This window comes from Nicotiana tabacum, chromosome 5 (genome assembly GCF_000715075.1).
Source record: "Nicotiana tabacum cultivar K326 chromosome 5, ASM71507v2, whole genome shotgun sequence".
Classification (NCBI taxonomy): Eukaryota; Viridiplantae; Streptophyta; class Magnoliopsida; order Solanales; family Solanaceae; genus Nicotiana; species Nicotiana tabacum.
The window spans coordinates 151,887,308-151,959,396 of record NC_134084.1 but is presented as its reverse complement, the minus strand read 5'-3'; the positions used below and the strand labels follow the sequence as shown (position 1 = coordinate 151,959,396).

Genomic DNA, 72,089 nt, shown 5'->3' with positions numbered 1-72,089 from the left:
ACATCGGATCCAAGCCTAAGTTTCTAAAATCTTCCAAAATACGCTTTTGATCAAAACCCAACCAAACCACGTCCGAATGACCTGAAATTTTGCACACACATCCCAAATGACATAACGAAACTACTGCAACCCTCGGAATTCCATTCCGACCCCTATATCAAAATTTCGCCTATCAACCGGAAATCGCCAAAATATCAACTTTGCCAATTTAAGCCTAAATCTACTACGGACCTCCAAAATTCATTCTGATCGCGCTCCTAAGCCACAAATCACCTTCTGAAGCTAAACGAACCATCGTAACTCACATCCGGGCCCTCTAACACATAAGTCAACATCTGATTGACTTTTCAACTTAAACTCACTCTTAAAAGACTAAGTGTCTCAAACCTTGCCAAATCCTTTCCGAACTCGATCCGACCAACCGAATACCATACAACACGGATAATTAAAGCATAGCAAAGCAGAAATAGGGAAAATGAAGTGGCAACTCATGAGACGACTGGTCGGGTCTTCACAGAACGATTTGTATGATATAATTAATATTGAATATCTTAGAAAAGCATTGTTGCTAATTATTATTTTTTCACGCTAGATGTAGATGCTAGCATGTGATGAAGTTCAGTGTAAATTCAAGTTACACTATAACATCAAAAATCTCAAAGCTATAACTTGAGTTTAATGCTATAACTTCAAGTTATGTATTAATATAGATTGGGTTCAAAAATCTCTTCGCATGTATTTGTTCCTGTTATGATATGATCTACTATTTAAGAAAAATTAAACTCTATTTTGTAGTCATATTTTTTTCGGGCTAAGAATGCTGAGTATTGAGTATTGCTATTTAACTTCTTAGTTACATGGTGTAATTGACAGTTAACTTTTAACAGTCACTAAATTTCATGTTCTATCATTTTTTTTTTACATAATTCAAGTTTATAGTAATATAATTTGGATGAAAGTTTCTTCGCTCTTCATGTGGTCATAGCAAATCCTAAGGTTGATTCTTTAGATTTTTCTTGATGATACAAAATCAGCAAAGTGATTCGACGAATATTTTACAGATAAAAACAATTGTATCATCGTCTTTTATCTTATGTTGTCCAATTGCTAAAGCAAAATGTTTTCTATCATCTGTTTGAAAAGAAGAATTACCGGAAGTGTTCTCCATGAATATTAAACTTATCAGTATCAAATTATGTGCTAAAGATTGTTGGATCCATAGAGGAAGAGAACTTCTTTTTCATTAAATTGCAATGCATTGGTTTTGGCTATTCATCAATGTTATACTCATCTTTCACATTATTCGAAGGTAATATTGAGCCCTATACGCTTTGTGATGATAGTAAATATCGGTCGATATGCTCATTACTCATCAATTTGAACTTGTACTTTTTCTTTCAAATTTTGTGTAACTTTTCACGCATACTCTAATATTACTTATACATTTCTCTTTAAAAACGGATTCACATTGCACAAGATTATTATTAATTTGTTTTTCTTATATTTAGGATTATAATAATAATTTTAAACCTAAACTTTAAGATTAATTTATTATAAGGATTATTTTCTTATAAGTACGATTGCCGAACAACTTACATACTTGTGCCAAGAAATTTTATTTGTATATAATCTGATCAAAACATACCACTTATATACAATTTGCATATAAAAGTTTTGTTGTATATATATCTAATAAAACATACAACTTATATACAATTTGCATATAAAAGTTTTGTTGTATACGTACCCAATAAAACATACAACTTTATACTACTTGCATATAATTATGTTATTGTATGTATTTTGTCTACCTCTTCGGATTTTAATAAGTAGTTCCACCAAAATAAATTAATCTTCACTAAAGTCCATCAAAATTGAGATAATAACTCAAAAGAATATTTCTAATCTTTTGCAACTAAAACAATCCAAACAAATAATAATTTTATAAAACTCAGCCTGATTTGGAAACTTGATATGTGCCCGCCAAAGAATATTTCCAATTGTTTGAAAGTTTACACTCTGTTTGGATCATTGTTCCTTATCGTTTTATAATGTACTGTATTGTATCATATCGTATTGTATTGTATCGTTTTATAAATATAATGTTTGGATAGATTGTATTGTTTGTTATTGTTAAATAATATTTTAATGTTTGGTTTGACCGTATCGTACTATACTGTAACTGATAAGTTTACCAAAATACCCTCAATTGTTTAAATATTAAATTTATCAAAAATTATGCATAAAAATAATTTTAAAAAATAAAACAGAAGAAGGCAAAACACCTTAAGAAAGCAGAACAAAGGAGCGAGACAGAAGAAGGCAAAACAAAGGAACATAACTAATTAGAATTGAGTTAAAAGCAAATTAGGAGAAAAATCAAATAGAAGGCGGCAAAATACCTATAACGTTGGCGGCAGAAGTTTTGGAAACAAATAAAGTAGTTTATAGGTCGAAGATTTAGAATTAAAATAGAAAAAAAGTTAAAGGGTAAAATAGAATTATGGAGTAATAAGTTAGGGCATAACTGGAAAGAAAAATAGGAAACAATCCTACCACACCAAATCGGTTGTTTCAAAAAATGGGACTTTTCATTCTTCCGGAACAATAAATTTAACAATACAATATAACCAATTTTAATGAAACAATCAAAACAAACGTTGTTTTGAGATAACAATACAATATGATACAACCGGGAACAACCATCCAAACAAGCTGTTAGGTAGCAAAATAGATAGGGGCCTACGTGGGAAAACTTAATCCCCGCTCCAATAAGCTGAAAGTTTAGATAGTCAATCTCACTTTTACCACGCGAGCGCCTATCAAGTTTGCTAAATTATGTTCACCAATTTGGTGACACCAATGGAAATGGAGAAAAAGACAAAACTCTTTGAATCCAAAGGAGAGGATGTTCAAGATGGAAATGTAAATTTGTCAAGTATAATTTTTTTATTAATAATAAATACATTACAAGAAAATCAAAAGAAGGGAAGAAAGTTGTAATATCATAACCCACTAGAGTTATTAGCGTCACAAAGCGAAACTTGAGAGAGATTTCTGAATTTATCTCAAAATAGAAATAGAGAAGAATTAGTGGTACGCATTCTTTAAAAGATTGTTTATCGTTTCTAATTTTATTATTTCTTTATATAGATCATTGTAAAGTTGCATTGGGAGGATGAATATATTGAATCAAATATCATCGTGTAAATTGATGAAAATCAACTCTCAAAACGACCGGCCGGATCGTTACAATATCATATAGTAACTATTATCAACATTAGTTTGTATAATCTATCTCATACTATAATATACATAATTAATAATAGTATAATTTAAAGTTTTATATTTATTAAGATAGGTTATATGCGTAAAGTGCGTACCCTAATACTAGTTATTATAAAAGCACAAATGTTAAAACGTTAAATATTGAACGATTAAAATATTTCCGAAATCTTAATCGCCTTTTATGTCCTTTAAAAATAAATTATTTCTTCAAAATAGTGTCGTCTCGGTCGCACATTTAACATAGCGTTCGGACTCATGTGCCTTCCAGAACCAGGGGTATTCGAGCTTGTTGCGTACGATTAGAGAGCCTTGCGGCGGCAAAAGGATTAGACGTATAATTTCATATTGAATAAAATTATAATATTAATTGCATGGGATTCTAATCCGATCAGGTTTCCTACTTATTCTTAAGTTTACGGCCATACCAATTTCACAAGGACAATAACTCATATTTGCATCGCCTTTACAAAAAGGAATATAGTTCCTCATTATTTTATTGCAACACACACGACATATCATTTTTTATAGGTAAATTAATTTCCTTTGTCACAAGAATTGTAATATTTGTATTCTTTCCTTTTTGCTGTTTTTGTTTTCTATCGACATTTGAATCAATGATGGTTGTGTTTGAGGTAATTTAATTTGATTGATGTTATCAATGAAAAAGCCATTACAAAATATACTCAATGAATAAAGAAATATTAAAAAGGAAACGACCAAATAACAAGTTAATGCAATTACGTATTTTTTTGAAAGTGTGATCCTTTGGAGGGTCAAGCAATGGCCACTTACGTCTTGAATTCAAATATTAGTTTACTAACAATGCTAATTTATCATATACATTAATTACTTCCATTTACTCCAACAGATTTTACCTTTAGAACAAATATGCATGTGAAGTTTTACCATTTTTAGTTGTATACAGTCGAAATTAGGTATGCCCGATTTCGTGGGCTTGAGGGTTACTTCGAGAGCAAAATCGAAATAGACCAGGCGCGGACCCGAAGGCAAAGTACAAGCTTCAGAGATCGAAGTGCTCGATGAACACCGAGGCCATGTATGACTGGCCTCGAGATAATACCGTTATGGTTTCATAACAGAAAGAGCGAGATTTCCGCAGTGGCCCTAAGATCACGGCGTAAATACTGGAACAGATTTGTACTAGGCGGTTAGATAGTTGTATAATAAGATTCCTTACCACAATTGGAAGTGTACCTTATTTAGGATTCCCCTACTATATAAAGGGGACCCCAATCATTTGTAATGCATCAATTATTGAGAAGAGAATATACACGTTTCGCTTTCTTGCTTACTACTCATCAGAATTGTCTTTTAGCTTTATTGTTCTTACTGACCTACCTCGAGACCACCTTACCTCGAGATCGAGACTGCTTGTTCACTGGTTTGATTCAACTATTTCTTTAAGCTTATACGTTTGATTCTTTGATTATCAGTGGGTATTGGACTAAATCACATATCTTTAAGACCTCAATACAAATTTAATTGTTACTCATATTTTAGGGTAAACAGTTTGGCGCCCACCGTGGGGCTAAAGATAATAGTGATTATTTCAGTACTGATTCTGATAACACGCGTTATTTTCACACTTGTTCTTGTCAAGCATTTTTGTTCTCAAGTTAAAACATGTCAAACTCACAAAACGCACTCGTACATGGCGATGATGGTCTTGGATTTCATGGGGGAAACAACAATGTAATTGCGTCGGGAGCCGGTGTACCACTGATTAACCCTGGGGAAGTGCCAATTGTGGAACCAGTCGATGTTAGTTCAAACATAGCTTTGAATGCAGATTTAGGCGCAGACCCCAGAGGAAGTGTACGCAGGGAAGTCCGATCTGGTGGCCAAGGAACACTGAGTATAGGAGATGAGGGAGTTAGTCTCCAGGTAATTCGAGATGCTACAGGCTCAATAGGTTGCTATCGCTCAGCTTCAAAGTCAGCATAAAACTCCAAGTGTGGTCGAACTAGAAATCACTCGTCGTACTGAGCCAATGCCAAAAAGATCAAACGTTAATGGATCGGGGACTGACCCCACAATTATGAAGATGCTCGAGGATCTCAACAAAAGAATCGAGTCGGGAGAGAAAAAAAATGGAAGATAATGCCAAGAAAGTGGAGACGTATAACTCCCATGTTGATCAAATACCAGGGGCACACTCGGTCTTGGATGCCAAAAAGTTCGTACAAAAGCCGTTTTCTCATAGTATGGCTCTGAAGCCCATTCCTAAAAAGTTTCGTATGCCCAAGATACCTAAATACAATGGGACGAGCGATCCTAATGAACACATCACTTCATACACATGTGGGATTAAAGGAAACAACTTAAATAATAATGAGATCGAGTCGTTTTTGTTGAAAAAATTTGGGGAAACTTTGTCAAAGGATGCGATGATTTGGTATCACAACTTGTCACCGAATTCCATCGACTCGTTTGCTATGTTAGAAGACGCCTTCGTGAAGGCACACGTCGGGGCCATAAAGGTCGCAATAAGGAAATCAGACATTTTTAAGATAAGACAGAGGGGTGATGAAATGCTAAGGGAGTTCGTATCACGATTTCAAATGGAGCGAATATAGAATTACCACCGGTCACATATGATTGGGCCGTTCAAGCTTTCACTCAGGGGTTGAACGAGCGGAATTCGATTGCATCATGATAGTTTAAGCAAAATCTGATCAAGTATCCAGCTGTAACTTGGGCAGATATGCATAATCATTATCAATCGAGGATCAGGGTTGAGGACGACCAGTTGTGAGCCTCTCGAGTTTAGTTCATCCAAATAGATTGGTAGTTAAGGTCCCGAGGGATATCGATAGGGAACCAAGGTCGAATAGAGAACTGTATCAGCCATATGTTACATATCGAAGAAATAATGGTTCAGGGCGCAATCCACCTCGCAACGATCGAAGAAATGATCAAGGGCAAAATCCTCGGGGACTTATGAGTAAGAATGGTTTTGATAAACATACCGATCCTGTAGAAGCACCTCAGTTATCGGAGTATAATTTCAGTGTCGATGTATTGGGGATCGTTTCGGCTATCGGAAGGATCAAAGACACCAGGTGTCCCAGACCTATACAGACTGATCCTTCTGAAAGAAATCCAAACTTGATGTGTAAATATCATGGCACATATGGCCATAGGACCGAAGATTGCAGACAGTTGAGGGAGGAGGTAGCTCGATTGTTCAACGAGGGCTACCTTCGAGAGTTTCTCAGTGATCGAGCTAAGAATCACTTCAGAGAAAGAGACGCCAACAAAAAGAATGAGCAGGAAGAACCGCAACATGTAATTCATATGATCGCTGGCAGGGTCGATGTTCCGTAAGGGCCTATATTCAAACGAACCAAGGTGTCGATCATTAGAGAGAAGCGGACTCGGGGCTATATGCCCAAAGGCATCCCATCGTTTAATGATGAAGAAGCGGAGGGCATTTCTTAGCCGCACAACGATGCCCTGGTAATTTCTATTTTGTTAAATAAAATTCAAGTTAAACGTGTTCTAGTGGATCCAGGTAGCTCAGCAAACATAATCAGATCAAGGGTCGTAGAGCAGCTCGACCTGCAGGACCAAATTGTGTTGGCATCTCGAGTCCTAAATGTCTTCAACATGGCAAGTAAAACAACGAATGAGGAGATAATCCTACCAGTGAACGTGGACGGACTATCCAAGATACAAAATTCCATGTCATCAAAGGCGACATAAGATATAATGCACTACTCGGGAGGCCATGGATCCACAACATGAGGGCAGTATTGTCGACCCTTCATCAAATGATAAAATTCCCGACAATGGATGGTGTGAAAACAGTTTATGGGGAACAACATGCTGCACAAGAAATGTTTGCAGTCGATGAGGTGACACCAATATCAGCATTTTCAACCTTAGAAAAATCGGGCAAAGATAAGCAGATATCCAAATAGCAATCACCGTCCCCAGCCTCGACCGAGTCGGAGAAACAGGTAATCGAACAAGAAGAGAATTTCCTTACTCCTCGAACTTTCATCATTCCTGAAGAGTCGGATGCAACCAAGTCAACAGTCGAGGAGCTGGAACAGGTCATACTGAATGAGTACATGCCCGAGCGAAAGGTATACCTGAGAACGGGGCTAACCCCCAAACTTAGGAAAGAACTCATTCAGTTTCTTATCGATAACATAGATTGTTTTGCTTGGTCTCACTTAGACATGACAGGGATCCCACCAGAAATAACAACACATCGCCTAAGCCTCGACCCCAGATTCAAACCGGTGAAGCAAAAAAAAAAGCCCTAGTCTGAGGTGAAGCATGCATTCATAAAGGATGAGGTAACTAAACTTCTTAAAATAGGATCCATTCAGGAGGTAAAATACCCCGAATGGTTAGCCAATATAGTTGTAGTCCCTAAACAAGGGAACAAACTTAGAATGTGCGTAGATTACAAGGATTTAAACAAGGCGTGCCCTAAATACTCTTTTCTACTGCCTAACATCAATCGCATGATCGATGCCACTGCTGGCCACGAGATCCTTACCTTTCTTGACACCTACTTCGGGTACAATCAAATTCAGATGAACCTAAAAGACTAGGAGAAGACCTTGTTTATCACTAAGTATAGAACATACTGTTACAATGTAATGCCCTTCGGGCTAAAAAATGTAGGAGCTACATATCAACGCCTAGTCAACAAAATTTTCGAGGAACAGATAGGTAAATCAATGGAAGTTTACATTGACGATATGTTGGTTAAGTCCCTGAGTACAGAGGACCATTTAACTCATTTGCAGGAAACATTCAAAATCTTGAAGAAGTACAACATGAAGCTTAACCCATAAAAATGTGCCTTCGGTGTCGGTTCAGGAAAGTTCCTCAGCTTCATGGTGTCAAATCGGGGAATTGAAATCAACCCCGACAAGATCAAATCCATCGAAGATATCACTATCATAGATAGTGTGAAAGTCGTACAAAGGCTAACAGGACGTAGAGCCACCTTGGGCCGATTCATTTCGAGGTCATCAAATCGAAGCCACAGGTTCTTTTCCTTACCCAAAAAGAAAAATGATTTCGCATGGACCCCGGAATGCCAACAAGCATTGGAGGAATTGAAGCGATACTTATCGAGCCCACTCTGCTTCACACCCCGAAGGTGGATGAGAAGTTGTACTTATATTTGGCAGTGTTCGAAATAGCAGTAAGTGGTGTACTAGTTCGAGAATAGCAAGGTACGCAGTTCCCTGTCTATTACGTAAGTCAGACTTTAGGAGATGCTGAAACTTGATATCCACACTTAGAGAAATTGGCACTTGTATTAATAAGAGCATCTAGAAAGTTAAAGCCATATTTCCAGTATCATCCCATATGTGTGTTAACCACTTATCCTTTCCGAAATATTTTGCATAAGCCTGAGTTATCGGGCCGACTGGCCAAATGGGCTGTCAAACTTGGCTAGTACGATATTGAATATCAACCCCGAATGGCCATCAAGACTCAAATTGTAGCTGACTTTGTGATCGATTTTATGCCAACCCTCGTACCCAAAGTGGAGAAAGAACTTTTGCTAAAATCGGGTACATCATCGAGGGTATGGACCCTATTTATGGACTGCACCTCAAATGTGTAAGGGTCCAAGCTTGGCATCGTTTTGAAGCCACCTACAGGTAACACTATTAGGCAATCTATCAAAACTTCTAGGCTGACTAATAATGAGGTCGAGTATGAGGCCATGATTATAGGTTCGAGCTAGCTAAAAGCTTGGTGGCAGAAGTCATTGAGGCCTAGTGCAATTCTCTGTTGGTGGTGAACCAAGTAAGCAAAAGCTTTGAAGTTGGAGAAGATAGGATGCAAAGATGTTTGGACAAGCTACAGGTAACCTTGCATCGCTTCAAGGAGTGGACTCTAGACCATGTACCTCGAAAACAAAATAGTGAGGCTGATGCACTTGCAAACTTGGGGTCATCAGTTGAGGAAGATGGACCGGGGACTATTGTCTAATTATCGAGATCTGTAGTCGAGGAGGGTCATGCCGAGATAAATTCTACAAGTTTGACTTGGGATTGGAGGAATAAGTATGTTGAATATTTAAAAAATGGGAAGCTCCCATCGGATCATAAAGAATTAAGGGCTTTACGAACCAAGGTTGCTCGGTTCACATTGGATGAATGGAACATTATGAAGAAGGACGTTCGATGGACCATTGGCGGTATGTCTAGAGCCGGGGGACACCGATTATGTTTTATGAGAGATCCACGAAGGCACTTGTGGAAACCACTCCGGTGCCGAGTAGCCATCCGAACAAGTGCAACTTCTCGTTTTTCATCATATAGCTCGAGGCTAGTATTCATAGCCTCGTGATTTGATTCCTCCTATACATGTCGAAATTTGGTACTGGGTTCCCCGGCCTCGACTGGAATCAAGGCCTCGGAACCATATACTAAAGAGAACAGGGTTGCCCACGTGTTGGACTTCGATGTCGTTCGATATGCTCAAAGAACTTCGGGTAGAAATTCTCTCCATTTCCCTTTAGTGTCGTTCAACCTTTTATTCAAGTTTTGAATGATAGTCTTGCTTGTCGATTCGGCCTGTCCGTTTTCGCTCGGGTAATACTGCGTTGATAAGATCCTTTTTATTTTGTGTGCTTCGAGGAACTCCATTACACTTATTGCTGATGAATTGCTTCCGTTGTCGCATACGATTTCGGCAAATATCCCAACTTGACACACGATGTGGTCCCAGATGAAGTCTATAACTTCTTTTTCCTTGAAATTCTAGAAGGCCTGTGCCTCCATCCATTTATAAAAGTAGTCATTCATAAATAAAATGAACTTAGCTTTACCTGGGGCCGTTGGTAGAGGACCGACGATGTCCATTCCCCATTTCATGAAAGACCATGGGGACAGAACTGAATGAAGTTGCTCTCCGGGCTGATGAATCATTGGTGCAAACCTTTGACATTTATCACATTTCTTAACTAACTTCTTAGTGTCTTTTTCCATGCTATCCCAATAATATCCTGCTCTAACAAATCGAGAGATATTATAACAGAAGGACCAACCTTAGACACTTCAAAATCGGGAACTGAGTTCTAAGGAAAGTCACCCTCAATACACGATACCCGAATGAAGGGAAACCAGGACCGAATTGGAAAAGACCATATCGAGTCATCGGAGTCATCGGAAAAGGATCCTACAAAGTACGATGGGAGGCGAACAACTGCCAAACAATTGGAATGTATCACTACTCAAACGATACTATTGCTAAGGTATGACCTTCTCCTTTTTTCCATTTGTATTTAAGACTAACTCATTGCAGATGTTTGATCAAAGACGTCGAGGGTACCCTTCTAAATGAAGACCTTAGGTTTTAAAGCTCGTGTTGCACTCTTTTTTCCTTAGATTAGGTTTTATCCCAAATGGATTTTTCCGGCGAGGTTTTTAACAAGGCAACAACTATGTGCTACCTAAGGAGAATTCAGCAATATCCAAGGCTTCTTTTCTCAACCTCGAATACTAGGGGGCATCACCCTTGGAGGTTATATTTTCGAGAAAAATACTTCATGCCAAAGAGGGCCTCGATAGGAAAACTTTATAATAGGACAAACAGTCGGGTGAACCATGTCCATATAGAATAGTTGATTCCCAATGGGAAAACATGTATGCATGTATGAATTATTCAAAGAAGCATTCTTTCTATATCAAACGCTTTCTGTCTCAAAGAAATTTGCTACTATACGAGCTCCATACTTGTGATTCTGTGAGAAATGGCTCAAGGTCCAAAACACAAATACACCTTGAATACTCTGGGACTGTCATCGACAATCAATGCATTCGAGTTGTCTAAACACGAATTCGTAAGACCTCAAAGAGGCATCCTCGACATAAAGGCCAAGGCCATCATACTCAGGGACTAACATTTCGAACAAGTTCAAAATGTTATCGGTAAACAAGTCCAAGAGACACACCCAAAGGCTACGGCCATATTAAAGGCTATGGTCGAAATAACGCGACTCGGAGACGTCTGAATCCCACAATAAAAATAGGCCTTCAAATTCCATGAAAACCGGTTAATAAAGGCTACCCTCGGCAAAATAATCAAAGGGCTTCGATAAAATCATCTCTCAAAAAACCTCAAGAGGTATCGAATTATTCACATACAAACTTGTGCTAAGGCACTAAAAATAAAAAGGGTTTCAATCGATACTAAACCCTCAAAAACCTAATGGTTAAAAGATGCATGACAAGGCATAAATATAAAGAAATTTTTACTAAGTCGTTTAAGCCGAAAAGGGAAAATAATAGCCATCTCTTAAAGGCCATATCGGCCTAGCCTAAAAGAACCTAAGCATCAAAACATTCAGAGTTCGAGACCTTTGTTCTCACTCAACTCGGACCTAAGGGTCCCACCATCCCGAGCTCGCACAAAATTGACTTAAGCATAGCTCGAGGATTCTCCAAAAAACCTTAAGAGGTATTCTATTATAAGATAGACCATCGATTACTAAAAAAAACTAAAGGCTTGTTTTACTCTGAGTTTGGGCCGATGCTCACTCTATTTGTTACACCCTATATTTTTGTACGTGAAAATATGCCATACATAAATTAAAGAGAGCCCGGAAGTGAGATATCACGTCCCACAGTACTACATTGACGATGTTGCACCCTGTAATGTTGTATGTTGAATTTGTCATAAGGTAACTGACATCAGTCCAAGGAAAAATTATTTGGAGATTATAAGGATTATGCTATTTCAAACAAGTAATAAGTAAATTCGTAAAGGTAAAAGGGGAAGCAAGTCAAAGAAAATGAATTTTCATCCAAGTTTGGCATGTTGGGATAAAATTCGAAATACTCGGTATTTATGTACTAGTACCATACAAGGTACCACATGGCAATAATAGTAAGGTGTATAAGGTATATAAAAAGTGAGTAATATTTTAAGTAAGTGGAAATAATTCTCAATTTTACGGGTAATTGATTAATTACCTGGTAACGGGACATTACCTAATTAATTGGAGATATATTTGGATAAGAGTAATCCTTTCCCCCTACTATAAAGTGGTAGCCCCTCAATTCCACATTATGACTCTTATACTATGAAGTAAATGTGGCACATTTATGTGTAGTATGTAGCTTAGTCAATATCATGTGAGGCCCAACCATTTAAAGCCTAAAAAGGGAAGCTTATCTCAAGATGTTATGGAAGACACAAGTCCAAGTGTTGGTGAAATTGGTAAAAGCTTAAATTCAATATAATTCAAGCTATGTACCAACAGAATCTCAAACATATATTAAGATAATGGAGGAAATTTTTCCATAGTTGAAGATTTGAGCTTGGCAAGGGATCGAATGAGATTTTCTAAGATTCCTTTTCTTATACTACAACAATTTCATACCAGACTTCGGGAATTGCGATTCTAAGAGAGCACGGTACAATCTTTCTCAAGAATATTACATGGATTTTTTCACTAATTTGATCCACCGTAACGTGTTTTATCGCAATTGATATGTGTTAGAGGGATTGTCAAGAGAATCGGCTCAGGTATGTTAAGGCTAATACGAACGAAACGTGCAAATGCACAAACTCCATAAATGACTCTATTCATAGAAGTATTAGAGATATCTATGTTCTTGAATTTCCATGTGTCATAATATTTTATCATTTGTTCATGGGTCTCAGAAAAATACGAAAGTTGAAAAGAGTTTACTTTATGATATTACTCAAAGGCAAAATGGTCTTATGACATTCCGAAAGATTTTATTAACGTACTTTTCATGCATTGCAATCATGTACATTGACCCATGACCAGATGGCATTATATATGCATATATATGTATATATATATATATATGTATATGGTATATAGGAAAGGTTATGGCGTTATATACGCACCACCACCTGATCAGCTGGTATACGTTGATGATTTTACCCACAGTGGCCGATATGATACGATGGGATGCCCTCAGAGGTTGATGATGTTATGAAACATGTACCTATGCATGACATGACATTCATACGCATATGCATGACGCTAAAAGTATTTCATGATTTACAGAGTTATTCAAACTTACAGGTTCAGTCAAGTACTCTATATTTCTTCCATGTCTGTTATGTACTTATTTATGTGCCTTACATACTCGGTACATTTTTCATAATAACGTCCCTTTTGCCTGGGGACGTTGCGTTTCATGCCCGCATGTCCCGATAAACAGGTCGAGAGCTCTCCAAGTAGGCTATCAGCTCAGCGAAAGATGTTGGTGCGCTCTATTTGCTTCGGAGTTTCTTGTTTGGCTAGTATGATTTAGACGTATATTGTTTGATATGGCGGGACTCTGTCTAGACCTTTATGACATTTATGTACTCTTAGAGGCTTGTAGACATATGTCGTGTACATTAAAGATTGTACGTCCTATGTTTTGAGTTTATAAATAATCATGTTGGCTTATTAGGCCCGTATGTCACGTGTATATGATAATGTAATAAGAAAGATACGTTACGTTGGTACTCAGTTGAGTAAGGTACCGGGTTCCCATCGCGGCCCATCGGTTTGGGTCGTGACAAAAGTGGTATCAGAGTAGTTCTGTCCTAGGGAGTCTACCAGTCATGTCTAGTAGAGTCTTGTTTATGGGTGTGTCATGCACCACACTTATAAGCAGGAGGCTAGACAACATTTAGGAGTGTTGCTCTTTCTTCTTACTCTAGATCGTGTGTTAGAGATCAGTTGTAAGAATTCAAAATCCTAAACTCTATCTTATTCGTAATACAACGATACATACATCCGAAAAGACGATTGGAAAGAGAGATAGATGTGGAAGAGTTGAGTCAGAAGAATTCGATTTTTGTATGATATCTACAATAAGCAAATGTAAGGTCTTTAGTAGATCATGTGTGTACTAAGACGTGTAAGCCTCTTGATAAGGAGCCTTAATGTAAGAATATCTATCCACCTTTATGGTAAAAGACAATAAGAGATTTAGAAGATAAATACAAGTTTCAATAAGTAAAAGAAGCAAGGTGAAAGAGGGTACGAGGTACCCAATTAATGAAGATTATCCTTATTTACCATTCAGGAAGAGAAATATAAGCATTTTGAGTTACCTTCAACGATAACAAAGGTATGTAGAATTGGCCACACCGATCTAAGTTATGCCCTATGGGCGCTAACAAATATGGTTTAAGAGAAGGACGAGATATCAGGATCTGGCTGGGGTTAGGATAACTCAAAATAGTGAATGGATTATTTGCTTTAATTGATATTTCCGAAGGATATTGCAAATATGCTTATAGATCTCCTTGTAAGACACCCAGATGGCGCATTCTAAAATAGTACAGCTAGATATGAGTACTATAAAGATAGGCACTGAAAGCCTTGAAGGGGTAAATATTATCTTAGTATGGCTCTCATCCCTAGTAGAGGAAAAAATATTAGGCAATTCGAAAAGCCAATGGATGAAGCAAGGGGAGGTAAAAGCAAAGGAATGTCTTGTTTGAATTTTTTGAAGACAGTGATAGACATAGATGTTAGTAGGAAATAAGAAAAGATTTAGTGAAGCATTATAAGTAAGATGTGATACCTGGATGCTAACGGTAGAAAAAAAAAGAAAGATGAAAATGATGACAGTATTATAGAGTCTATAGTCAAGTGAAGAAAAAGACAAAAGGTGACAAGCCTTGAGATAACAAAAGAGTATAGGCCATAGAGTCATATCCTCATTTCAAGAAATAAGTTCGCGACTCTAACATGATTATCAGAAGGAAAAGTTAGACCCCAAAGTAATAAGAAATCAGTATGGGCTAGTGAACAAGGTAAACTAAACATGAATTGGGGACTGAGTGATTTGATAATAGTCGGGATCATGAGAATTTCAGATTGCATTATGGCAATAAAAGAATGGACGATAGAATAATAACCCTTAAAGGTCATTCAGGAAGATGCTTTCCTAAAGCAAGCAATGTAAGTAAAGTTAAGCTTAAAGGACTCAGTGTGCCAGTTACACTAAGTGTCACCCTCATGAGTAAGGAATTTTGTTATCCTTAGTGCAGAAGGATTACCGCAAGGCGGGTATGAGTCATCGATGATGTGAAAAGATGCCAAAGAGATAAAACATCTATATGTAGATCATTATAGAGGTAAATCTTAATACTTCCCTAAAGGGGGGAATATGGAGTGATATGGCATTAAGTCAGAATTAAGTGGTTGTAGTAACTATAGAATAATAAAGGAAAAATGTGATAAGACTGAGAAAGGGATAAGATTGCGCTTATCCAAATCCTATAGGTATGCTGCAATTCCAGAACATTATGCAAATACGACCTCAAGGAAAAGAAGTAAGGGTTCCTGCTCGAGATGTTATTGAAAAATAAGGAGCCACTTCGAGACGTAAGTTAAGGCAAGGGAAATAACCCCAAGAAAGATAACGCAAAATATTAATATGAGAATGGACGAACGAGTAGTTAGCAGTTGATTTAGGAAGAGCCTATTTATGGCTAGACAAGAAGGTACAGATAAATAAACAGACCCTGCAAGATAAACATAGTGAACCCCAACATAGTGAATCCAGTCTCGCAGATAATGATATCGTGATCCTTGAGAAATATTCAGATAGGAGTTGGGGTAGTTAAAGGTACCGTATGAGTACTATATAAATAAAGGAGAATTCCACTAGAAAACAGTCAAAATTTAAGTTCAGAAGCAACCCGACGAGCACAAGGTCATGGGGGTAAGTAAGTAAGGATAATTACAAGTGAGCACGAACATTAAAAATTCAATCGAGAATACGATGTAATAAGCTCGCAGCTTTACAAGAGTCAGAGGTTCTTCCCTAAGTACTACACTGAAAGACTAACCAAGGAAATAAGGAAGAAGTCTTCAACCTAAACACAGTGACCTGACGAGGAAATGGTCTTGTAACAACAGTCTTCATCATCGGAGAGTAGAGCGACAGCCTCGTCCTCCAAACCTTTTACCTTTTCAATATCAGTTGAGAGGTCAAAGCCACGAGCATTCACTTCCTCGGGAGTCTCTCTCCAGGATTTTCGCCTAGCGTGGTCGAAAGCACATGACAATTTGACTTCAACAGTAATAGAGACCTCTTGTGCCCGAATGTTGGCAGCCTCGGTGTCAGCTCGATAAAAGGCCACAAATGCCTCCACCTTAGATTTAGCCTTTGCAAGTTCGGCGGCCGACTTAGCTTCGAGCTCTTAAATTTTTGGCTCCAGGCCAAGCATTCCACCTTCACGTTTTGAAGTTGACATTCAATCGAAGTCAGTTGGGCCCGAAGCATGCCCTTCTCTGAAGCAAGATGATCCATATGATGCTTCTACCCCAGGGTCTCGGCCACTTTCTCCTTGAGCTCCTCTCGAAGCTGCTCCACCAGCTCGCCCTTCTGCTGGGCCTGTAAAGTTGAAGCGTTAGTCGTTAAGTCAGATAAACACGTAACAAACTCCCAAAAAGTTTCATTACCTTCTCAATGATTCAGTCTGTTCTCGATGAGCCTTCATCAAATGGGCTCAAACGTCCCTGATCTCCTCCTCTTTTTGAACGTTGAGGAGTTTGAGGTTGACCCTCTCTTCCACGAGCTTCTTGATTTAGGCCTCGCATCGGGCAAGCTCAACTCGAGATTTAGAAAATTCTTGTCGATGGAGCGTCACGGCCTTCATACAAAGAAAAGAAGTTAGACTCAGAAAAACAAGAATAAAGCATGAACATAATTTTGAAGGCAGAAACTTACTTGTTTTAGAAAATGTTCAGCCTCGTCGAAAATAAACGAAGAAAATGGGTAAGGGCCATCTTTAACCCCCACAAAGCATTCCCAAAAAATATCATTCCCTTTGTGGGTCGACCCCACGTCGGGAGTCTTCATGGCCTAGGCATCTCAGAATTGCCCTTTAGAAAACACAGGGCTAGGCAGGTATTCATCTATGTTAATTATCCCAAGTGATTCACTTGGGACATTCTCTACTCTTTGGAGGGCCTCAGAATTAGGCTCTTCGGGCTCTCCCGCCAAATGTCCTCCAAGGCGAGGAGCACTTTTACCACCCAATGGCTTAGGGAGTCTTCTCGAGCTCCCCTCCAAGATTTCTTCGGTTTGAGATTGAACCACATTAGCCACTGCCGGTTCAGCGGCCTTCGAAGCTTCAATGCTCCCCATCTTCCGAGATACCAATAGGCACTCAGCATCTTCTCCTTCTTTCTCGTCATCCTGAAGGTGTTGGACCACTTTTGCAGATAGGGACGCATGATTGGCCCTAGGCTTTAGAGCCTTATTTTTCTTAGGCTTTAGGGAACTTGTTGGCGAATCCTTTTCCTTTTTTTCTCCTTGGTTGGCTTCGGGACTTCCTCTTCACCGAGTAGAGGCAGCCTCATAACAACAGTATCTCCGAGGCCTGTATAAGGGGAAGTAAGTATTTTATAGAGAAATGTCAACATATGAACAAGGGAACTTACCAAGGTTTTTAGCTTTCCACCGACCCTTGGCCAAATCACGCCAACATCGTTCTGCATGTGAAGAAGTGGAGGCCAGTTGTCGAACCCAACCTGTGAGGTCCAGAACCGCACCAAGAAACCAAGGGGAAGCTGCACCATCGAAAAGGAATTAGATCGAGGAAGAATAGGGAAAGCAGGATAGTAAGCATCATCGATAGGGTTGTGCTTACATTTCATGTTCCATTCCTTGGGGAATGGCATCCTTTCAGCAGGAATTAAGTCGGAGATCTTGATTCGGACAAACTGGACCATCCATCCTCGGTCCTTGTCCTCATCGATATTGGAGAATAGCGCCTTCAAGGATTGACGCTGGAGCTTTATCAAACCACCTCGATAGAGGCGAAGACTGTATAGCCTGATCAAATAGTTTAGTGTAAAAGACATACCCTTGACCTTGCCCGAGAAGTACCTGAGCAAATTGATGGTGCGTCAGAAAGAAGGGTAGATCTGGCCAAGGGTCACCCGATATTGATGACAGAAATCGAGAATGACTGGATCTACATGATCCATTGTGAAAGGATAAGTATACACGCTTAAGTATCCTCCCATATAAGTGGTGAACTCCTCTTCGAGGGAAGGAATCACCACCTATTTATCCTCCCAATTACAATCCTTTTTCACCTGCTTGAGATCGTCTTAAGTTATCGAGCAGATGTATAGGGACATAGGCTCGTATCGGCCTGGAATGGATGCAGGCTTATCGATTTTGAAATCGAAAGATAGCTCGCATGGTCCAGGAATGCACTCCTGGATACAAGGTGGCACCGTCGTTCTACTACCGTCCAGCTGCGATAATGAGGAGGCTTTTTCTTTTTGAGGAACGGTTTTAGATGGTTTAGCCATTACCGTTGAGAAATTCAAAAGAAGAGACGAAGTTGATGTTGTAACAAGAACAAATTGAAGAAAAGATGGACTCGGAGAAGATGAAGAAACTAGTGAGGTTTTGGGAAAGGTTTGAGAAGTAAAGATTGTAAAAGTTGTGAAATTGACCTATTTATAGTGGCCACTTTAACGGTTTGGGAAAGCCAATGGCCAACCATCAGCCGCCTTCAATTAATAACCTTGGGAACTATGTAGAGGCGACCTTTCAATCACTTCTATCGCTGGTGTCACGAGATTGACATCATGATTGAGGCATCAGAGGATCAAGTATCAAATCGTTTCTTATGGTCTTACTCTAAGAAACACGAGGACTATCTGAATACAGTCGAAATTAGGTATGCATTATTTCGTGGGCTCGAGGGTCACTTTGAGAGCAAGATCGAAATAGACCACGCACAGACCCGATGGCAAAGTACAAGATTCGGAGATCAAAGTTCTCGATAAACATAGAGGCCAAGTATGACCGACCTCGAGATAATACCAGTATAGTTCCATAACAAAAAGTGCGAGATTCCCACAGTGGCTCTAAGAGCACAGTGTAAATTCCGAAACGGATTTGTACTAGGCGGTTAGATGGCTGTATAATAAAATTCTTTACTACAATTGGAAGTGTACCTTATTTAGGATTCCCCTACTATATAAAGGGGACCCTAATCATTTGTAACGCATCAATTATTGAGAAGAGAACATACACATTTCGCTTTCTTGCTTATTGCTCATCAGAATTGTCTTTTAGCTTTATTGTTCTTACTGACCTACCTCGAGTCTACCTTAGCTCGAGATCGAGACTGGCTTGTTCACTGGTTTAATTCAACTTATTTCTTTAAACCTATACGTTTGATTCTTTGATTATCAGTGGGTATTCGACTAAATCACATATCTTTAAGACTTTAATACAAATTTAATTGTTCTCAGATTTTAAGGTAAACATTAGTGTTACATATTCGTGCAACGCACGGGTATAGAGACTAGGTACATTATACATACTATAGTTAAAACTTATATTTTGTAGTGAGTAGGTGTTTACCCTCAAATTCGGATAACAATTAAACTTATATTGTGGTTTTAAGGATATATGATTTCGTCCAACACCAATTGGTAAGAAAGAAAGTAAATGAATAAATTAGAGAATAAAATAAATCAAACCAGTATGCTAGCCAAGTCTGACCTCGATTGGAGATAGTCTTGAGGTGGAACAATAAGAATAGTAAAAGATAAAGCGACTTTGATGAACAGTAAGTGGAATAGCATAAAAGTAACGAGTATGTATATTCTTATCCGTGAACAATGAATATTACAAATGAATAGGATCCCTCTTTATATATAGAGGATTCCTAAATAAGGCACACTTCTAATTATAGTAGAAAACCATATTAACATCTGATTAACCGCCATGGATTGATCCGTTCCGAGATTCACACCACGATCTTTGACCAATCACGGATATCTCGCCTTTTCTATTATCAAGCTATGTTGTTGCCATCGGAGTCTGTCTCTTTCTGGCCGTGATTGACGTCGACCTCGGTCCAAAAAGAGGCTTCGATTCCAGACTCGACATCTTATCTCCTAGATGTGACATTTCCATCTCGACCAAAGAATGAAATCGGGTAAGCCCCCGATTTCTACCATATACAGATAGTCCCCTTGTTTCTTAGAGTAAAATGATAAGAAACGACCTGAGCCTCAATTTTTTGGATACCCCAATAATGATTTCATCCCCATGACGTAAGCGATTAAGGTGACCGCCCGTTGGTACAGTTCCCCAAACCATTAATGCTTGCCAGTGGACGGTCGGCCACTAGAACCACCAAACTGTCACCATAAATCTATAAATATAGGCTCTTAGGTTGAGCCAAAATTTTACTTTCACCTCTACCAAGTTTTCTAAGTTTCTTACTTTCTCTATCGCTTCTCTTTCACCACCCGTGGAGTCAACTTTGTTAGTATTAAGAATACCAAGTTTCACCTCTTTTAGCTTCCTTCTACCTGAATTAATGGAGAAAACCTCCAAAACCATACTACAAAAGGACAACACCTCTTCATCGCGGCCATTGGTGATAAAACACCGGTATGGCCACGCATCGAAGAGTGCATTCCTGGCTCATGCGACCTTTATTTTGATTTCAAATTAAAAAAAGCCTCTTAGGTACCTAGCCGATGTGAGCCCATGTTGAGGTATATATGCTCGATAACCGAAGGTGATCTCGAGCAGGTGAAAAAGGACTGCCACTGGGAAAACGCAGAGGTGGTGATTCCTACCCCCGAGGAGGATATTACTACTTACGTGGAAGGGTTTCTAAGTGTATACACTTACCCATTCAGTCTGGGTACTATAGTCGATCCCGTTATTATCGACTTCTGCCGCCAATACCGAATAACTCTTGGCTAGATACACCCCTTCTTTTGGCGCATTGTTATCTTGCTCCTTTGTGAGTAAGGTCGAAGGGATGCTATTTACCCTCGACCACCTCATGAGGCTGTATAGCCCCGTCTCTATAGGGGCAGATTAATAAGGCTCCATCACCGAGCCACAAAGATGTTATTCTCGAGTACAGACGAGGACAAGGATCGGGGATGGATGGGTCGATTTGTCCGAGTGAGGACCTCCGATATAGTCTTGGCCGAGAAAATGCCATTCCCCGAGGAATGGAACATGAAGTGTAAGTAAACCCATGCATCTTATGTCGATTGCTTTGTTTCTTTTATCTTCCTTCACCCGCATCTTTTCTCACCCATGTCTTTTTTTGTGATGTAGTGGTCCCCTAGGTGCCCGGAGCAATCCTGAACCTCAAAATTTGGGTTCATAAGCTGGCTTCAACTTTCACATATGTTGAGCGCTCGTGGTGCGATTTAGCGAGGGGCCGATGGGAGGCCAATAATCATGGTAAGCTTATCCTGTACGCTTTTGATGCTTTTTTCTGAAATGTTTCTTGTTATTTATACTTGACTTCGTCTTATGCAAACCTCAGGGATGTTGCTGAAATGAGATCGGTACCGCCTGGGGAAGAGATGGCCCCAAAACCAGCTATAGACAAGAAGAGGAGAAGGGCCTCGCCTTTTGATACCCCAAAGCCTAAGAAGAACAAGGCTCATAAGTCAAAAAATGATGCTGCTACTCTACATGCTATCGTAGCCCAAAAACTACGAGATAAAGAAGAGGAGGGAGAAGATGTTGGTTGTGAGCTGGTGGCTCAAAAGAGGGGAAGCGTCAAAGCTTCAAAAGCAGCTGAGCCGATGATGGCCGAGGAGTCTCATCCTCGGACAGAGAAGATCTCGGAAGATGGTCCGAGCAAAGTCCCCGAGTCATCGGGGGCCGAAGATGTCTCCCGCCGTGACGAACAACCAACGAGTATGCCTGAAGGGTCCGGTTCCGAGGCCCTTCGAAAAGGAGAGAGTGACCCATGTGACTTGCTTAGGGCAATCAATATTGATGATTCGCCGCCTGGACCCATATTTTTTGAAGGGCATTTCAGGAGGTATGGTCTATGGAGACCCCCAATATGAGAACGACCCACGAAAGGGAAGACATATTTCGTGGTTGCCTTGTGGGGGTCGATGACATTTCTGACCTAGATGCAAAAATTATTTTTGATGAGGCTCAGCAACTCCTGAACAAGGTAAATTTCATTCCATGTTATTACATTTACTTTTATTTCCTTCTGTCTGATTTCTGTCCTTTCTCCAAAGGCTGTGACGCTTTATTGGGAAGCGTTCAACAAATCCCGAGCTCAGCTAAACCGGTGTGAAGCCGATCTCAAGAGGCTCACGAAGGAGAGAGACGCCCTCAAATGCCTCTATGTGCAAAAAGAGGAAGAGATCAGGGACTTCCGAGCTGAATTGACAAAAGCTCACAGAGAGCAGACCGATCTCATTGAGCAGGTAACATAAATTTTTGGGGAGCTTGACATAGCAATTTGGCGACTAACACTTAGATCATGCAGGTTCAGCAGAAGGCCGAAAAGATTGAGCAGCTTCGCGGGGAGGCTGAGGTGAAAGAGACAGAGACTTTGGGGTGGAAGCAAAACATGGACCGTCTTGCCTCGGAGAAAGAGACCACTCAGGCCCAGCTATCTTTGTTTGAGCGTCAACTCCAAATCATGAAGGAAGAGAGCTTGGCTCGAGCCAAGAAAATTAAAGAGCTCGAGACTCGACTGGATGCTGAGTTTGCAAAGGCTGCATCTGTAGCGAAAAAAGCAAAGGCCAACACGGAGGTGGTCATGGATGTCTACCGAGACGATGCTGAAGCCGCTAACACTCGAGCGAATGAAATTTTTGATGCTGCTCAGGTTCAATTATCTCGTGTTGTCGAGCATATTAAATGTCAGTCTCAGAGAGAGACTCTCGAAAAGGTTCATGCTTGTGGCTTTGACCTCACGGACGATATTGAGAACACAAAAGTGCTAGAGGCCGAGGCCGAAGCTTTGCTCTCTGATGATGATTACTCCGGGAGTGCGAGCAGAGAAGATGGAGATGAAGCTCCCGAGGAAGATTAGGCACTTAGAATCTCTTCCTTCGTTTTTGGATTTTTGTGTAAGGCCTTTGTCGGTCCCTTGTACATATTTTCATCCATATATATATAAAGAAATTTCCATTTTGAATGCCTTCTCAGTTTTTGTCTTCAATCATGTTTCGTGCCTTGTAAAAGTTTAGCACATTTTTATGCTTTAAACAATTTGTTCGAGACTTTGGTTTTAAATGACTTGATCGAAGCCATAATAATACTGCTTTTATAGTCGGGTTCGAGTGAAACTTGAATTTGGAGCAAAAGAACCCTTAGGTTTGTTTTGAATGAAAACGGACCCTCGGTCTGTAGTTGAGTAGGTTCTTATTCGAATTCGAGATAGCAGAACCCTTAGGTTCGAATCGAGTGAGAACGTGTTCTCGAACTCAAAGTGTGTTAGCCCTTAAGCTCTTTGAATTAGGCCTATATGGCCTCTAAAGGATGGCTATTTTTTCCATCTTTTGGCTCAAAGACTTAGTAAAATTTTCTTATGTCTTAGCATGTATTTTTTGTACCAGTTATTTTTTTAGGGTTTAGTGTTGATCGAAACCCCTTTGTTTTTGGTGCCTTAGCACATGTTTGTATTTGAATAATTCGATACCTCGTAAGGTTTTTCAAGGGCTGATTTTATCGAAGCCCTTTGATTATTTTGCCGAGGGTAGCCTTTTTTAAAGAATTCGAAGGCCTATTTTTATTGCGGGGTTCGGATGCCTCCAAGCCGCATTAGTTTGGCCGTAGCCTTTGGGTGTGACTCTTGGTCTTATTTTCCCAAAAACACTTCGAACTTGTTCGAAGTGTTAGTCCCCGAGAATGATGGCCTTGGCCTATAAATCGAGGGGTGCTCTTTGAGGACTTTTAGATAATTCGAACATGTTGATTTTCGACGGCAGTCCCCGAATGGGGGGGTGGTTGACCATTCGAGGAGTATTTATACTTGGCCTTTGGGCCATTTACTGTTTGAGTTGTAATTGTACTTGGCCCTTGAGCCATTTTCCACAAAAATTATAAGCATGGAGCTTGTATAGTAGAAAATTTTCTTTGAGGCGCAAGATATTTGATAAAGAAAAATGATTCTTTGAATAAATTGTACATGTTTTTCCATTGAGGCTCGATTAATCTACATGGACACGGTTCATTCCACTATTTGGCCCATTACAAAGTTTCCTTATCGAGGCCCTTTTGACACGAAGTACTTTCCCCTGAAAATAAATCATCCGAGGGTGATGCCCCCCAGTATTCGAGGTTGAATGTAAGGAGATCTCAGATACTCTAAGTTAGCATGAATAATGGTTGCTTTATTAAAAACCTTACCGGAAAAATCCATTTGGGATAAAAACTGGTTGAAGGTAAAACGAGTGCAACGTGTGTTGTAGGGTCCTAATATCTTCCTGCTTGATGATAACTCCAATATTTTTGCTCGAACACCTGAAAACAAGTTAGTGAAAACGTAAATGAAAAAGGAGAAGGTCATACCTTAACAGTAGTATCGTTCAAGGAGCGAGATGTTCCAATTGTTTTGTAGTTGCTCTCTGTTTATCGTGCCTAGCTTGTAAGATCCCTTTCCAACTATATCGAGGACTTGATAAGGTCCTTCCCAATTTGGGTCGAGCTTCCCTTCATTAGGATCTCTCATTTTTCATCCAATAGTTCGAGGTTAGTATTCATAGCCTCGTGATCTGATTCTTCCGTTGTATGTCAAAATCTGGCACTAGGTTCCCCTACTTTGGCTGGAACCAAGGCTTCAGAGCCATATACTAAGGAGAATGGGGTATCCACCATACTGGACTTCGATGTTGTTTGATATGCCCAAAGGATCTCGAGTAGAATTTCTCTCCATTTTCCCTTGGCGTCGTTCAATCTTTTCTTTGGATTTTGAATGATAGTTTTGTTCGTTGACTCGGCCTGTCTGTTTCCACTTGGATGATACGGTGTCGATAAGATCCTTTTTATTTTATGTTCTTCGAGAAACTTCGTTACCTTGCTGCCGATGAACTGCTTTCTGTTGTCGCATATGATTTCGGTAGGTAGGGTGGACATTCGGTACTTCGGTTCGGTATTTAAGAATATCGATTTGGTATTTAGGTATTCGATTTATCAATTGTAAATACCAAATACCATACCCAAGTATTTTGGTACGGTTTGGTATCTCTTATTTTGGTTTGGTACGTTTTCGGTTTAAACCAAATCAACTGTGTTTTGTTAAGCTTTGCCATTTTCGTCTTCTAAAAAACACCTTTCTCCCAAAATAAAATAGGAAAAGCAGCATATATATTATAATCCATGTCTAAACCTTATATCCTATAGTGAAGAAAAAGTAAAAAAGAACTTTAATAACAAAAATGAAAAGAAGCAAAAACCTAGAACTTGGGGGAGTCTGGTTATTTAATCGTTTATAGGGACCAATTATAGTGAGCTTCTGTGTATCGAATCAATGTCCTGCTCTTCCAAAAATCTTGGTGACTCCCAATGGCTTTGGGTAAAGTTGAAACTGACAATATCACCGTTTCCAAAGAGTAATAAAACTTATCGAAGTTGCGCCAACTTCCAAAAGGAGACTGCATTTGGTTGTGTCAACGAAGGGTAAAGAATCAGACCATAAAACTTTTGTTGGAAGATATACTTTTTCCACAATGGTTATGCAAAGGGACCCTTTAAGGGGTTAATATTTGGTCTTAAGCCACGCTACGCTAAGGGTAAGGGATTACAGGATTAAGGGTTTTGGACTTTTGGGGTGTGGGCTTAAGGTTATAGGGCTAAAAATAAAAATAAAGTTGAGCATAGACTAAACTATTTCGGTATAATACTGAAATATCAAAAACTACTGTATACCGTACCGAATTACCAAAATACCAAAAATTTTGCACCGAAATAAATCGAAATACTGAAAAAACTGAAACCGAAATACCAAATTAATTTGGTTCTGTTCAAAATTCGATTTTTTGAATTTTATGCCCAACCTTATCGGCAACTATCCCGAATAGGCATATGATGTGATCCCAGATGAAGTCTATAACTTTTTTTCTCTGACTTTCTCGAAGGCTTGTTTTTCCACCCATTTAGAGAAGTAGTCAGTCATAAACAAAATGAATTAGCTTTACTTGGAACCGATGGCAGAGGGTCGACGATATCCATCCCTCATTTCATGAATGGCCATGGGGATAAGACCGAATGAAGTTGTTCTCTAGGCTGATGGATCATTGGTGCATACCTTTGCCATTTATCCCATTTTTGAACAAACTCCTTAGTGTCTTTTCCCATACTATCCCAATAGTATCCTGCTATGATGATTTTGTGAACTAGTGATTCGGTACCGGAGTGGTTCCCACAAGTTCCTTCATGGACTTCTCGTAGACCATAGTCGGTGTCCCCTGGTCCCAAACATACTGCTAATGGTCCGTCGAACCTCCTCCTGTACAGTGCTCCATCTTCAGCCAATGTGAATCGAGCAGCTTTTTTTCATAGGGCCCTCGATTCTTTAGGATCCCATGTGAGCTTTCTGTTTTTCAAGTACTCGATGTATTTATTCCTCCAATCCCAAGTTAAGCTTGTAGAGTTTATCTTAGCGTGTCCTTCTTCGATCACAGATCTCGAGAGTTGAACGACAGTCCTTGGGTTGATTTCATCCTCCTCGGCTGATGACCCCAAATTTGCAAGAGCATCGGCTTCACTGTTCTACTCGCGAGGTACATGCTGCAAGGTCCATTCTTTAAAACAGTGCAAAGTCACTTATAGCTTGTCCAAATACCTTTGCATTCTATCCTCTCGAACTCGAAGGTTTTGTTTACTTGGTTTACTACCAACAAAGAGTCGCACTTGGCTTCAATGACTTCCGCCTTGAAGATTTTAGCTCGTTAGAGACCTGCAATCATGGCCTCGTACTCGGCCTAATTGTTAGTCAACTTAGAAATTTTGATGGATTGTCTAATAGTGCTATCTGTGGACGGCTTCAAAACGTTGCCTAGCCCGGACCCCTTCACATTCGAAGCGCCGTCTGTGAAAGGGTCCACACCCCCGATGATGAACCCGATTTTAACAAGAGTTCTTTCTCGACTTCGGGTACGAGGGTTGGCGTGAAATTGGCCACGAAGTCTGCCAAAATTTGAGACTTGATGGCCATTCGGGGTTGATATTCGATATCGTACCCACTGAGTTCGATAGCCCATTCGAACAATTGACCCGATAGTTCGGGCTTACGCAAAACATTACGAAGCGGGTAAGTGGTTAACACACATATGGGGTGACATTGAAAATATGATTTTAGCTTCCTAGAGGCGCTTATCAATGCAAGTGCCAATTTCTCTAAGTGTGGATATCTAGTTTCTTCTTCTCCTAGAGTTCGACTTACATAATAAACAGGGAATTGTGTACCTTGCTCTTCTCGAAACAGGACACCACTTACCACGATCTCTAAGACTACCAAGTACAAGTAGGGTTTTTCATCTGCCTTTGGAGTATGCAGCAATGGTTGGGCTCGAGAGGTACCGCTTCAATTCCCCTAACGCCTGTTGGCATTTCGGGGTCCAGGAAAAATCATTCTTCTTTTTTAGTAGAGAGAAGAATTTATGGCTCATATCCGACGATCTTGAGATGAATCGGCCTAAGGTAACTATCTGCCCTGTCAGCCTTTGCACAGCTTTAACGTTGTCCATGATGGTGATGTCTTCGATAGCCTTGATTTTATCGGTGTTTGATCTCGATTCCCCGATTCGACACTATTAAGCCAAGGAACTTGCCCGAATAGACCCCGGAAACTCACTTCTCAGGGTTGAGCTTCAGATTGTATTTTCTCGGTATCTTGAATGTTTCCTGCAAATGTGTCAAATGGTCCTCTACGCGCAGGGAATTAACTAGCATGTCATCAATATATGCTTCAATTGACTTACCTATCTGTTCTTCGATCATTTTATTTACTAGGCGTTGGTAGTTAGCTCCTGCATTTTTTAGCCCGAAGGGCATTACATTATAACAATATGTTCCACACTTGGTGATAAATGAAGTCTTGTCTTGATCTTTCGGGTTCATTTGAATTTGATTGTACTCGAAATAGGCATCGAGAAAACTAAGGATCTCGTGGCCGGCCGTGGCGTTCATTATGCAATCGATGTTAGGCAGTGGAAAAGAATCTTTGGGACATGGCTTGTTTAAATCCTTATAATCTTTGTTCCCTTTTTTAGGAACTACGACTAAAATGGCTAACCATTAAGGATATTTCACTTCCCGAATGGACCCTATTTTGAGAAGTTTAGTTACCTCATCCTTTATGAATGCATGTTTTACCTCAGACTGGGGCCGTCTCTTTTGTTTCATCCATCTAAACTTTGGGTCCAGGCTTAGTCGATGGGTTATTATCTCCAGCAGGATCCCTATCATGTCTAAGTTGGACCAAGAAAAACAATCTATGTTATCAATAAGAAATTGAATAAGCTTTTTCCTGAGTTCGGGGGTTAATCCCATTCCCAGGTATACCTTTTGCTCGGGCAGGTACTCGATCAATATAACCTGTTCCAGCTTTTCGACCGTTGATTTGGTAGCGTTGGAATCTTCGGGAACAACAAAATTTTGAATGGTCAAAAAATCTTCCTCTTTCATTCCATGCTTCTGCGATTCGGTCAAGGCTAGTGACAATGATTGCTATTTGGCTTCCTGTTTACCCTTGATGCCCGATTCTTACGATGTTGATAATGCCGATATCAGTATTACCTCATCAACCCTGAATATTTCTTTTGCAGCATGCTGCTCCCCGTACACTATTTTACCCCGTCCAATGTCGGGAATTTCATCATTTGGTGGAGAGTCGAAGGGACTGCCCTCATGTTATGGATCCAAGGCATTCCGAGCAGGGCTTTGTACCTCATCGCCCTCGATTACATGAAACTTGGAATCTTGGATAGTTCCAGCCACATTCACTGGTAGGATAATCTCTCTTTTAATTGTTTCACTAGCCATATTGAAACCGTTCAAGACCCGAGCTGCGGGCACGATCTGATCTTGTAGGCCGAGCTGCTCCACGACCCTTGATCGGATGATATTTTCCGAGCTACCCGGATCCACTAAAACACGCTTAACTTGAACTTTATCTAATAAGATAGAAATTACCAGAGCGTCGTTGTGAGGATGAGAAATTCCTTCTGCTTCCTCGTTGTTGAATGATACGGTGCCTTCTGGCACATATTCTCGGGTCTGTTTCTCTCTAGTAATTGATACCTTAGTGCGTTTGAACACGGGCCCTTGTGGAATATCGACCCCTCCGACGATCATATGAATTACATGCTGCGGCTCCTCCTGTTCATTTTTCCTGTTGGCGTCCCTTTCCCTGAAATGATTCTTGGCTCGATCACTTAGGAACTCTCGAAGGTGGCCCTCATTGAATAAACATGCTACCTCATCTTTCAATTGCCTGCAATCCTCGGTCCTGTGACCATGCGTGCCATGATATTTACACATCAGATTGGGGTTCCTTTGGGAAGGATCGGTCTGTATGGGCCTAGGCCATCTGGTATCTTTGATTCTTCCAATTGCCGATACAATGCCTAACGCGTCGACACTAAAATTATATTCCGACATTCGAGGTGACTCTGTGGGGTTAGAGTACTTATCAAAACCACTTTTGCTCATGAGTCCCCGGGAATCCTATCCTCGATCGCTTCTTCGATCGTTCCGGGTGGAATTGCATCCCGGACTACTGTTCCTACGATCTGAGGTGTATGGTTGGTATCTGTCTTTGTTCGATCTTGGCTCCCTATCAATGTCCATTTGATTTTTGGCTGCTAGCCTATTTGGGCGTACTGAATCGGAAGGAGCTCCTAACTGGTCATCCTCGATCCTGATCTTTTATTGGTACTGATTGTGTACATCTGCCCAAGTTACAGCCGAATACTCGATCAAATTTTGCTTCAGCTGGCGTGATGCTACCGAACTTCGTTCATTCAATCCCTGAATAAAAGCTTGAATGGACCAATCATCTCTGACCAGTGGCAACTCCATGCATTCCATTTAAAATCGGGATACAAACTCCGTCAACATTTTATTATCCCTCTGTCTTACTTTGAAAAGGTCTGATTTCCTTGTCGCAACCTTTATGGCTCCGGCATGTGCCTTTACGAAAGAGTTTGCCAACATAAGAAACGAGTCAATGGAATTTGGTGGTAGATTGTGGTACCAAATCACATTTCTCCCTTCGATATGGTTTCCCTAAACTTCTTTAATAAAACAGATTCGTTCTCATTATCTTCCAAATCGTTACCCTTGATGGCCCATGTGTAGGAGGTGACATGCTTGCTGGGATCGGTGGTCCATTGTATTTAGGTATGTCCGACATATGAAACTTCTTTAGAATGGGGTTCGGATCCGCACTAGGAGAACGGCTTTTGTACAAATTTCTTTGACTCCATCCCTTTCAAAATTGGCGGTGCCCCCGATATCTGATCAACTTAGGAGTTGTATGTTTCCACTTTTTTATCATTATCTTCGATTTTCTTCTCTCATGACTCAATTCTTTTGGTGAGCTCCTCGAGCATTTTCATTATTGCATGATCGGTACCCGATTTGTTACCATTCGACTTCTCTGGCACTGGCTTGGTACGACGAGTGATATCTGGCTCGACCCCACTCGGAGCTCTATGTTGATTTTGTAGCTGAGCAATAGCTGCTTGTTGACCCTGTAACATCTCGAATATCACTTGGAGATTGACTCCTCCGTCTCCTCTGCCCTGTGTACCTTGGCCACCAGATTGGCCTTCTCTGCGTATATTCCCTTCGGGGTCCGCGCCTAGGTCCGCATTTAAAGCAACGTGCAAACTGGCATCGACTGGATTGGCAACCGGTGCTCCCCCAAGATTAGCATGTGGCACCTCGGCTCCTGGAGAAATCACATTATCATTTTCTCCATGTAACCCGAGATCATCCTCACCATGTGTGGGTGCGTTTTGTGAGTTTGACATGTTTTAACCTGAGAGCAAAGATACTTGACAAGAACAAGCGTAAAATAATGTGTGTTAGCAGAATCAGCACCGAACAATCACTATTATCCTTAGCCCCACAGTGGGCACCAAACTGTTTACCCTCAAATTCGGATAACAAATAAACTTATATTATGGTTTTAAGGATATGTGATTTCGTCCATCACCAATTGATAAACAAGAAAGTAAATGAATAAATTAGAGAATAAAATAAATCAAACCAGTATGCTAGCTAGGTCTCGACCTCAACTCGAGATAGTCTCGAGGTGGAACAACAAGAACAGTAAAAGATAAAACAACTCTGATGAACAGTAAGTGAAATAGCAGAAAAGTAACGAGTGTATATATTCTTGTCAGTGAACAATGAATAGGATCCCTCTTTTTATAATAGATAAGTCCTAAATAAGGCACACTTCTAATTATAGGAGGAAACCATATTAACATCTGATTAACTGCCGTAGATTGATCCGTTCCGAGATTCACGCCACAATCCTCGATCAATAGAGTATATCTCGCCTTTTCCGTTATCAAGCTATACCGATGTCACTCGGAGTTTGTCTCTTTCTGGCTGCGATTGACGTCGACCTCGGTCCGACATATGGCGCGATGAAAGACTAACATATAGTTAATTCTGAAATCATGAATTCAGACTACGTGAGTTGCAGTCGGAGTTGCTCCCCAGCTCGATAAGAAATCGTTCGAAGGGATGAATGAGGGAATAAGACTGAAAACCCTCGAAGAGACCCGGTGAACGACAATTGAATTATGCGGACATAATGTCCCATTTTGTTACGCCGAAAGAATAAGAGTCAGGTCGAGTCCTGCTCCCACAACCCGTTCTTTCCAATGTGCAACCTAAGGATTCGGCACCGCCCTCTGCTCATTCGACTATAAATATATGATGACTCCCATCTATAGAGAGAATCGAGAAAAGAGAAAGAAAAAGCTCCCTCGCAGCTTGTTTTGATGGCTGTTTCCCGTTGTATCGTATTGTATTGTTATTCCAAAACAATGTTTGTTTTGATTGTTTCATTAAAATCAGAGACGGATGTAGTTAACAACGAACAGGTTCAACTGAACTCATAACTTTTGACACGGTGTAAAAATTTATATGTAAAAATTCACTAAAATTGCAAAAATAATGGATATGAACTCATAACTTTAAAAGTACTAGTTTTAGCGGACGCGCGTTGCGCGTGTGCCCTGTCACGATAATTAACTATTTTAAAATAAGATTTCATTAATATTATATTAAAATGTGTGCTTGAGTTATAATAAAAATGCAAGATATGTAAATGTAAATAAATAGATTATGAATTTTTAGCTGCATTTTTTTTTACTTTGATATAATCTAAGTGTAAGATATAAAAGTATAAGAGATATAGCTCGTCACAAATCTAAAATATTAATTGTAATTACACTTTTATCAAATACATTACAAAATTTAATTTTTAAATTAAAATTTATTCTAGAATAGTAAAGAATCAATGAGTACTTTATTTTTGGATCTTTATGTTATTGGAACGCTAGTGTTATTTAACGTTCGTGGACTAATTTTCGCTCACTTTCTTTCTCATTTATATTCTAAGTATTTTCTTTGTTATTCTAATTGATGAGCTAAGTATTAAAATATTTTACAGATTACCGATGACATGACTTCAATATAATGTAAATATGTGAACATATATATATATATATATATATGTATGTATGTGTGTGTGTGTAAATTTCACATATTTAATACAAAGGTAACAAAAAATTAAAAGAAGAGAATTAAAAATTAACCAAATATATAAACAATTTTTTCTCGGCCCCAACTAAAAGTATTCTAATAACATAATATAGTGAAGGAATTCTATTCTACATTACGGACTTCCAACTATTTAAGGTTTTATAATTTTATAAATGCAGCTTTTCTAATAAGTAAAAGTTTTAAAATAAAGAAGAATTTTTATAAAGAATAATATAATAGATTTTAAACTCCTAAATATTAGGAATTGCTAGAGAGTTCAAATAGGAAAATATTTAATGACCAAAATTTTAGTTGATTTTAAACTCCTAATTTATAGAAAAAATAATTGAATGACAATTTTATCTAGTGTAAAATCTGTTTATGAAAGGTAAAAAAGGCGAACGACATTTCGCTAAGGGCCTTCGTGCTTTTAATATAGTATAGATAATGGGTTCAATGCTAAAAACCTTAAGAGTATATGATTTAAATCTTGGATCCGCCTTTGATTTAAAATTGGTTGTATTGTATTATTAATCCATTGTTCCAGAACAATGAAAAGTCTCTTTTTTGAAACAACCAATTTGAGGTGATGAAATTATTTCCTATTTTTTCTTTTCAATTATGTCCTAACTTATTACTCCATATTCTATTTTACTCTTTATCTTTTTTTCTTATTACTCCATGACGGAAACGATGATCCAAACAGAGTATTAATACGATACACCGTCTTGCGTGCGAAACATATATTGAATTGATATAAACACTAGTTAGGAGAAAAAATTTATATTAAAAAAAAGTTTCTTTTTGCAATTAATGCTTTTTGTTATCCATTTCACAAGCATGACGTCATATAAGCAAGGCAATATTATGCACGCACGCACGCGTAGAAGAAGTAATCAATTAGGGGATTGAATAAACTTTTGATTTACTAATCTGTTTAATTACGCGATGATGATTGGAATCTTAGTTTAGTACTGTCCATTCTCAATGAACTATCGTACAGACAAAGGCAAAGAACTGGAGTTGAAAAAGGAAAGAGGATTTTTGTTTGTTTGATTAGGACTCCCACTCTTCACCCCATTTATTTTTTTCTTTTTTCTACAACATTTTTTTCATTAAAAATGCAGGTTTAAGGCACTTTTGTAATATTTTTAAATACAATAAAAAAAATTTAAAAGCAATAATCATCATACAATGGGGTTCCCCCTCACCCCCCAAACAAACAAAGCTCTTTTAATTAGCTAAAAGTGGTACTGTTTAATGTATTATTATCACTACTCAATTAACTTTTGTAATATTATAAAAAAACTTTGGTTACAATATAATAATATTTCAATATTTTTCTGGTTCTCATATTAAAATCTTTGTTTTAATTACCATATGGACGTACACATTATCTTTGGAAGCAGATATATTATACTCCATGAGATAATCCAAATTTCTTCAATATAATTAAGGTATTCAATATGATATGGCCCTAGCCAGGAAGTTGTGGAGATCGAGCATTAAGGCTGTAGGTTAGAAGGTAGTTGAGAATATCTCTTCGGCGCTCCAGAGTCCAGAGTGAGACTAGTCTGTTAGGACTCGAGTTTAGACCGTTAGTGGTGAATATTGAGTTCACACTACTCTTTTGTTCCTCTTAATATTGTACTTTATCTACTAGTTATTATTTTACTTTTCATCTATTTTTTTGGTTATGGTGATGCCGTTCTTTGTTCTATGATTTCTATTGATGGTAATCATATATTGTCTCTTTTTGTCTTCATGAGCCAAGGGTCTTCCGAAAACAGTCTGTCTATCCCTCGAGATAGGGGTTGTTATTGTTATTGTAATTAAGGTTTTAAAAGTGAATGTGTCATTACAACTGATTTTAGTTACTAGTCATTTTGATATATTAAAATTATTCCAAAAATATTTAAAAAAGAGACAGAAAAAGTGAAGAGAGTTGAAGAAGAGGGACGTTAGTGGAAGAGAAACAGAAAGAAAGGGAAAGGGAAAGGCGGGCGACCTTTGCTGACCCTTCAAGTTTCGTGCATGCGCTTTTTCCAGTTTTACACTTTTACACTTTACTCCTCTCTCTCTTTCTCTGGTTTATGCATTTCATTTTCTCCTCCCAACTCCGCCGGCGATACAACTTTCCGGTACCGGAATTCAGTTTTCCAAAATTCCTCTATCACAAATTTACTATATTTCCTCCCACCTCAGCAAACTCTATATACAGTATACACAAACTCTCAAACATTTCAGCTTACTAGCTTTATAGTGTATAAAGTCTAATTATTCCTCCTATTGACTTTTTCCATAATTGGGTTTTTCTAAAGACTTCATTTTTAGTTCAAAACTTCTTCTTTTTCTTGGTGGGTTTTTGGTTATGAAGTATTAATAATACTACTGTATTAGAGGAAGATTATGCTGTATTAGGGCTGAAATGGATTCTAAGATTTGCATGAATGGAGTATGTGGGGCTACTTCTTCAATTGAGTGGAAAAAAGGCTGGCCTTTAAAATCTGGTGAATTTGCCTGCCTCTGTGATAAATGCGGGTAATTCACTTCATTTCAGTTCAGATCTCTCTCTCCATTTATACGGAATTATCTTGTGTAAATACAAATTTTATTATTGTTGTTATTATTTCCAGTAAAAGTGATTTGCCTATTATTACTCCCTCTGTTTGTACCTTTTTTATATGATACCATTACTACTTCGGTTGTGAAGCAGTTTTAGATTTGTATAATTGTAAAAAGGTTGTCAGTTATATACTCTGTGTAGATTTTGAAATGTTAGATATATTTTATAAATGATGAAGGAACCAATGTCCTAATTGAGAGTTGAGACCGAATATTAGATGGTTTGACCTTTGTTCTTTGAAACGGTTACCCTTTTTGGAATGGAAGGAGTATGTACAATCTGAATTGTTTCTGTGTTTTATGTTAAGGTTTTCATTTTGCTGAAAGATATTTGTTAAATCATGTTTTATATATTGGCTGATTACCCCTTATTTGTGATGTTGTTCGTGAATTCGATGAAACAGTTACTTTACCTTTTCTAATTAGAGATTGCATACCCAATTTGAGAGAACTTATATTATGTTGTGAAAATACTTTCCTGGTCCTGTTCATGCACCAAGTAATGGCTGCTCAACTGAACTCTAGTTCTGGAAAGGTTAGAAACTCAATTGTGGGAAAGATAATCCTTCTGCGTTGTGTATCGCTTATTGTTGTCCCTTAGGAAGTCGGTGCAGGTTAACCTGCGTGACTTCGTCTAAGGATTTGCATTATCAATGTGGTTCTTGTTGTATAATAGTGAGTTTTTTTTTTCTTTTTTCTTTTTGGCAACTTTGTCGCTCTTTGACGAAAGATCACTCTACCTAGCAGTAAATTAACGTGATTGATAGAGGAATAAAAGAATTTACCTTAGGTTAGCAGCTAATACTAAACTCTGGAAAGCTGAATGCTATGAAAGGGTAGATTTCTTAATATTGTACTTAGAAATGTTAGTTGCCGATAAAAGTGAGATGAGTTTAAACAAGTAGTGACTGCCTCAAGTTAGGTCTAGGACTTCACATAAACTATCTACATGAAGACTTAACAGATCTCATAAACTTAAATTTGTTTAGGTCTACAATTTATCACGTGAAGTTCGTATTCACTATCTTGTTAGTTGTTACTCTGTTAATTTCACTCCCATTTTCCTGAGAATTAGATCACAAATTCCAGATTTCATAACATGGGATTTGGATTAACTCCAGGACTGCTTATGAGCAACTCGTCTTCTGTGATTTATTCCACTCGGAGGACACTGGTTGGAGGGAGTGTATTTCATGTGGCAAGGTTAGCTTGCAAAATTGTCTTTCTGCTTCATAGTATAATCTGATTCTCTGCAGAGATTCCGATAACTAACCTTTGAAACTAATTTTGGTATTGGCAGCGTCTTCATTGCGGATGCATTGCTTCTAGTTCTTTGCTGGAGCTGCTTGATAGTGGGGGCATTAATTGTGTCAGCTGTGCTAGAAGTTGTCAACTACATGCTGTGAGATAAATTATATGCATCTATGACTTATGTACTGTGAACATATGATATAAGTGTTGCACAAACAAATTGTTACTTTTGAAGTTTGCGTGCAAGCTCTCTATGGATTGTAATTTAAGTAATAGTCCATAAAACATCTGAATAAACATAAAAGTCTTCATTCTCAAAAAAACAAAACACACATAAAAGTCTAATAACTCATGGATTGCTCCTACTGGTTTTATCCAAAAAAATCACACCTAAGGAAAAAATCAGCAAATTGTACTCGTGCTTGCCATCTGGTTAACTGTTCTATTTCCTGATTGTTCTCTAACATTGTTCAAGAGCAGGACACCCTATTTATTTTTGTAATGTAGTTAAGCAAGTGTATTGTTTAATAAGCAAGTATATTCTTTCATTGAATGTGACAGATTGAGTTTGCTAGACAAGACGTTGTTTTCTTAGATTTTCACTATTAGAAACTTAGGAACTATGTTGCGTCCTGCATTATGTTCTTCCAATTTTTTCTGCAGACACCAAATCATGTAAAGGCCAAAGCTTTTGGAACTTCTAACTCAAACAGTGTTGGTGAAACGCCTTCAACTTCTTTGGGCAGTCAGATGAATGGTTCTGAACCTAATAAAAGAGAGGGTTCTGACAGTGTTGATCCTTTACTTGTGCTCCCACACCAGAATGACAACACAAATAAGCCTATAGGCCAAATAAAAATGGAAGAAGCTTTCCATCCTGCTGGAGAACCTGGATGCACATTTTCATCAAATTTGTGTCAGTCTTCCGCCGAGTCCTCTAAGAATGTCAAATTGGATTCGTATAACGGATACATAGGCGTTAATGAGATTCATGGATCACAGGTGCAAACAAATTTAAGCATTGCTCTGTCTGCACCTTCATCGAACACAAAACTTTTTCCTGCTCCAGTGGATGAGAGGGACTTGAACAAGAGAATTTCTTCCTTGCAACAAGGGTCTAGGTCTCGAAGCCTCTTGCCCAAACCCCCCAAATCTACCTCTGCTGTGAGATCAGAGACAAATGCTGGCATACTTTCACAGATTCGTGTTGCCAGGCCACCTGTTGAAGGTCGGATTAAGAATCAGTTGCTTCCACGTTATTGGCCGAGGATAACAGATCAGGAGTTGCAGCAAATATCTGGAGAGTATCCATCATGAGTTCTTAAATTAGATTGATTGCTGTTCACCTATTTCATTACATGATTTCCTTGACAATGTCTTTTCAAGCTCAAATTCCACCATCATACCATTATTTGAGAAGGTTCTGAGTGCAAGCGATGCAGGTCGAATTGGCCGTTTGGTACTTCCTAAAGCATGTGCCGAAGTAAGTTTCACGTTTTGTTTCTTCAGTATCATTTTAACACGTTCCCCTTTACTGACCTTTTTTCCCCTTTGTGAATGTAGTTTACTTGCTGTTTTGCTCACCGTAGGAGAGGCCTGGTCTTCCTTTACCTTTTCTCCTCTTGGCGACTCCATCAGTTTCTTAATTGATTTGAAGTTATTTCAATTTTCAGGCATATTTTCCACCAATTTCTCAACCAGAAGGCCTTCCTCTGCGGATTCAGGATGTGAAGGGCAAAGAATGGGTATTCCAGTTCAGATTTTGGCCAAACAACAACAGTAGAATGTATGTTCTCGAGGGTGTGACCCCTTGCATACAATCTATGCAATTACAAGCAGGAGATACAGGTATGAAGTTTCATGCTTTGTAGTGAGTCATAAAACCTGCTATATTCAGTTCATCGTGTCAACATTAAGTATTAATCATTTACCTCGACTTAAAAAGATTTGTCTTTTTATTCATTAGATGAAATTTCTGCCTGTGACATTCAAGATTTACTTGGGGATCAGCCCCTTTTAGTTCTTTGCTTTAACTCAACATAGAAGCTGTAATGCTGGTAGGTCAAGTTAAACATAAAATGTATGAGATTTGTATTTTCAACAATCTCCAAATACATGCTTTTGGCCAATCCCTCTTGTCAAAGTCACTCAGCTGTTTTCTGGAATTGGAATGAAGGTGTCCAGTGTACAATTTCTGAATAAGAGTCCTTCAACTACATACTATTAAAAAAACAACTCTGTTATCCGAAGGCAAGATAAAAAACAGAATATGACTATTGTTTCACTTGTTTAGTGTTGCTGACATCTATGTTCATATTCCTGCGTTGATCTTGCTCGTTCCAGCTTCCCGTAAGCTCCACATGCACAAGAAGGGATAGAAAGGGGGAGGAACATATGCGTTGCTTTGGTCTAGTGAATGAATTCTGAAATTTTCCTTTCATTTCAGTTTAGCATATTTGCTCCTTTTTTGGTTTTTGGGCTATCTATTCAGACTTAAAATTCTGCTGCTCATTTTTCATCCTTTAAAAACATTTCATTTCATTTCAGTAACTTTCAGTCGCATGGATCCAGAAGGAAAGCTTTTAATGGGGTTTCGTAAAGCATCAACTGTTAATTCAACTCAGGTAACTAGCACAATTAGGGGTTTCATCTGAGCTCATTTTAGCGGCTTATGACATAATATTGATCTATATTACCTAAACAGGAAACTCGTCTATCAGCCATACCGAAGAGTGTTTTCTCCACTGAACCCACCTCTTTCTCAGCGATGCCTGATAATCTACCTTTAATGAGTGGTTACTCTGGCCTTCTTCAGTCATTCAAAGGAAGCAGAGAGTCTTCTGTGAATTTGTCTTCTAAGCATTTCAATAGTGGTGATTTTAGCTGGTACTTAACTGAGAAGAACGAAGGCAGGAATGCAGATGGCACATTCTCCCCTTCAATGCCTGTTTCAGACCGTAAAAGGAGTCGTAATATTGGGTCAAAAAGTAAGAGACTGCTCATTGATTCCGATGAGGCTTTGGAGCTGAAACTTTCATGGGAAGAGTTACAGGATATGCTCCGACCGCCGCTGAGTATTCAGCCGACCACTGTCACAATTGAGGACCACGAATTTGAAGAGTATGAAGTACGTAGCTTTATTTTTTAATTAATTTGTGCTGCTCATGCTCTATGGTTGAACTACATGAACTTGCTAGTTAAGATTTAATCAGTCCGCTAGAGAACTCTGGCTTTGGCTTGATGTCTTTGTTCTTCGCAATGCAGCAACCACCTGTTCTTGGGAAGAGGAGCATATTTACTGTCCGCTCATCTGGGTAAGAAAGACTAATCCATCAGAATGTATTCCAATAGACCAACTTGTTGCTTGAAAAAAATGATGAAAGAGGACATCAGCAATAAGCAACCCGTCTTAAATACCTATTCTGAATAGTTCTCACTAGCAAGAAAATAAAAAATAGAGAGTGAGAATGACAAAACAGTGGGAAGACGTTGGATGGAGGCATAGACACGGAATGCGGCTTTATATTTGGCGCTGAATAGTATAGCATCACCATTGAACTAAAGACTGTAATTTGCGCCAACATATTCAACTGCAGAATATTCTTTTTGCATACTTTTTTGCTTTTCTAAACATCCTTTTTCATGCCCATCTCTTTGACATTTGGTGATCCCTACACTGCTCGAATTGGAAGTTTACTGCTGCATCACTGATTTCAGGGAGCAGGAGCAGTGGGCTCAATGCGATAATTGCTTTAAGTGGCGAAGGTTGCCAGCTGATTATCTTCTACCTCCTCAGTGGACATGTCAGGACAACATTTTTGATCATAGCAGGTCAGGGAGTTTGCAATATCACTAAATTTTTGCGCAACAGCGCATTAATGTGACGTAACATTATACTTGTGATGCTCGTGTTCTCAGGTGCTCTTGTTCTGTCCCAGACGATTTAACACCCAGAGAGCTTGAATATCTTCTCAAAATGGACAAGGGTGAAGTAACTTGTTGCTTTAGTTTCAGTCTATATTTCCATCTATGCACCAGCTGGTTCTCATACGAATCATGCCCTAAAATTTATGGATTCTGGATTTTAATATACTTATCTCGTGCATGCCATCATTATTTGTTGTAAGCCTGTGGTTACACCAACTCTAATGTCATTTACCAGACGTGTAATTATGCTTGCAAGCAGTTGTGCACATATGATCTGAAAATCTATGTTCTTTTTGGCACAGATTTAAAGAAACGGAGAAGTGCAGCAGGCCAAAGGGCAATGCATGCCCAAGATCCTTCTGACTTAGATTCTCAAGCAAATGGGACTGGTGTTGCTGGTGACGTTAGAGAGCCTGGAGCCACATCAGTTGCAACCACAACAAAACATCCAAGGCATCGACCTGGCTGTTCTTGCATTGTGTGCATCCAGCCTCCCAGCGGGAAGGGCAAACATAATCCGACATGTACATGCAATGTCTGCTTAACAGTCAAACGCCGTTTCAAGACACTTATGATGCGTAAAAAGAAGCGTCAATCAGAACGTGAAGCGGAAATTGGCCAGAGGAATCAACTTATGTGGAGTTCAAAGGAAGAGACAGAAGTGGACAGCTTCTCTAGACAGGTGAAACCAGAAGCCGATCCTTCAGACAGAGAAAGATCAGGAAGCGAGACACTGGCGAGGGGCCATAGCAGCAATCAACTGCAGAAGCTTCCCGAAACCAGTAAGTCGCAATTAGACTTAAACTGTCACCCAAATCGGGAAGATACAGGTTCATCTCATCTTAGCATGATGTCTCTTCTTCAGCAAGCAAGTCTTCCGCTAGAGACATATCTGAGGCAGAATGGTCTAACAAGCTTAGTTTCTGAACAACAAGGGAGCTCAGGGTCCCAGGGGTTGCCCCCAGACACCAGAGAGAGTGAGGTACACATCCACGAAGACCAATGCTTCGCTTCTACAACTCAAGAGCAAGAACAGCAGGAGGGCGCAAAGGAAAACTCTGAACCCGATCAAAGTGGAAAGGACAATTCATGAAAGATGAATCCTTTTGCTTGCTATTACTCTTTCTCTATTCTTTTTCTTAATGGACCAACATCATGAGATTACCACTTTCTCATATCATCACAAACCCCCTACCTTATTGATCTCTTGTAGTTAGTAGGAGTATGTCAAGCAGTTGGTTAAAATAATTGTGTATATAGTTTGTGCTATGTGTGTCTTGAAAAATGTATTTATATACGTTCCCTCAAGATTAAAGAGTTCAAAGTCGTCGTGCATGGATTCCAGTCTCCAGATGAGATCAGTGAGATTGAAAAGAAAATTCATGCATTTCATCAAATAGAGACATGTTATAGGCCAATATTGTTCACAAGTTGCTAATAGCTGCATCTTTAGTGGGCAAAACTTTACACACAGCTGCCACTTTCAGTTAGTACTAATGCAAATATATGTGAGATTTTGTAGCTGCCACTTTCCAACCTTGTACTTCCACTCAAGATTGCCACTACATTAGATTACAAAACTTTCCAGATAACATGAAACACCGAGATTTACTTCTCTATTAAATATCAAGATTGCATCAGTCTCACCAATGTCAGGCCAACAGAAGCCATTTTTCTCACCAAGCCAAATTCCAAATATACAATATATCTTGATACACTAAAAAAAATACTTGTACACATATACATCATTTTAAAGAAGCAAAAGAGGATTTTCTTTCTTCTCTATCCTCCCTTTCCTTTTTCTTTTTATTTCTTTCCAGCCAATTGGGGACTTTCTTTTCCTTGGCAGGGGCCGGAGGTTGACGAAAAAAACATTAAAGGAACATCTACATCTGCCCACACATCTTGATTCACAGAACACTATTCAAACACAAACCTTATCTACAAAATGTTATTTCCCAAGTCTTCTTCCTTGAGCAATGGGAAGGTGGAAAACCACATCTTTATCCTCTGTATCTTTTCATGTAATCACTTGTCAAAGGGAGAGGGGCTAGAAGTAACCAATCAAAGAATAACCAATCAAAATCCTTCAACACTAGACCTGCGAAAAGATGAAGATGATGATCTTCGGCTTTGGAGCCGATCAAGGTCCTCCAAAGAGAAAGAGTAGGAACATGTTAATGAAGGACGAGACGAGGGTTGCGTAGCAGACTTTGAGGGAGAAGCCGATGCTCGGGTGATGGGTAAGGAAGGGGAGAAACTCAACCTTGGCGCGGGAGTGATGATTCCATTCATGCTTGGAGACTTTGACATGTGTTTACCACCAACTGCTGCTGGTTCTTGCAGAGGAAACAGTGAAGGGCACTTCATCACTTGTACAGCTTTGAGTTGGTCGACGATTGTTCTCATGGTGGGCCTTTCAGAAGGATCCTTTTGCAGACATCTTTGAGCAATATCAGCCACTGTCCTGGCTGCTTTAGGGGGGAACCGGCCTTTTAGCTGAGGATCCATGATTAGTGATAATCTACCATCATCAGCAAGGAAAGGCCTACTCCACTTGACTAAATTCCTCTCTTCCTTTGAATACCGACCATCGAGATTCTTCCGGCCGGTGAGCAGTTCTAGAAGTACAATCCCAAAACTCCAAACATTGCTCTTAGGAGTTAGCAACCCTCTCTCCAGTGTCTCCTGCGAGAGATTTGCCAGGGCCTGCACGATGAGCTTAGCTTATTAATTAAAATCTTCTAAGTCAGAAGGTGCAAATAATGTAACCAAACTCATCATTAGACCGAGAGTAGCACAACACAAGATGCTTCTCAACAAATAGTAATATATGAGGCATTGCCGTCTCTTCTATTAAGAGCCACATCCACTGAATTCATGAGTCGCAATTTTTATCAAGACATGCTCCAAATCTAAGACTCAATTAACATACATCTTAAATACATGGAAGACAGAGCTTGCTGATGATCAAACTACTGAATACAGCCTAAACACCTCTGCTAGTCCTCCCAAAACATTGGGTAAAAATTTAAATTTTAAGACCAACATTTCCCAGAGATAAAAGACATGTTGTTGACTGCAACAGCAAATAAGAGAACTTACAACTGAATTGCAAGATATCTCTGTCTCTTGTATATTCGTAATGCATCCATACCCTGAGAGCTTTGCACTAAAATCCTTGTCGATTTGTATATTTCCAGTTGAAAATTCATGGAACATTGCCTGTTGGTGGAAATAAGAAATTCAGCAAAAAATTGACAATATCATAGGCCAAGCCTCAATGTAAAAACTAGGAACTTCCATGTTATAGAAACACAAAAAATGACACAGAAAACTAAAAGTTTGCGTTATGGGGAAAAATGGCCACACAGCTTAGACTACATATTACGGATGACAGTGTTGATACCTGGAAAGGTCCCTCCTCATGCAGGAAAGTGAGACCTTGTGCAGCACATAATGCAATTTTTGTTCTAGCATTCCAATCTATAGGGGGGCCATCTGATCTTCCGAACAAAAGCCGGTCTAGGCTTCCATGGAAAAGTCTCTCAAAAACCAACATCCTATGCTCAGAACCTTCGCGAGCATGAAAACCAATCAGTTTACAAAGTGAAGAGTGTTGCAAAGACGCCAGGGTGTTCACCTCGTTGACAAATTCCTTCAAACCCTGAAAAAGCCGAAAAGACAGTGAGATCAGTTTTAAAATGTCAGACTCGCTAAAACCTCATAAACTGAAAAGTTGACTCCTACACCCAACAATGGAAATGACACCACCCCGTAAGTGATGCATGATCTAAAAAATGAAATTTAGAAGTGCAGTTTGAAGCAGGCTTATGTCCTGCAAATTCCTGATTTGGACAAATCAGTTCTTTGCATCTGTAGAACAGAAAGGGTAACAATTACTGAGAAACAGTGCTGCTAAATCTAGCCAATTATGAACCTTGTCAAGTCTAGACACCAAACTAGACTGGTGACACACAGCTAGGATAATAAAGTCAACGTGCCAATGTCATTGAACATTACCTGTGAAGAAGGGTGAAGGCGTGTTATAGTGGCTTCAAGCTTCTTTGAACCAGAGGCATCGTCCCCAAAAGAAGCTCTGTAAATGACAGAAGAAAGACCTTCTGACATACAACGATCCGGAGAGAAATGGTGGCATGCAGCAGCAATTTCATCAAAAGAAAAGTTCCGCAGCATTCCAGTAGAAGGCAATGTAGGAGGCAGTACAGGAGGCAGCGGCAACGGTCCAGAGGCATTGAGAGGGCCACTTGTATTCCCTACTTTGAAGCTTCTCATAGTCCTGAGAGAAGCAGCAGCATTCTGAGGAGATGGAAGAGGAAGAGGCTGAGGAACTGGTGAGCAGTATTCCTTTGTTGATCCAACACGACTCCTCAACTCTTCATGTTCCTCGTATTCATTCGACGCCAGAGCATCTTGTTCCGCTGAGTCAAGACTTGATGGGGCGGATAGAGTTCGTGTCCTACTGCTTGTTACTCCATTGTTTGACTGCACTGGTTTCACTCTTGTTCTAAAACTAGGTGGTGCGGAGCGCAATGATCTTGTGTGTATCTGGGGTTCAGGCAGTGCGGTAGGTGACTGCTCCTGAGGGTTCACACGTTTGATGTGGATAGTCTGCTCAGACAATTTCTTCTTACTCTTTGAAACAGTGAAACATCCCATCTCGGTGTCTAAATAATTCGGCCCTTTTGATTTTTTTCGTCCTGCCAAATCAGTAGTAAGAATGAAATACATGATAACCATTGCAAAACACTTTACAACCTAAACTATTGAGCAACACAGGCTTATCATGGAATCAAATCAATAACATTTATCTAAGATCACAGAGTAAAACCAATCACCGCTGAATTTACAATCAAGAAATTGTATCACCATTTTCCTCCACCAATCAAGCTGGATTTAGCAACTAAGAGATTGAATGATTTCCTACTATTTTTCAAAACAGAATTTGAGTAACTTTAGCTCTACTTTTCTCATCAACCTAAAACATAGGCAATTTTCAATAGCAATGCTGGCATCAATTTCTAATCACTCTAAGTAGTCCAAATGATTAAATCTATAGTATTATACCATTGAAGTTACATAGAGACTGTTTTATAGATCCTTAGACAGTATAAGTTTAAATGTAAACAATCAACCAATCAATAGCAATAAAGAATGAGGAATCAGCCAGAAGTTTCACTAAGGGTGCCAAAATTAGCGGAGCCAAAAGTTTTACTATAGAAGGGCCAAAATATAAAGAAGTAAACCCACGAAAAAGCCAACGGGTGTGAGATATGTAGCGCATATATATACATAAATTTTTTTTCACACACACACACACACACACACACACACACAAACAAGCTGATGAATTTTCAGGCATAATATAACAACGACAATAACTATGCCTCAATCCCAAATAAGTTGGGGTCGACTATATGAATCCTCACAAAATACAACCAATCTAAACTACTAATAAAAGATTTCCTTAATCCACTTACTTGTCGGAAAGCCCCCAAATCCAAATTCTTCAACAGAATTACCAATTAGAGACAATAAATTTCTAAAATTAAAAAAAAAAAAAAAAGTAAGGTCAAGAATAGTTAAAAACCAACCTGGTTAGCTATTTTGAGCTCAAAGTTTGGATCTTTAATGATTTCTTGGAATAATAAAACAACCCATGTAATGAATTTTCATTCAAATCTGTTGAATGACTTTGAAAGACTTGATTTTGGTAAGCAAAGAAACCCTAACAAGAAGTCTTAGTAGAAATATCAATGTGGAAAGGCAAAAAGATGAGACTTTTAAGAGTATAAGGCAAAGAAATGAGGAAAAAGAGAAGTGGGGGTGGTTTCATAGGAAAGGAGTAAAGAAGTATATTTAGTCAAACTAAACAAAACCCACACGATTAAAATTTTCCATTATTATTTTTTATTAAGAAAAGATAGCATTGGTATCATCTCCCTACCACAAGGCAAATTTCATTTCTTTAGCTTTATGACATTTTTGTCCTCAACACAATTTTCAATATTTTTGCCATAAAATTCCAATTTAAATTGACAAATGGTTGAAAGCTCATTAATTTGCTTAGTTGAAAGCTCGGTAGTTATAGTATGAAATGTTTTAAGTCTTGGTATACATGTTAGACTTATTTTTTGGCCAAAATAATTTTTTTAAAATTAAGGTGTTTGGCCAAACTTTTAGAAGGAAAAAAAATATTTTTGAAGAGAAGCAGAAGCAGATTTTGAGAAGGAGAAAAATGTAGCTTCTCGAAAAATATTTTTGAGAAAAGTACATTTAATAACACTTTTAAAAGCTTGAAAAAAATAATAATTATTACTCAAAAGTATTTTTAAATTAATTAGCCTAAAACAAACTATTTTTCACTAAAAGTACTTTTTTAAAAATACTTATGAGAAAAGTACTTTTTAAATAAGCTAATTTTAGAATTTTGGCCAAACATGCTAGTATTAATTATTCCTCATACAATGATCATTAAAAAAATTAATAAATAGAAATTGTAAAAAAAGAATTCTTATGTAGTACTTCCTCCGTTCACTTTTACTTGTCCATTATTAATTTTGCACACCTCTTAAGAAATAATAAATAAAGTGTATAATTTATCATGATACCCATATTAATTGGTGTATAGGATTTAATGGATTTGGAATGAGTAATTAATGCTAAGAGAAAAACAGAAAAAATAAATTATTTTTCTCTTGATATGCGAAAAGTGATAAGTAAAAATAAAAATTTATTTATGGAATACTTAACAACTAAGGGGTCGTTTGGTATAAGGTATAAGAAGATATAAGGGTGGATAAAAATTTAATATCACCTTAATACTATGTTTGGTTAGCAAACCAGGTATAAGTAATCTCGGTGTTAATTTTAACACCGGAATAACTTATATCTTATAGAAGGTGGGGTAATTAGCACTGGTATAACTTATACTTTCTGCTTAGAAATTATGCAATTATCATTCTTAATACAACATACCAAACAATGAATAAACAACAATCCCAACATAATTAATTTCAGCATAACTTATCTCAATATAACTTATACCGGCATAATTTATACCGGTATAAATCGTATTCCAATCAAACCACCCCTTTTGTAAAAAGTACTAGTAGTAAGAATTAGGGGTATGATGGTCAATTTATTGAGCTAAACTGCAAGGATTAGTAATTAAGTAAAGCAGCTCGAAATTCAACGAAGAGGGGCCTCGAATGGGGGGACAGCTCAGTCAAAGTATTAGAAAAGTTAGTAGTACAACTACTAATACTAGTAGTACTAGTAATGGATTTTCTTTGTTTACTTTAATTGAGAAAAAGAAAAGGATGGTTCCTTTTATTATTTTCTTTTTTCTAGTCAAAGAAACTCTTAGTGATGAGTTTTTGACTCTTCTTTATTGCCGTCCGATACACTCATGGCTGACAGATTTACTACGTACGTGGCATTCAGATAATCAGATGCAAAATTGGGCCCCACTTGACATCAAGATTTAATAATCTAACTAAACAATTCACACGCGCTTCTATCCTATTCAAATGGGCAAATATAATTATTAGTTTGTGCAAAAAATTATTTATATTTCCTGGGCCTAAGAGAAAATATTTATAGAGGAAATAACTTTAGGTCAAAGGCAGATTATCTATCTTATCTACTGAAAATTATGCACAAAAAAATATATGTGGGGTGTTATGATAAAAATCAAAATATGGTGGATGTCTACTCTTCCTCCATGATCTTTCTCTCAAATGGTTAATGACATATTTTCTATGTTCAATGACATATTTCATGACATATTTTCTTCACTTTTCATGCCTATATAAAGGCTTTGTAATAGATAGGAAAATACACACAATTGAAGAAGAAAATCTCTTCCTTCTCTCTATCTCTATTCTTGTTCATGCTTTACTAAGTTGCTTTTATTTCTTGTTCATGCTTTACTAAATTGCTTTTATTTCATAACACGTTATCAGCACGAGTCTCTAACCAATTGTATATATATATCTACAAAAATTTTCCTACATCCAGAAAGATTATAATTAGAAGTCATATATATCATCACATGGTTAAATGTAAAAAGAAACTACATATGGTAAGTAATGAAATGTAAGAAGGTATGATTATCTTATACTTGTCATTCCTTTAAAATCTCATATGCACATAACTTTGTAATACACTTGTATTGCATAAGCACATATTAATATTGTAAGCACGTGATTTTTGCCTTATATGAGAATTACTCCCAAAAAATTCAAAAAATAAAATAATTTTTCTTTGGTGTGCAATTTTGTGATATTTTGTTATATTTTGAATAATTATTGGCATTTGTCTATGCGTGTTTATTTGCTAAATTAATAAAAAATACAAAAATATGTCGCATTTTGCATGTAGGATTTAATTCTACAATTGTTAGTAATTAAATTTGTTTTACAAAAATTAAAAATTACAAAATAGGCATCGTTTGCATTTCTAGCATTTAATGTCCAAATATACGATTTTATGCTTAATTAATACTTAATTGTGCGTTAATTGTTATTGGGAGTTAATTTGCACTTTTATAACTTAATTTAGTTCTTAATAATAGTTTAAGTATTTTTATAATTTAGTTTTAGAAAAATAAAAGAAGAAAAGAAAGCGAAAATATAAAGAAAGTCGGAATTAGGCCTCTTCTTCAATTTCAAGCCACAGGCCCAAAAAATGGCCCAATCTTCCCTACGACCCAGTCCAATTCGAACTGGGTCGACCCAGTCCATAACCCAAAAGACCCAAACCCCTTTGTCTTACCTTTTACAACACAAAACAAAAGAAAAAAGAACAAAAAACCCTAAAAAATAAGAAAAAGACCCCCCCTATCTTCCTTCTTCTTCTATTCTATTCTTCATCTTCCCAAAAGCTCCAAACTCCATCAATGGCTGCCCTCAACCAACTGCTTCCGCCTTCTTCTTCCTCGACCAAACGACACAAGTCCCTCGATCTCCAACGACCCACCATAACACCGTCGCTACCATAGCTTCATCTCTTTTGTCAAGCTCAAAGCTTGATCGACCATGGCTGCCCTTGCATCGTCTTCTTCAACCACCCAGCTGCGTTGGTGATCCAAACAAAAGCTAACGAACAGCTCGTCGCCACTGTTGCTCCTTCTGCTTCACCATCCATCGCGACTTCATCTTCGTCGTTCGACGTCAAGCTCGAGTTTGAGCTCGACGCCCATGGCAGCCCTCAACCGCACGTCTAAAAGACCAGTTGTTCAAGCTTTTCCTTCTCCGACCATGGATGACCCTAGCTGCCTCGTCTGCTGCTGCCCGCGCCAGCTTCTTGACGTAACCAAACACGTCGTCGCTACTTCTCCTCCTTCCTCCGAGCTGCTGCTGCCGCGATGCTGCTCGTTTGCCTCCTTCCAGTCACGTCGAGGTCGAGCTGCTTGTTTTGAGTCGGCATCTGTTGCTTCATTTCATCGTTCCAACTGCTGCTACTGTTTCAACGTTATTTCTTAAATTCGAATTCAAGCTTTTGTTCGAGCTTTGGTCGATATTTGTCAAAATAGTCCATACATGGTTCGAGTTCGTCGTTGTTCATCTCCGGTTAGTTGTTCTAAGTTTTATTTATGTCCATATTTTTGTTTGATATTTTCCGGATCCAAAATCGTTAAATGATTCAATTCTTGTTTTGTTTGTTCGTCGTTAAAATAATTTTTTAGTTTGTTCATGTGTTTTGTTAAATTAATTTTCAGATTTTAAATGGAAATTTAATTAGTTTTTTTTTCATATTTATTTCATGTTTGTTTTATTGTTTAAGTGAATATTTGTTAGTTTAATATTTGTTAGATTCAAATTGAAATTTAATTAATTGTTTCTTCAATTTGTTTCATGTATTTGATGTATTTTCCGGAAATTGTTAATATTGTTAAGTTCAAGTTTAAATTCATAATTGTTTCTTCTTAGTTTTTGTTTTGTCATTTGCCTAAAAGAATTTAGTTGTAATAAGGAAAGTATGTTGGTTTTAGTCATTTGAATCCGTCATTTTTATTTTTAGATTTAATTCATGTTCATATTATGTTTGTTTGATTTTGAATCCGAAATGTGTATAGTTTGATTCCTTGATTACCATTTGTGATTATTTCTTGAATTGGTCTCATAGTCTTGTTTAAAGTTTAATATAAGAATTGTTTGTTGTAATGTTGTTAGAGTGGATTTTAAGTTCAATATGATTGAATTTAGAAATCTAAATATACTTGTTTGTTGTAGTTGTTGAATCCGAAAATAGGATTGTTTGTTGCTAAAATATTGTTCAATCAAATTTTAGTTGTTCTTTGTTGTTCAATTTGTGTTCATGTTGATTTGTTGTTGAAATGTTGTTAAAATCGTGTTCATGTGATATTGTTGTTATGATGTTCATCTGTGTTCATATTGTTGTTTGAACATTGTTAGAAATTGATCATATTGTCTATATTTTGGTTAAGTTTGATTAATTGATGTGTTATAGCTGATGGGTAGTTTGGTAATTTATAGTACTTTCGGGGTAAAATAGTAATTTGCAATAGGGTCAGAGGGGTAGTTTAGGAATTGTACATTTTGTAATTGTTTATATGAAGCATGGGGGACAAAATAAAATGGGGTGGGTTGTGATATGGTTATTTAATATAAAGGGGGGACAAGATTTAATTTAAAGGGGGAATCTTGCATTATTTTATGTTAGGCATGGGGGACAAAATGAAATGGGGTGGTGTGATATGTTTATTTAATGTAATGGGGATGAGTGGGAAGATAATGGGTTGGGTAGAGAAAAAGTATTGATTTTAATTAATTGAAAGATTTATGGGATGAGATTATATATATGAAGTCTTGAAATCATATTTAGGGGGACAAAAAAAAGAGATAGACAAAAAAAAACACGCAGAAACAGAGAAAAATACACAGATAAGAGAAACGAATCTGAAAGAAAAAATAAGAGAGAGAAAATGGCTGAACATTTAAGAGAGAGAAAATTTCGAAAAATATTTAAACTTTCAAAAATAAAAATAAAAAACTAAAAAAAAATATTCTGCTTTCTTTTGTTGTTTGAAATCAGAATTAATTGTTGTTTCATCAAAGCTGGAAGCTTTTGTTTTTTTTTTGGATTACTACTCCACTGGTCTATTACTGGGTTGTTAGTGTTGCTGGGCTATTGTTGCTGTGTTGTACTGATTTTACTGCTGCTGCTGATTCTCATATTCATTTTCTTTTGCTTCCAATATCAGGTACACAACTGAAAAGCTGGTTATTGTAATCCGAAATATGAAGCATGAATACATATGAAGAATGAAAATTTGAAGTTTTAATTTCGTTTTTTTTCTTTGTTCCTTTTGTTGATTGTATTTAAGCTATTTCATGAATTACTAAATAATAGCTGGAATAAGAAAATAATATCATAAGTTAGTCTATAATAAATCAGTTCGGCAAAACAGGTTAATTCACTAGTTGTGAAGGCTTCAAGATTATAGGTTGATCATGAACAAGTAGCTAAATTTAGCTAAAATACGAATTTAAATTAAACATCGTAAATTAGGCATTAAGGCATGACTTGAGCTTAAGCAAGATTAGAAGAACGTTTAAGTCTAATAAACTTTCTAATAAGCTTTAGTAATTATGGTTAAATCTAGTTTCAAATGATTGTGAATAATTAATCTCAATAATATTTTTTTTAAAAAAAATAACAATGCTGAGTTTTAATCTAGCTATATTTGTTTATTTTGAATATTAGTTGTTGAATTTTTATTTTATTTATAATTTCGAAATTAAGAGTAAAATTCCTTTTTTCATCAATATTTGTATTAACCAAGCAATTAGCATGTCATGTTTTCTTAAAATAATAAAAGCTAGTAATTAATTAGGATTTTTCTTTCTTTATTTTAGAGACTAATTTTTATAGAAAAAATGTAGTCGCTTTAAGATTTGTCCATTTAAAATAAATGAGATGAGCCTCGCTTAATGAAATGTATAGATTTCGGGGCCCTCAATAAATGTACAGTTAATTGCTTAGAATTAGGGAGGAGCCGTTTTAGCAAATTTCACGGCCCTACCTAAAATAATGACATGTTAGTCGCTCTAGGCGCGTATTTCGAATGGAAGTGTGTACCCTACAATGAAGGGGTAGGCGTAAAACACGCAGTACCCGGGATGGTCAAAGTGAACTGTGTTGTCCCCCTCCACCAACCACATATCGACGTAATCGGGGGTCCTCCACCTTTCTTTCAACTCTACAATCCCCCTTTCCCTCACGACGGAAGGGACAGGTTCTGGCTCCGCTCCACCGCTAAAGCTGAAGTCAGTCGCCTCTCTCCCCAGACGAGGCAAAATCTCAATCATTGAAGGAACCTCCTTATCCTCCGCCACATCCGCCCCTTCAGAGACCGGAACAGAACTTTTCGGTATCGGATTAGTGGTAGGAAGGTTATCGCGAGAAGAATCACCAGCCATTTTTTTTTGTTTTTAGCAGAAAACGCTCCAAAAAGAAGTAATAAGAAGAAGATTTGAGAGATTTCAGTGAGCAAGAAGGTAAGCAGAAATTCGAGATTTCAGAAAAAGCTATATGTGAAGAACTCTCTCAAGCGAAAGATGAAGTGAATCAATCAAATGACAAGTTCTCTCTATTTGTAAGAGACATAAATTCCCCGAGCACGAAACCCAAGAGTCGCCATTCGAATCTGATAGGGCATGAAATGTGTCAGTCTCCCAGAAGCGTGTGTCATAATAGTGATAACCATGAACCAACGCTTCAGTGCCAACCAACGCCTCGATTCCGAAACCGCCGCAACGGTCCATGAGGATCGAAAGAACACCACCCCTCCGCCAAAAACTCATAGAATGCGACTAAGGAATGGAAAGTTGTAGGCAAAATTTCTCTCGACTTCGTAACGAACGTGATCCGTCTGCCGAGTCCGACGTAAGACGACCCCGACAGACTGAGGGACTAACTGTATTGGTCAAAATCTGACCACCACGACCAGGCCGCCCGATACCCCGCCTCGATAACCAGGCAGTGAAAGTTAACGTAGCCCACTCTATTTTCTGCTCTAAGACGTCCGACAAATCGGAAAGAGCAACACCTAAAGTCAAAACCAAGGGACATTAGTGACAAGAAAGGGGTGAGTCAAGGGGCGAGTAAAAGGACCTCAACTATATATAGCCAAGAAAAGCTCTCAATGTGGGTGGGGGTGGTGGCTTCGCCATTCTCCTAAAAAAGAGGACAAAAAGCCTCTTTCTTGTATCTTAGGAAATAGGAAAGGGGGGAATTGACCCCAAAGAATACATGTGAATCTGCTTTCTCATCAGTGGATGAGGAAGGCAATGTTTAATCTTAATGAGATCAATCATGTTTCTTTCGTCTCATATGCGTTCATTATCATTAACGTTTTGATCTGGAGTTAATTATGTTTGGCTAAGATTTGCCCCTTCATCTTTGATTGATTTGTTCAAAAAGGTTTTAACATCTTTTGAGTCAAACAATTACCACGATATCCTTTGAACTAATAACTTTTTTTTGGTATCTCACACGATATTTTGGTAGACTAAAGTTCGTGTGCCAAAAAATATATACCATATTTAAGGATAAAACGCTCTCTAACAAAAACTAACTACTCCATGCTCAAAAAGTAGCCACTAATAACTTTTGGCAATATCTCGAATTAAACTCGTTCATCCTTTCAAGGGCAACCCAAATCTCAGGACAATTCCAGATTCAAGCTATACTTCTTCCCTCCCTTCTCTTTCTTGTTATCTCTTCCTCTCCTTTTTATTTTTTGTTTTTTTTGATCCTTATAGCTTCGACCTCAAGTATCTTAGGAGACTTTGCTGCAACCATTCTTTTAAAACTTTCTTCCATAGCACATTATAATATGCACATAAATCAAACTACCATCTTTAAACTTGTGTTCACTCAAATAAGGTTGTACTATGAAATTGAACTAAAAGAATAATCTTTATTTAAATAATGGAGACTAAATATGTAGCTAGTAATTAGAGTCGTCAGAGAGAAGACTGAGTATATACGATCGGTCATATTGACGACACATGTTAGGGAGGATAGCGCCCTTACGGATGTCGAGATGATTATAAATTTTGACAGCAACCTTTACAAGGCGCCAGACTTTTCAGCAATATAATCTTATAAATTTTATGTTTATATTTATGAAGAAAGGAAACATAATCGTTAATAAGTTTAAAAGAATTAATGGAATCAACCAATTCTAGTCCAGTTCAGAGAACAATTCATCAAAGAACAATTCATCAAAGTACAGTAGATACTAGCACGTGAAATGTACCTAGAAGAAGAGTATATAGACTAAACCAAGAAATAGAAACAGAAAATGTAAAACCATCAGGTAAAAGGATGCCTATAGAAGAACCTATAAGGTTACAAGAAGGAGGAAGTAAAGGTAAAATACTAAATATTCTGACTCTGAACGTATTGTCTTTGGGCAAAACATTAAAGTATTGTTAGACAAATTAAAGTATTGTTTATAGGTTCAGTTTTATGTCGCTCAACTTTTATTTTATTGCATCAACGTTACCCGTGTACGTAATGGAAAACTCAGTAAGTTCACGTTAGCCATTACATGAAGTTGCTAAATTTTTATAACAAAATTTACTCAATTTTAATTACATATCACAGAAATAATATAAATGTCCATGTGACCATATCTCTTTGCTTTCTCCTACTGACTTTTTGTGATATTAAGGTAAAGTTAAGTGACTTTTTGAGTATGAATTTCTTTTTTCCATAATACTTAGGTAGAATTATTAAGTGACCTTTTTCATTACAAAAATTTATTTAGTGATGAGTTATCATCCATGAAGTTATTAAGTAAATGAAAACAGAGAGAGAGAGAAGGAATTAAATTCTCGTGGAAGAGAAATTAACTAAATAAGATAGATATTGTTCAATATATCAAGTCTCAAGATTGGATTGTAATACCAACCAACTGCTAAAGTACTTTCGTTACAAGACTCAAATAAAAAGAAACAGACAACAGATACATAGTAATGGATCCATAAGCAGAATAAAAAACTCGACCCATCTTCTTATTATGATTTCGCTACTTCCAGATTTGTTCGAAGAAAAAACTGATCTTTCATCAACCTCACTGGACCCTGCATCACCAAATTTAATCAACATTAATCAAGAACGGTATACCTAACATGTTATTACTTTATTTTTCAAGATTGATATGAAAAGCTACGTATTGTCGTAAATTGCATAATCTGATAGTGTAAAAGATAAATACAGGAATTAATAATGTACCCGGAGCAGTCTGTAGAGGGACTGATCTTGTATGGAATGTTAACACCACAAGCACTAGGGAGTCCAGAGGCTTTGCCCATAGTAATTCCCTTAATAGCATTAGCAGCTGATTTCAGGCAAGTGCATGCAGTTTTGCGGTCAGCTGGGGTGCGAGCATCACCCAACAGACCTTTAACACCGCCGCAGCAGCTCCCCAAAGGACCGCGGCCCTGCAAATAAGGGAGGCAAGGAGCCAGGCCAGAGTGAATCTGCATGGGCTGTAACCACCGCCATGCAGAGTAGCACAAAGCACGCAATCTTGCCAACCATTTTCACTTAAAAAATTATAGAAGTTAAAACAAAAGAGAGTTTGGTTCTATAACTGCATTACTAGTGGCAGAAAAAGTATATTTGATTATCATGGCTAATTAGACAAATGAGGACCAACAAAAGAGAATGATTAGTGTGAAGAAAAAGAAAAAAAATACTAGTATTATCTTCTTGTATACGTCTGTCTTTAGCACTTCACCAGCTAATTAGGCAATAACGGTTCAGAGATGGAAGCCAACATAATTTAGCAGTAAACAGAACACGTTATTATTAAACTCAATTTATAACAGTGAAATGAGTTAAGCAATTCACTAAACGATTTCAGGTGGAGTTTGTAGTTTTAGCAGAAGAGCTGCTTAATCAATATAATTTTTTTGCAAAACAAGTAAACTTTTTATGGAAGGTCAAAATTTTAAAACATTTTGGAAGAAATTCTTGGAAGCTAAAAATATCGGTATGAACAAATTTCGAATCCTCGAATGGCTGTGATAGAATTTAAAATTCTAATACGTAAAGTGTAAATCCTAGAGTCGCCTACTCTTACTGATCTCTTATTGTTTATTTTATCTGAATTCACAAGCAGGGGTAGGACCAGTGGCGGAGCCACATTGAACCAAGGGGTTTCAACCGATACCCTTTGTCGGAAATTTACAGCTAGATAATTTATTTTATTTTATGTATATTTACAATATGTTGATTCCCCTTGATTTTTCGATGTATCTAATTATTTATATTTTAACACCCTTTGATGAAAATTCTGGTCCACACCAGGACTCAAACAAATAGAGTTTCCAATATTACTCCCAACATTGTCACCACATATGAGTTGTTCGAAAAGCTCAAAATGATGCTCTTTGCCAACTTTCTGTATAAAATATTCTGCCCCAACCAATGCATTATATTACTTTAACTTCACTCCAAAAAATAATCCTCTAAAAACTCTCATGTCTCGTCATTCTGTTGCACTTACATTTATCCCTCCAATAACTTTGCCTTGCTTCATCGTGCAGTTAAGTTTTTCTCTGCTTCTCCATTGTGAATTAGTGCATATCCATCCTTTCAACATGCGATGGACAAAATCTGCAAAAAGAAAACTCTCTTTTCCCATAATCACAGCCATTATCTGTACTTTAACCTTCATTTTTCTGTTGTACACTGAGAGGATTAGTACTGTTTCTTCTGGCTCTATTTTGAGGTTTAAGCCTTGTCCCAAAAGAAATTTTGCAGGTGTGCACCAGCTTGTCGATCTCAATTGCTTTCGTTATACTTTTTCGTCGTGCTGATATATTTTTTCTTTCTTGGCTTAATAGATGATAGAGAATTGGAGAGCGATCAACTAGACAATCCAACAGACGATAGTCTTGTTTTTGATCCTGATGAATGCAGTGTCACACATGGGAAATGGATTTTTAATACTTCAATCAAGCCATTGTATTTAGACAGGACTTGTCCTTATATTGATAAACAATATTCTTGTATTAAGAATGGCCGAAACGATTCAAATTATCGATACTGGGAATGGCAGCCTGATAACTGCATGTTGCCAAGGTTAGCAAGTTACTTAAAATATCAATTTCAGTTTTCTGTTTCTGTAAGTAAATTACCATATTGCAAAATGAAAGAAATAGTAGGATTCTTGATTCTTGTTTCATGCATACTTGCACAAGTGAACTCAGGATTTAAAATCAGTGGGTTCAGAATGAGTGTGATCTTATTATATGTTACATTTTAAACTTATTTTTTTTCTGTATGTATACATAATTCGAGCTAAAACCAATCAGTTCAGTTAAAGAAACATGAACTGCCCTAGATCTGCCTCTGCATATAGTATTTGAACAGAAATATTGACAATAAAATGGAGATCTTTTTTCTTATAATGATGAAAGTAAGATAGTTCCGTGAAATGACTCAATAATCAGGTTTGATCCTGAGATTGCCCTAAGAAAGCTTCGAGGAAAGAGATTAATGTTTGTAGGGGATTCACTACAGAGAAATCAATGGGAATCTTTTGTATGTTTGATTGAATCTGTAATCCCAAAAGGCAAGAAATCCATGAAACGTGGCCGCGTTCACTCTGTATTCAAAGCTAAGGTAAATCAGCATATAACTCAAACTATATATAAACCTTGTCTGTTTGAAGTTTGAAAATCTGCTTAATTTGCACATATTTGGCAGGAATATGATGCTACAATTGAGTTCTATTGGGCTCCATTCTTGGTCGAGTCTAACACAGATATTCCAATTAAAAGTGATCCAAACCAGAGAATAATTAAAGTGGACTCCATTGCACAGCGTGCGAAACACTGGTTAGGAGCAGACATCCTTGTTTTCAATACTTATGTTTGGTGGATGAGTGGACTCAAGACCAAGGCACTGTAAGTTCTTCAATTATAACAGCGGAGCCAGAAATTTTAATAAGATGACACGGGCTAGTCAGTTTTCGGACTGATCGTTCAAAAATAGCCAGCATTTGCAAAGTTATTAAAAATAGCCACTATTTTGCTGCAACACGGAAAGCTCTAGTATATTATACTGGAATTCCAGTATATTATGCTGGAGTATTTTTCGCAGTGTTTTCGTTCAGATTCCATTGCCGCAAGTGAATTCAACAATTTTTTATATATATAAAAGAAAATCTTTTCACTTATATGCACAGTATAAGTTTTTGAAGAAAATGGATTAAATTGATTCCTTCAGACCATGTAGCGATCGTCTCTGTATAGAAGAATTTCTACTTGGCTTTGCATATAACGCTTTTAAATTGATCAAAAAATGCAGATGGGGCGAATTCAAAAATGGAGAAGAAGGTTATGAAGAATTAGATACAACAGTTTCTTACAGAATAGCATTAAGAACATGGGCAAATTGGATTGATTCAACAGTTGATCCTAAAAAAACACGGGTCTTTTTCACTACTATGTCTCCTTCACACCAGAAGTAAGTTATCATTGTTTACTCGTAAAATGATACAATTGAATTTATACGTGGTTTATAGACAAATGAATCGATTTGATCCTGGAACGTAAACTAACTCAAGCTTTTTATACATATATGTATTTCAGAAACAAAGAATGGGGGAACATAAATGGGATCAGGTGCTACAATGAGACAAGACCAGTAATGAAGAAGGGCTTCTGGGGAACTGGTTCAAACAAAGAGATGATGAATGTTGTGGCCAATATCATAGGAAGAATGAAGGTTCCTGTTACTGTTTTGAATATCACACAATTATCTGAGTATAGAATTGATGCACATACATCAATATATGGTGAATTGCAAGGCAAATTGTTAACAGCTGAGCAAAGAGCTGATCCTTTGCATTTTGCGGATTGTATACATTGGTGTTTGCCTGGAGTTCCTGATACTTGGAATCAGTTACTTTTTGCATATTTGTAGCCCAAATTATAATCCTAGACACACCGGAAATGATTTTTGTAAAGTTTTTCACCCCATAAACCAACAACACATGCAAATTACATGCAAGTATGTAACCACGCTGGTTGAAATATTGTCTCAATATGGCTTTATAATGGCATTCCAAGTTATTTATCGAGACTTGGATTGAGATGAGCTTAAATGGAGCGACCTGAACTGTGAGGAAACTGATACATATTGCTAACAGCCTAACACCAACTCAATTGGGTTTTAGTGTTTTTGCGTGTAGTTTATGGTTTGGGTCTAATGGTTAGCGCTTTGAAGTTTTTTGAAAAAGCTTGTTTTTTGAAAAAGCTTTATGACAAAATTAATGAATCCAGGACAAAAAAACTTCAGCTATTTTAGTGCTGAAGTTTTTACAAATGAACTAAATAACTTTAACATCTTATCCAGGACAAAAAAAGCTTCAGCGTATTGTCTTTGCTACTTCAGGCCCGTCTACTAGAATGCTGGAATTTTGCGTGATTGCCTTTGCTATTTCAGCCCCGTATGCTGAAGTTACAAGAAAAAGTGGGTACGCTTGCAATTTTTTTTGCAAAGCAGACACAAGTTAAAACGTGACCCAAAAAACGGGTGTACATGCATATCCCCCTTTAAATGTTACTACTAGAGACAGGCCGTTTGGTTATACATTATTTTCAAATAAAGATTTATTTTATAATTTGTTTATTATTTCAACTTCAACTTGAAATAGAGAATTTGAAATTGAAAAATGAATTTGAGGAGTATTTTAACTGAAATAATGAATTTTACTTGCGGAACATCAACTTTTAAAAAAACGTAAATTCGTATCGAATCACAACTTTGACATTATATCTTTAAGTAATTATTTTTGTCAAATTCACTCGAATATTGTCCAAACGAGAAAAAGGGTTAATAACCCGTTAAAATGGTCAAATTATATTGATGGTGTAAAAAAAGTTTTATATTATTACATTAAAGTTAACTTATCAATAGCTAGTTTTTAAGTTAGTTAAAGACTATAAAAATTTGTATACTATCACTATATTAAACTCTGAAAAGAAAAAAGAAAATCATTTTCAGATACTTGATAATTAGAAAATAAATAAGGAAAACAAGAAGGAAGAAGGAACATGCAGAAACGACATTAAGTAGTCACTCTAAAGGGCTGCTATTTAAGAATTAGTCATTGTGTTCTAAATTTTAATTTTTCAGGTTAAATTTTCGAGATAATAACATCTCTTAGAATGACTATCAATGCACTTGGCCCAGAAGATAGAGACGACTCAGATGGATCAAGACTCCAAGCCCATATATGAAAGCCCATCGATATTGGGCCTCCTACCCCTCATAAAAAGCCTTATGAATGCATTGCTTTTCCCCACAACCAAAAAGAGTTCATCTCCTCTCATGTTTCCGATATTGAACTGAAATTCAAAAATAATCAGATTTACAAGTGGTAATTCAAATATAGTCACAATTTCAAAAGTAATCGAAATTTAAATCACTTTTTATTTAAAAATAAATATGAGCGAAAATATTGTTCAGAATCTAAAAAATATTGCAGCATAATATACTGAAGTTCGAATTTTTTATAACATGTGAACTTACAGCATAATACACTGGAGTTCCAGCATAATATGCTGGAAGTTCATACATAGGTGCCCCAATCTCCAGCATATTATGCTGGAACTTTCCGTGTTGCAGCAAAGTAACAGTTATTTTTCAATAACTTTACAAACCCTAGCTATTTTTTCATTATCAATCCGAAAACTAACTAGCCCGTGCTATTTTCAGTCTTCCTGAGGTATCTCGAATCTTCGGGAACTCGTGATCCTAATTTAGCTGATACCTTATTTCTCAAGGTAACAATCTCATCGTACCTCGTCCATTTATTCACTGACGTTTTAGTTGTTCATCCTTTCAAGGGCAACCCAAATCTCACGACAATTCCAGATTCAAGCTACACTTCTTCCCTCCCTTCTCTTTCTTGTTATCTCTCCTCTCTTTTTTGTTTTTAGATCCTTATAGTATTGACCTCAGTATCTTAGAAGACTTTGTTGCAACCTTTCTTTTGAAATAACTTTCTTCCGTAACACATTATAATATGCATATAAATCAAACTATCACGAAGGATAGCAACAATATTCAACAACCACCACAATAACAATCCAGTGAAATTCTATAATTGGGTTCTCCACAATAACAATCTAGTGAAACCTCATAATTGGGTTCTACATAGTAGCGAAGTTGGGAATTTCCTCATGAAGAATGTTCAAACTTAAAAGAGGTAAAAAGAAATTCTGACAAAGGGTGTTCAATTTATGTAACTCTAAAACCTAACAGTTTATCTATATACATTAATTTTAAGACAAAGGGTAGTCAATTGACCACCATTACCAAAGTGTAGCTTTGCCTGTGATTCTGGAGGAAATAGTATTAAAGAATCGTGTGTATTCACATGTGTTACAAAGCCATAAGTGACTGAATTTATACAAGTCACAAAACAACTAATATGCTAGGTGAAAATTACAACAACAACAAATGACTTAGAGTTCTACTACATGTATGACTATTACATTGAGTTAAGTACAAACTCTACAATGCAATCTAACTATCCTTATCTCGTTCAAGCTTATCCTTATCATAATCAACTTCTTCAACACTTACCCTCAAGCTAGTGAGGGGTGTAGTTACCACTCCTAGCTTGCTTCAAAAACCTGCAAACATCTGCTTAGTCAATGCCTTAGTATGAATGTCAACTAGCTGGTCTTTTGATCTAACAAACCTTGTAACAAGCTAATCACTAGCAACCTTTTCTCTAACAAAATGATAGTCCATTTCAACATACTTTCTAGCGTGCATTACCGAATTGACTATTATACATAGTGCACTCAAGTTATCACAAAAAAAAGTTGGTGCAGTTTTTAAGTGAACCCCAATGTCATTGAGAATGTAGGTTATCCATGTCATTTCAACTGTTGTCGAGGCTAGCGCTCTATACTCAGCTTCTGCACTAGACCTTGCCACTGTGTGTTGCTTCTTGGATATCCAAGATACGCAGTTAGCTCCTAGGTAGACATTGTATCATGTAGTTGATCTCCTAGTCATACGACACCCTCCCCAGTCTGCATCAGAGAAACCATATAACCTGAATGGTGACTGAGACAAGATTCTTAGACCATACTCAGTTGTGCCCTTCACATACCTAAGGATCCTTTTTACAGCTTGGTAATGAGTGTTGTTTGGACTTTACATGAACTGACTTGCTAAATTTACTGCATGAGCTATGTCTGGCCTTGTGAGAGTCAAATAATGCAGACTACCAACAATACTTCTGTATAGTGAAACATCAACTGGATTATCCACAGCTTCTTGTAGACCATGCTTCTGTGCTAGAGGTGTGCTTATTGGCTTAGCAAGTGCCATGCTAGTCTTGGAAAGTAATTCTGCAGTATACTTACTCTGATTCAGATGAATGCCTCCAGTAAAGTAGGTGACCTCAATACCTAAGAAGAAGTGCAAAGGGCCAAGGTCCTTCATAGCAAACTCCTTACCTAGTTTATCAGTGATTTCTGAAATTAGTGTAGTGTGACTCCTGGTGACAATTATATCATCAACATACAGAAGGAGTAGGACTATGCCTTATTTACAATGCATCACAGAGAGTGAGGAGTCTGCCTTAATGCACTTAAACCCAAGGTGGAGCAAGTGTAAACTGAACTTGTCAAACCAGGCTCTAGGTGCTTGCTTAAGGCCATACAATGCTTTCTTTAGATGGCACATGCAGTCAGGATGTCAAGGATATTTAAAACATGGTGTCTGACTCATGTACACCTCCTCCGGTAGATGTCCATGCAGAAATGCATTCTTTACATCTAGTTGCCTGATACACCAGTGAAGACTCACATCTATTGAAAGAACTACTCTTTTAGGGGTTGCTTTATACTAGTCTACTTCATCATGAAGTTTTCTTTATGTCTCGAAGAGAGTTGAGCTGATACGAGACTGAAATTCAAGGGCTTACCGAGGAGAAAAATTCTCTCAGGCTTCTCGACGAGCAAATGGAAAAAGAGACCAAAGGCCTCCGAGCTGAGCTGGCCATGGCCCAGAAAGAACAAAGTGAACTGGCCGAGCAAGTAAATAAAGTCTTAGACATTTATGGCCTCGATTTGGGAGTGATGGATAATCCTTCGATCTCAGAGGTCCAGTGGCTGCACGAAATGATCAAGCAACTCCGAGGAGAGGTGGATGAGGTGAAGGCGGAGACTGCAGTGTGGAAGCAAAAAATGAACCGTCTTGCCTTAGAGAAAGAGACTGTTCGAGCTCAGTTATCCTCAATCAAAAGCCAACTCCAAGGCATGAAAGAGAAGAACTTGGAACAAGCCAAGAAAATTCAGGAGCTACAGGCTCGGTTGGACACGAAGCTTGTAGTGGCAAAATCTGAGGTTGAGACAACTAAGGCCGATGTTGAGGTGATCGTGGTTGTCTACCGATATCACGCCGAGGCCACTCAAGCTCGAGCAAAAGAGGTTGTCTATGCTTCTCAGACTCAAGCATACTGGGTTGCCGAGCATGTCAAGTGCCAGTCTCGAAGAGAGACTCTTGAGGAGATTCATGCTCGTAGCTTTAACCTTGCTATCGAGATCGAGAATGCGAAAGAGCTTGAGGTTGAAGCCAAAGTGTTTCTCTCTTTTGATGATGATAATTCCAGGAGAGGGAGTGGATCTGAGAGCGGAGAAGATCCCGACAGCGAGGATGTAGCTCCCGAGGAAAATTAGGTACTTAGGAATTTTCTTTTTTGAATTTTTGTGTAGGATCCTGATCGGTCCTTGTAAATTGTTTCCTATATATAAAAGATCTCTCCTTTCTATTTCATCCATGTCTTGAAAGCTTTCATAAATATGAGGTTTGGACAATTTAATCGAAGTCGAACTAGTGTAGTGTTTATAATCGAGCAAGTATTTACTCGAACTCGAAGTTGGATGACCCTTAGGTTTTAGTTAAGTGAGGATGACTTCTCGAATTCAAAAAATGGAACGGCCCTTAGGCTTTAGAATTAGGCTGATATGGCCTTAAAAGAATGGCTCTTTTCCCTTTTCGGCTTAAAAAAATTAATCATATAAAAAATTTGTTATGCCCTAGCATGAAATAAGATTGTTCGAGAGCTCGAATGACCCGGTCCCCTTTATGGTTTTTAGGGAGGTGATGTTATCCAAACCCTTTATAATTTTGCCGAGGGTAGCCTTTTTAACCTGTTTTGTGAAGATATTAGAAGGCTTGTTTTTGTTACAGGATTCAGACGTCTCCGAACCATGTTAGTTTGGATGTAGCCTTTAAGTCGGGGTTTTTCCCTTGGGATCATTTCTCGATTACACTTTGAACTTGTTCGAAGTGTTAGTACCTGAGTGGGGTGGCCTTGGCCTATTAAAATGAGGGTTGTCTTTTTAAGGTGTTATGATCTCGAGATTTTAGTAGTTCGATTACATCGATTTTTCGGACGGCAGTCCCCGATTGCGGGGTAAGTTGTTTGAACTTCAGTTGTGATCGGCCTTTAAGCCTATTTTCACAATAGATCAAAAGTATGAAATCGTAAAGTAAAAATTTCTTTAAGGCAAGAATATTTGGTAAGGAAAAACACTTCTCTCAATAGATTATACATGCGTGCATGTTTGCCTTTAGGGCTCGAGTGATCTAAATGGGCACGGTTTGTTTGATCGTTTGTCCCTTACAAAGTTTTACCTATCGAGACCCTGTTGACACGAAGTACCTTCCTTGTAACAAAGTTAACATCCGAGGGTGATTCCCCCCAGTATTCGAGGTTGATTGTAAAGAAGCCTCAGATACTGTTGAGTTTCTCTAAGTTAGCACGAACAAATGGGTGCCTCATTAAAAACCTCGCTAGAAAAACCCATTTGGGATAAAAATCGGTCTAAGAGAAAAAGAGTGCAACATGTGCTTTCAAACCTAAGGACTTTGTGATGAAGAATTCTTTGATATCTTCGGTTTAATAGTTGTAATTGCTTAGTATAAAATGTAAATAAAAATGGAGAAGGTCGTACCTTAGCAGTAGTATCGTTTAAGAAGTGATACGTTCCAATTGTTTGGTAATTGTTCGCCATCCATCGCGCTAAGTTTGTAGGATCCCTTTCCGATGATATCGAGGACCTGATACGGTTGTTATACCCCATTTTAACACGGGTCAATTCAGAGTATAACATATTGGTAATTCTGAGGTTGAATTAATTAAAGAGAGTCGCCACCTAATTATTTTGACGGTGAATTAGGACACCAATTTTAGCAGTGCTTAAAGTTAACTCTATTCTATGGTCTACTTAACCTTCAAGACTACGGGTAAGGGTTCTAATTGATCTTATAGAGAAGGTATTAAGTACTCTATATGACCCATTAAATATGGTTAACCGGCCAAACTTAGGTTAATTGATAAAAAATATTACGCTAAAGTATCAATGTATAGCTAACTATATAACTTGATAGAAAACAAGAGAGTATTCGATTTCAGCATTGGCTAACTTCTGTGGAACTTAACTACTTATATATCTTAAGGAAAATGTTTAAGTCCCTTAAGAAAGCTGACGATTTGAGGAAAATATTTTATAGATCAGTTTTAACATGATGAAAGCAATAATTTAAAATAATTCTCAAAGGAAGAACACTTGGAGACAAGTTTTCCTACTTGGTAAAGAAAAGCAATTTTCATTTGAACTTTTAGAAAACACTCAGCATTTTAATTATATAAAATCTCAACTTGATGATGTTAGAAAGGATGTTAACGAGATCTTTTGAAAAACTTCATTTTAATGACTTGTGAAAGTGTCAAATTACTATTTTTGAAGTTTAGAAGTCTAGGTAAACGCTATATGATAAAATAGGTACCCTGTTTGCTAGCTAAAGAAGAGATAATTAAATAAACTAAATCTTCAAACCCATGTTAAGCGTGAGATAAACACAAATACCAAATAAACCAGGAGACATCAAGAAATTAAATAAAACAATCGTAAAATAAAGAGAAGATAAGAAAGACGTCATAGGCGCCCCCAAGCATTTCGCTTGTTTTCTTGCTATCGGGTGCACTCTAAGGAAGATGCCATGTGATGACTCCATGCTCGAGAATGGGAGAGTCTGGCATTAAGACTCCATATTTTGGTCCAAATACATATGCAAAAGAAATAAACAAGCCAAGAATTAGGAAGAGGAAAAAATCTATTTTTTTCTTTAATGCTAAAGAGCAGAGGTTAATAATAAGTAGAATCACTTCAAGTAATATTGATGTTCAAATTATCTAAATAAGTTATTAGCACACTCATAACTTATCATCTCATATTACTACCGTCATTCATGCTATCATGAAACTAATATTACCCATATATAATAGATAATACTAAAATGCATGGGCAACTATGTGACTCAAAAATTATATTAAATTTCAAGTATAAACCCCTTTAATTCTTAAGTTAAGCAACGACGTCAATAATTATAAAAGGATCTATAATCGTATACCAACATTTCACAATAACATGCGTTTCCGTTAGCTAAAGTCTATATCATTATGAGAACTTCTAAATTCTATGGACATAGCTTCTAATTAACCAATTTATACAGTAAGATTAAGCTAATATCCATAAATTCCCAAATGGTAATATAAACACTTATTTCACAAAAGAAATACTCTACGGAAGCAAACACTATCCAGATCATATAGGATGAATTATTAACGTAAATATAACTCATACTTACTAGAAGACAACCATGAAGAGGGCAACTAATGCACTAATATATTCATATGACCATCGACACTTTATTTTACTTAATTAAGAGATAATTAAAAAAATAGTATTGCATGATTTCATATATGAATGAATTTACAATGGAAAATAAACTGGAGACAAGATTTTTAAAACAAACAAACAAACATTTCAGATCTTCAAATACAGGAAAGCCGAGAAGAAAGATTTCGAAGTTACTGACCTTTTTATGGGTAGTGAATGGGGCGTCGTCAAGAGGATCTCCGGCTTTGGCTTAGCTCTTTCAGAAGAGAGTCAAATGCGTACACCAAAAAAATAATAAAAGCTTTGACAATGCTATAGACTAAATAGAGGTAAAAAAGCAGAGAAAACTTAAAGCTGAATTTTAAGAGAGTAAGGAAGAAGATAAGCTTTGAATAGTTAGCCACCGAAGGGAGATAGAAGGGGGGGGGGCGGCCAACCATTAATATTTGGAGTAAAATGGTGGCTGAAGCTTAGACTTAGAGGGGATAGATGGACGGCCTAGAGCATAAAGGTTAAAGGAGGGGTTCAAGCTTGTGGGTTTAAAGAGAGGTATAACGGCTCCTAAAAGCTCTGCCCCAATATATTCCAAATGCAAGTATTTATAGGTGAAGAAGTAGGGTTCATGTTCCTGATTTTGAAATTCAAAATCCCATGACAGAGAAGGATCACGGGTATTTTGATTCAAAAGAGCCGTTCGAGGCAGCTGATTTTCAACGGGCAAAGTGTAGGTGTGGCAGCAGAGATTTTACCAAAATTTTCTAACCTCCTTCTGGCATTGAGAAAATATAGAAGAAAATGTATATAAAATGGAAAGACTTTTTGAAGAGAGAGAGATTTTTTAGGAAAAAAAGAGAAAAGCTGGGGGAAAAATCAAAAAGAGAGATATTTTGGTGGAAGAATCTAGAAAAGAATTGAGACATGGGCTAATATTTTTTGGGCTGATTTAAGGATTTACTTGGGCTGTCTTGTTTGGAGTGATTTGGGCCGCTAGAATTAGTAGAAAAATATTAGGCTACTAACTAGCTAAATTTCCTTTCTTCTTTACAAATTCTTTGAGCTTCTAATAATATACAATAATAATATTAATATTAAAACAATCAAGCAACTAACTTATTTATTATACCTAATTATAATTACTAACTTTTAAATAAAATACTAACCATAAGATGTTGCGAGATTTATTAAATATAATTTCGTAATATTTAAAAGTTATTGCGATAGAATATTCTCACTTAGTAACAACAAATACGATTAAGATATTAATGAGAAAGGCGATATCAATAACATTAATAATAATAATTATAATAATAGTAATAACAACATTAATAATCCTAGTAATAGTGATATTAAGTAAATAATAATAACAATTAGGTCTAGTATGTGCTAAAAATGGTAAAATAACTATTCTTACATTATTAGTGATATTAGAAGCTTAAAGAAATAGTTTGGAAGAAAGGAGGGATAAAATTGGATGTCAACAACGGTCCCTCCCAGTTCGGGCCAAGTTTTCCTTCATTTGTATCTCGAGTATTGAGGGTGACCTTTCTTAGAACTAAGTCCCCGATTTTAAAGTGTCGAAGATTGGCTCTTCGGTGTAATACCTCTCGATCTGCTATTTCTGTGCGGCCATTTGATTGAGGGCGGCTTCCCGTCTTTCATCTAGAAATTCGAGGATCATATTTATAGCCTCGTGATTTGACTCTTCCTTTGCATACCGAAACCTGAAGCTAGGTTCCCCGACTTCGATCGGGATCAGAGCTTCAGCACCGTAGACTAAAGAGAACGGCGTTGCCCCCATTCTAGATTTCGACGGTGTTCTATATGCTACCTCGGGCAATATTTCTCTCCATTTTCCTTTAGCTTCGTTCAATCTTTTTTTCAGATTTTGGATGACGGTCTTGTTCGTCGATTCGGCCTGTCCATTCGCACTATGATGATACGGGTTGACAAGATCCTTTTTATTTTGTGATATACGAGAAACTTTGTCACTTTGCTGCCGATGAATTGCTTTCCATTATCGCATAAGATCTCGGCGGCCATTCCGAATTAACATATGATGTGGTCCCAAATGAAGTCTATGACTTCTTTTTCTCTGACTTTCTCGAAGGCCTGTGCTTCAAACCATTTAGAGAAATAGTCCATCATAAACAAAATAAAATTAGCTTTACCCGGGGCCGATGGTAGAGGGCCGACGATATCCATTCCCCATTTCATCAACGGCCATGGGGATAAGACTGAGTGGAGTTGCTCAACTGGTTGGTGGATCATCGGCACATACCTTTGACATTTGTCGCACTTCCGAACAAATTCTTTAGTGTCTTTTTCCATATCGGCTCAATAGTATCTTGCTCTGATAACTTTGTGAATCAATGATTCGTCACCAAAATGATTTCCGCAAGTGCCTTCGTAAATTTCCCTTAGAACGTAGTCGGTGTCTCCTGGTCCCAAACATTTTGCTAACGGTCAATCGAACGTTCTCCTATGCAGTGTTCCATCCTTAGCCAATGTGAACTGTGTGGCCTTCATTCATAGAGTCCTCGATTCTTTAGGATCCGATGGAAGCTTCCCTTTCTTTATGTATTCGATGTACTTATTCCTCCAATACCAGGTTAAACATGTGGAGTTTATTTCGGCATGTCCTTCTTCGATTACTGACCTTGAAAGTTGTACGACAGTGCCCGAGATAAGTTCATCGTCTTCGATCGACGACCCTAAATTTGTAAGGGCATCGTCCTCGCTACTTTATTCTCGAGGTACGTGCTGTAGCGTCCATTCTTTAAATCGATGTAGGGACACTTGTAATTTGTCTAAGTACCTCTACATTCGATCTTCTCGAAGCTCAAAAGTTCTATTGACTTAAGTTACCACAAGTTGGGTGTCGCACTTGACCTCGATGATCTCTGCTCCCAAGCTCTTAGCTAGATCGAGACCTGCAATCATGGCCTCATACTCAGCCTCATTGTTAGTTAATTTCAAAGTTTTGATAGATTGTCTAATTGTATTACCTGTGGGTGGCTTCAAAATGATGCCCAGCCCGGACCCCTTCATGTTCGAAGCGTCGTTTATGAAGAGGGTCCATTCCCCCGATGATGTACCTAATTTTAACAATAGTTCCTTTTCGACCACGGGTACGAGGGCTGGCGTGAAGTCGGCCACAAAATCTGCCAAGATTTGAGCTTAATGGCTGTTTGGGGTTGATACTCGATATCGTACCCGCTGATCTCGACAGCCCATTTGGCTAATTGGCCCGAAAGTTTGGGCTTGTACAAAATGTTGCGAAAGGGGTAAGTGGTTACAACAGAAATTGGGTGACATGGAAAATATGGTTTTAATTTCCTAGAGGCGCTTATTAAAGCAAGCGCTAATTTTCCTAAGTGTGGGTATCGGGTCTCGGCTTCACCTAGGGTCCGACTAGCATAATAAACAGGAAATTGCGTACCTTGCTCTTCTCGAGCTAAGACCCCACTTACCGCTATCTCCGAGACCGCTAAGTATAAGTAAAGTTGCTCGTCCACCTTTGGGGTGTGAAGCAATGGCGGGCTCGACAGGTATCGTTTGAGTTCCTCCAAGGCCTGTTGACATTCCGGGGTCCATGCGAAATTGCTCTTTGTCTTAAGTAGTGAGAAGAACCAGTGGCTCCTGTCTGAGGACCTTGAAATAAATCGACCCAGGACGGCTATGCGTCTTGCTAACCTTTGTACAACTTTGACATTGTCACCAACTGTGATGTTTTTGATTGCCTTGATTTTATCGGGGTTGATTTTGATTCCCCGATTTGATATCATAAAGCCAAGGATCTTGCCCGAATCGACCCCAAATGCACATTTCTCTAGGTTAAGCTTCATGTTGTACTTTCTCAGTATGTTGAAGGTCTCTTGCAAATGTTTCAAATGGTCCTCTGCTCTCAGGGACTTAACTAGCATATCATCAATATAAACCTCCATTGATTTACCCATTTCTTCAAAAATTCAATTTACTAGGCGTTGGTAAGAGGCACCAACATTTTTTAGTCCGAACGACATTATATTATAGAAATAGGTGCCATATTTAGCGATGAATGAAGTCTTTTCCTGATCCTCCGGGTTCATTTGTATCTGATTGTACCCGAAGTAGGCATGGAGAAAACTAAGGATATCATGGCCGGCTGTGGCATCGATCATGCGATCGATATTCGGCAAATGGAAGGAATCTTTAGGGCATGCCTTGTTTAGATCCTTATAGTCTACACACATTCTAAGCTTGTTTCCCTTTTTAGGGACTACAACTACGTTTGCTAACCATTCAGGATATTTTACCTCATAAATGGATCCTATATTGAGAAGTTTTGTTACCTCGTCCTTAATGAATGCATGTTTTACCTCGGACTGAGGCCTTCTCTTTTATTTTACCGGGCGAAACTTTGGGTCCAAGCTCAGTCGGTGTGTAGTGATCTCCAGTGGGATCCCTGTCATATATAGGTGGGACCAAGCAAAACAATCCATGTTATTTAAAAGGAAATAAACGAGTTTTTTTCCTGAGCTTGGGAGTTAACCTCGTGCCCAGGTATTCCTTTCGATCAGCAGGTGCTCGATCAGTACGATCTGTTCTAGCTCTTCGACCGTTGACTTCATTGCATCAGAATCATCAGGGATTATGAAGGTTCGAGGTATCATATAAT

At 37.8% G+C, this 72,089-nt stretch overlaps 3 protein-coding genes and 1 pseudogene across 5 annotated transcripts; 2 read left to right on the top strand and 2 right to left on the bottom strand.

Annotated features, from left to right (window-relative positions):
* Positions 1-34,765: 34,765 nt before the first annotated feature.
* LOC107761784 (B3 domain-containing transcription repressor VAL2) lies at positions 34,766-41,977 on the top strand. Of its 3 annotated transcripts, XM_016580060.2 has the most exons (13): positions 34,766-35,381; positions 36,587-36,668; positions 36,766-36,867; positions 37,380-38,020; positions 38,103-38,199; positions 38,390-38,564; positions 39,264-39,340; positions 39,421-39,843; positions 39,981-40,030; positions 40,434-40,547; positions 40,635-40,702; positions 40,946-41,425; positions 41,509-41,977. In XM_016580060.2, exons 1-13 carry the CDS (start codon positions 35,269-35,271, stop codon positions 41,568-41,570), a joined length of 2,484 nt encoding a protein of 827 aa, XP_016435546.1. In that variant the 5' UTR covers positions 34,766-35,268; the 3' UTR covers positions 41,571-41,977. The 3 variants fall into 3 exon arrangements, with proteins under 3 accessions (XP_016435546.1, XP_016435545.1, XP_075110307.1); XM_016580059.2 differs by having other exon boundaries at positions 40,946-41,977; XM_075254206.1 differs by having other exon boundaries at positions 35,243-35,381; positions 36,555-36,668; positions 40,946-41,977.
* Positions 41,978-42,232: 255 nt separating this feature from the next.
* On the bottom strand, positions 42,233-46,549 carry LOC107761785 (putative serine/threonine-protein kinase PBL1). The gene is made up of 5 exons (XM_016580061.2): positions 46,259-46,549; positions 44,667-45,364; positions 44,053-44,310; positions 43,749-43,868; positions 42,233-43,352 (listed from the first exon to the last, which is right to left on the bottom strand). The coding sequence occupies exons 2-5, from the start codon at positions 45,321-45,323 to the stop codon at positions 42,723-42,725; spliced, it is 1,665 nt and encodes a 554-aa protein (XP_016435547.1). The 5' UTR covers positions 45,324-45,364; positions 46,259-46,549; the 3' UTR covers positions 42,233-42,722.
* A 9,227-nt stretch (positions 46,550-55,776) lies between these two features.
* LOC142181033 (non-specific lipid-transfer protein 2-like) lies at positions 55,777-56,246 on the bottom strand (annotated as a pseudogene).
* Positions 56,247-57,175: 929 nt separating this feature from the next.
* LOC107827302 (protein trichome birefringence-like 3) lies at positions 57,176-59,837 on the top strand. Its single transcript, XM_016654400.2, has 6 exons — positions 57,176-57,473; positions 57,557-57,794; positions 58,166-58,337; positions 58,422-58,621; positions 59,025-59,183; positions 59,309-59,837. The coding sequence occupies exons 1-6, from the start codon at positions 57,191-57,193 to the stop codon at positions 59,640-59,642; spliced, it is 1,386 nt and encodes a 461-aa protein (XP_016509886.1). The 5' UTR covers positions 57,176-57,190; the 3' UTR covers positions 59,643-59,837.
* Positions 59,838-72,089: the final 12,252 nt, after the last annotated feature.

Coding starts and splice junctions, on each gene's coding strand:
- LOC107761784 (XM_016580059.2), top strand. CDS start 35,269: ATGGATTCTAAGATTTGCATGAATGGAGTATGTGGGGCTACTTCTTCA. Junction 36,868..37,379: donor GAAGTTGTCAACTACATGCT/GTGAGATAAATT, acceptor TTTTTTCTGCAG/ACACCAAATCATGTAAAGGC. Junction 40,548..40,634: donor AACATTTTTGATCATAGCAG/GTCAGGGAGTTT, acceptor TCGTGTTCTCAG/GTGCTCTTGTTCTGTCCCAG.
- LOC107827302 (XM_016654400.2), top strand. CDS start 57,191: ATGTCTCGTCATTCTGTTGCACTTACATTTATCCCTCCAATAACTTTG. Junction 57,474..57,556: donor TCCCAAAAGAAATTTTGCAG/GTGTGCACCAGC, acceptor TTGGCTTAATAG/ATGATAGAGAATTGGAGAGC. Junction 58,622..59,024: donor GGACTCAAGACCAAGGCACT/GTAAGTTCTTCA, acceptor CAAAAAATGCAG/ATGGGGCGAATTCAAAAATG.
- LOC107761785 (XM_016580061.2), bottom strand. CDS start 45,323: ATGGGATGTTTCACTGTTTCAAAGAGTAAGAAGAAATTGTCTGAGCAG. Junction 44,311..44,666: donor GCCTTCACCCTTCTTCACAG/GTAATGTTCAAT, acceptor CGGCTTTTTCAG/GGTTTGAAGGAATTTGTCAA. Junction 43,869..44,052: donor ATGAGGAGGGACCTTTCCAG/GTATCAACACTG, acceptor TTCCACCAACAG/GCAATGTTCCATGAATTTTC.